The following is a 72,089-nucleotide window of genomic DNA, read 5'->3' as shown; positions in this document are numbered from 1 at the left end:
GGAATAGTATCTTAAGAAAAATGCTTTGGTCCAACAAACATATTCCAAAATTGTAATAGATTCCAAACAATCAATTTATGACTTGAATTTTTTCCAAAGAAACGAAAAAAGAAAAAATAGAAAATGTAAAAACGATTACTTGGGATATCTTGTTAGAAAGTTTGACTCAAATAAGTAAACAAACAGATATACAACTTTTATTATATAGACTTTCCATTGACAGGTCAGCTATGCCAGTAGCATCCACAAGGCAAAAGGAAGAAAAGATATTTAAGTCTTACAATGTATTTTCCTGTTTGATACGCTGGACTTCCTTTGCAACTGCAATCTGTCCCATGGCCCCAGAATATCCAGATGGCCTTTTTTCAGAATCCTTGAATGTATCACCTGAGCAAGGCTAAGGGCTAGTTTGGCCTCTGAGGTATTCTTAGGTATTCTCATATATTTCTTTCCCAAATATCACTCAAACACAACACTTTTCAATTTTAAATTTTCAACTTTTTCATCAAATCATTACCTAATCATTACAACTTTTCCAAACTTCCAAACAAAGCACAAAAAACAATACAACTTTTTAAAATTTCAAAACAAAAATTGTATTCAAACAATTTTTTAACTTTATAATATTTTTATTCAACTTTTTCCCTCTTCTTTCCCAAAACCCAATAAAACATCATAACTCAAACCATTTCACTACTATCTACAAACCATTTCATTACTATTCACAGATATTCTGAATATCTGTGGCCAGGATGAACGAAGGGAGACAAAAAAGAACCAAACCATAAAATGAATACATAAAATATTAAAGAAAAAACGCTCAATCAAATTAAGGCCATTTCAACAGAACTGAAACAGCATAAAGTGCCAGGATTCAGACATGCTTCATTCCAAAATTTTAGAGTGAACTTTCATTAACATCTTGAGCCAATTATCCCACATTATGAGATTGAACTGAGAGTGAAAAGTTCGTCTAGTAACTTTTTAGTCCATTTGGGAGTTTGCCAACCATGACTTTATTGTACTAATTCATTCTCTTATAAAAGAAGAATTACCAGACAGCAGGCAAGAGTATGCTTCTGAAATCTGCAGCAAATTCACATATTGAAGTAAGTTATTCCATGAATACAGATCAAAGTAATATGTTATGTGAATGAAACTCAGTGTAGAGAATCTACTAGGTAAGATTGAACCTCAACTCAGTGTGGAGAATCTACGTTGATTCTTTTATCACTCACAAACATACAGTATTCCACTTTTCTCCTGTACTAAATCTAGGGTTGATCATTTCATTGATCACAAATGATAATCCCCAACATAAATTAAGTACAGCCCAGAAATGTTTTAGGCGAGTGAACTAGTGATACCCCAAACTATACCTAAATATCTTCAAGAGTGTTTCAATAATTTCAATAAAAGAGTCTACTATATACATGTAACAATAAAACTAACAACGCAAACAGGAAAAAAGTACAAATACCGAAGCTTCCTTATGTATAGGCACTGTATCCTTACCAATTTGAACTTATATTCTGCATGAGGCTTTTCTTGAGCAGGAAAAAGGTCAGGATGAGACTCCCATACCTTCCTTCTGTAAGCGGCTTTAACCTACAATCATAGCTCACCCCCAATTGGCCTAATAATCAATCAGATAATAAAAAAACTGGGTGAACCAAAAACCACAATTTGTACATCCCACAAAATCGCTATTCAACGTGACCGCACTCCAGTATGAACCAGAAACTACAACCCAAATTCAAGTAATTCAGCTACCGTATCAAACTATAACTCAAAATCCGAAATGTGTCGAGCCCAAAAATATAAACTTGAATCCTAAAAAGTGATATTATAATCATAACAATTATCATGAGCAAAATCCCTCGTTAAGCAGAACCAAGTTTCTCGGGCTGAATTAGATATACGTGTCGATTAAATACCTGAGGGAGGGTAGGGCGAGAATTGGGAGGGAACCCGAGCAAGGTCCTGGCCTCCTCGCCCCGCATTCTGAAACTTCTCGAGGACGTGTCGTCTTCATGTTTCTGGACACCTTTATATTTTCATTCGATAAATAATAAATAATCTATTTAGTATTTACGAATTTCTTTGTCACGTAAGAAATTTGCTTTAAATCTTTATATATATAAAGTTGGGAAAAATATAGTTGCAAGCATAATTGTACACTAATCTGTGCACCAATATGATGTGATTGGTCAAAAAATAGATTTTATTGAAAACAGTATTAATTTAAATTTTAAGTATGAATAAATCAGTATTGGTACACAGATTAGTGCGCGACTGTGCTTGTATGTAGAAAAACTCATAAAGTTGTGATCTAATAGAATTTTATTAGTTTCATAATTTTTATTATTTTACTACTAAAATTAAAACAGTTAGTTGTATAAATAAATTAAAATGACTTTCTCTCTCTTATTAAAAGTTCTTAATTTTTTAATATTTCTCTCTAATAATTTATAAATAAATTCATAATTATCAAAATTCATGCAGCATACATCAATGCCGAAACCCATGTATTGATGATCATTTATTTATGAAGTATATTAGATATATATATTTCTATTATATATATCTATATAAATACATATTCTATATTCTATTATATATATATATGATATTTTATATAAATTATAATTTATATATAAATTTATATATGTGATTTAAAATTTCTATTCATTCCTTATATAAACAAAGAGAAATGTAAAATAATTAAATTTAAATCTATTTACCAACTACATTTACGAATACAATTATTTCAATAAAATATTATTTATTTATCAATTTAAATTCATTATGAAACATTAAAATCAAATAATAATATCCTATAAAAACCTTAGTATTTTATTTCTTTATAAAAAATATATCACTTTTTAAAAATAATCGCTTTATTAAACTAAGAAAACGTGCTCTGCATGTTACTTTACTGTTAACGGTTTGTCTCCTGCACTGCACAGTTTTGGTTCAAGGCTCTTTTTTCACGTATTTGTTATTTCTAGCCATACTCAGGAGCACATGCAGTAGTAAATAATAAAATTTTAATTCTAAATATTTTAAAACTTATTTAAGTCTATCTTACTATTTGATGTTAGAAATTATATATATTTTTTTCTAAAAGCATTACATTATTAATCAAAAAAATTTCCTTAATCAAAATAACATTAATTCTTAAAAATAATATTTCTATACATTGGGCGAACGTCCTTTGGACGTTGCCCAACTACTAGTTATTATAGAAGTTTGTTTGTATTTTGACTTTATTTTTTAACCGTAATTTAAAAAGAAAAAAAAAATTGCTTCTAGTAAACCCTTGCTTCTAGGGGTGGGCACGGGGTCCCACCCCCGCTACCCCACTGCTCGTCCACCCCTCCCCCGTGTGGCTGGGCGAATTACCCCGCCTGCATAGCTGGTGGCGGGAGTTCCCCCGCCCATAGTATGGCTTGTAGGCGGGGGCAAGGTATAACGCCTGTCCTCATGGTGGGTCATTTTCAAAATGATTTTGATGGAAATCGACGGGAATTACAATTTCTTTTAAATTCATTTTCCTTTCATGCCAGGATACAAAAGATTCTATGTTATAAATAAAATTCATTTTCCTAATTAAAATATTACAACGGAAAACATTAAATTTTTATAATTAAGGTTTCTTGTACAAAATATTTTGCCTAAGCCTTCATGCTATTTTCCTTGGATTGTGCCCGTCTTGTCCTGTCATACTCATTTTGTCCCTGGGAGGGCACACATAAAAACTAAAATGAGTTGATGACTCGTAAACATTACTTCATATAGTTAAAATATAGTAACATAGGTTTTCAGTCATGGAATTTTCATTTTAAAACGTTGCGAGATGAGGTTTTTCTTTAAAAATATGTTTTCTTCTTTAAAACAGTTCCCCGCACATCGCTGCATTCATTTCTTAAAGAATCTGTTCATGTATACTTCTTTTCTTACATACGTTCATGCATCCATACATTCATACATTCATACATACATACATGCATTCTTTCTTAACATGCATCCATTCTTTCTTATTACTTTCATTGGCTGTTGCACACTATTGTGCCCCTTGTGCTGGGGTTAGCATTTTTTTGGACCTGATTCTGCCAGTGGCCACGGGTTGGAAATCCATTCCGTTAGGGTGTAGCACTAGGTGCACTACCAGTACTACTTACTCAACATTGCAATTTACCCAGTCCAGTCTATTCATTTGGTACTATTTCCATTTCAATTCATCTGGCCGTTACGTATTCTCATACGTTATCCATTCAATCCTTTCATTCATTTATAGTCATTCTTTTTCTTTTCAGTCCTTCAGTCCTTTACAGTTCGTATAATCCTTTCTTACAGTTCTTACGGTTCTTCAGTTCATTTCTTTTGTAAAGTCATTTTAAAAGAAAACAGTTTTCTTTCTTTTCGTAAAAGTCGTTTTAAAATAAGTTTCTCTTTTCATAAAAGTCATTTTAGAAAAAGTAGTTTTCTTTCTTTTCGTTTAAAAGCGTCTATTCTTTCATCTTTTAAATATTTTTTTCATTAACATACATATAACACGTACTACGTATAACATCCATTCACATGCATACACATACATACTTTGGGTGTGTGAAAAGGAGCCGCCAAAGAGGGCCGCTACATGCTTATACTTGAAAACTTAAGTTTTGTTTTTTTTTTCTTTCATAAAACGTGTTTTCGTGGAGAAAAGTTTCATTTTCTTTTTAAGAAAAGTTTCATTTTCTTTTTAAGAAAAGATTTCATTTTCTTCTTCGTTTATATAAGAAAACTCTAGAAGAGTATAAAGTCAATATTTACCTGGACTTCATGCCATACCCAATCCATGCAATCCATTCGTGTGTGTGTTAGATAGCCCTACATGCATACACATAACCTTATGTCATCATTCATCTAATGCATATGTAACTATTCTAAAAATAGAACTATGCCTCACTTGGAATACTCTCCATCCATCCCTAGGCTCTTACGTACCATTTACTATACTAAAACCTTCAGAGTCCTATTTCTTAAAGTGAATCCTCGTGATTCACCTTAGAGTTAAGACACTAAGACCTCCGTCTTTTTCTTCTATTTCCACATTCCGATGCATGATTCCGACTGACAGAGTCATGCGTCTCAACCTCATACTACTTACCCATTAATACCTTCACAGCCCATACTAAATCCGCATTCCCAACTAGTCAGGTTACATGAATTCAAGCCAATTCTGAGACTAAAACACCATATAACCATACTCAGGACAGATTACTCATTACATATGGTAAACCTGTCTGGTATACGTGTCTCGCTAGAGACACCTGCATCTTATCCTCTTTTATCACCTAAAAACAACTTATAATTCCAATGAACGCCCGCTTGTATAAATAAGTTCCATACTCCAATACCAATTTGCCAGACTCGGTTGATAGGACTCTTCCTACTTCCTGGTCATGTACAAGTTCATACCAACACTTGATTGGAGAGGAATGCATTCACAAATGCACCTTTGTCAAGTCACGTAGCTCGAGACTAATCCCGAGTCACGTCACGACACCCATCAGACTTCCGCTGCACTCTCTAATACTTTTTCCACCTCTTCCATATACTCTTAGCCATAAGTAAACCACAAGGTGACACCTGTCACCTTGGACTATAGGCCATATCACCACTTCTTCGAAACACTGTTACACAATTCTTGACATTGCATCATACACTCCACGCTTCTCCGCTACATCATCCAACCTTTTGTGACACACTGTCCAGTGTATCACGACATAGCGCAGAGTACACTCACATGAACTCTCTTCCATCTACACTACAACACATCGCTATGATGCACACCTCACGGTGCATCGCTACACAACATGGAATACGCACCATGTGTACTCCCTTCGCTACATCACTTATTATTACGACGCACATCACACGGTGCATCGCCATACAACACATAGCACATGCCATGTGTACTCTATTTACATTACGCCACACGTCACTACAATGCACATCACACGGTGCGTCGTTGCACTACATAGAGTACGTTCCACGCGTACTCCCTTCACACTTCACGCCGTATCACAATTACAGCATTCATCTCATGCCCACACTCACAGCATAGTCCACAATACTATACAATCAAGCCCAACACTTCACAGCTGCACTTCACTTCACAATTATGCAGTGAACTCCATAATTACTAAATACACAGTCTACAATCCAACTAATCAATTACTATAAACCTAAATAACTAGAGATAGAGGATTATACCATCGATGGGATAACCCATACATCGCTCGCTGCTTGTCATGATCAAGGCATCGGAGGAGTCGTACGTGGCGATAACACCGCGTACGGTGGCTGTTCATCACGTAAAGTGGCGGTTTGGGCTTGAGAATAGCTAGGCGTGGTCTTGGAAAGGCTCAAGGTGGCCTCATGGTGGTCAAAGGTGGTGGAGCACAATGGCATCACGTTGTGAACAGTGCATCTGAAAATGAGGGAGGGTGCTTGAGGTGGATGAAGGCTATAGAACTTCATGAGAAACTAGGAAGAGGTAGAGGAAGATGTGGTGGAGCTATGGTGGAGAGGTGGTGGCCGGGATGTGGCTCACGGCGGCGGATTGGCCAATAACAGTGCAACCCATGCCTTGGAGAGTAAGGGAGAGTGAGAGCTGTACAAAGCTCTGTTGGGCATAAAAATGGTTGAGGAAGGTTGTGGTAATGAGAGGAACAAGATGGTGGTGGTAAGATGCCGTGGGTAGCCGTGTACGACGGTGCATGATGATGCAACCGAACCTATGGTTGTGAAGACCCATAAGAGAAAGAGAGAAAGGTAGAGGAAAAGGAGGACATGGGAAGGAAGCTCATGATGTGGTGAAGCCGTTGGTGGTGCTCGGTGGCCGTTTTGGCTGTGTATGGCGGTGCTAGGTGGAGGAAATGGGTGTAAAATCTATTTTGAGGATGATGTCATGGAGGGAGAATGAGGGCACGTGGGGGCTCGCCGGTTGGAGGGAATGATGGCCAGAGGGTGGTGGTCAGTTGGCGACCGGTGGTGGAGCCATAATTGTCATGTACAGCGGCATGGAGGAGGATGATGAGTTTTTACCCATTTCGATTAAGGAGGTCGTGGGAGAAGAGAGAGAGAGCATGAGAGCTTGCTGATGGGAGGGAGTGGTGGCTAGCATGAGAGGAGTGGTCGGTGGTCGGAGGTGATGCCAACGGTGGCCAGTGGCGGCTAGGCTGGAAGAGCTGAAGCTCACGCACGATGGAGAAGAACAAAGGCACATCGGCTTGTCATGCACATTGGGGAGAAGAGAGGAGAGAGAAGGAAAAGAGAAGGAAAATAGAAGAAAAAAAGAAAAAGTGAGGAATAAAAGAGAGGGGCTTGGGTATTTAATCCAAGTCCTTCGTTTCAGAATCCTCAAAATGATTTAATGATGAGTTTAAACACTGATTTGAAAACACGTAAGTGTTTTATTTAAACTAAAGTTTAGAATAAAACACTGAGAGAAATTAAAATAAAATATTATTTTATAAAATTTATAATATTATTTTATAAAGTTTATAAAATAATATTTCTCCATTATTATTTAAAATGATGAAGTATTGTTAATTATTCAAAGAGAATAAAATCATTTAAATTGAAATTATAGTTTCCAATGTAAAGTTAAATATTTTAATATTTAAAAATAACTAAAATATTTAATTTAAGTAATTATCCATAGTTATAATATTTTTAAAACTCATTAAAATATTATAATTGTGTTACTTTAAAAACAAGCTTATCTAATAATACTAGAAATATCTCCTATAGATATTTCCATAATATTTAAAATATCTGTAAGTCTTAAAATATCTATCTAGTTTTGAAATCCACTGGATAACTTTCAGAATACGCCATTGAGGTACAGCCGTAGGACGAGACTCATCACATAGATCGAAACTTAGCACGTAGATCGAGGCTCAGCACATAGACGAAAGCTCGATACGTGGATCGATGCTTATAATTAAAGAAGAAGAAAGAAGAAGCGGATATCACACAGGGGCGGGATGGGGTGGTCCCCCGCCCCGCCCCGAGTTTATATATTATATATAAATATATAATTATATAAATATATTACATAATATATAATATATTTAAAAAAAACCCCCTCAGGTGACCAAAACAGTGTCATTTGGGCACTTGAGGTTTATTTATTTATTTAACTCAATAAACCCAAAACAGTGTCGTTTTGGGTTTATTGAGTAACTGCCCTAAACTCCCCGCCCCCCCGACTGCACGAGATCTAGACATTACCCTCCACCCCCCATACCTAGTACCCACCCCTCTAGAAGAGAAGCCGTTGGCCTAGTGCCCCCTTGCCCTGCACCGTGACTCCATGTGAGACTAAGTATCGCCACCGTCTGTGAACCCTATTGCCACCGCAGCTGACTTCGTCTGTGCTCACTGTCGTCACCGAAGGTAAGTCCGAATTCTCATCTCTATCTTTTCTTTTTTCTTTCTTCTTTTTTAATTTTATATTTTTATGGAATAAAATGGAAGATGAGATTAATAGAGATGGATGATGGGATTGTGAATTGTGTGTTGTGGAGGATAAAATGTGCATGTGTGATCAGTGATGGATCCGATTGTTTAGAATCATTTTTAGGGTTTTGTGATTTATTTTGATTTTGTATAAATTTATTTTTATAAAATCCTTTTATAGATATAAAAATTATAATTTTGTGTAAATAAATAATATGAGACAGTCATAATGGTTGGATTTTATGGAAAGTGCCGATTGTTTAGAATCATTTTTAGGGTTTTATGATTTATTTCGATTTTATGTAAATTTTTTTTTTATAAAATCATTTTATATGTATAACAATTATAATTTGTGTAAATAAATAATACGAGATAGTCATAATGATTGGATTTTTTAGAAAGTGCGGATTGTTTAGAATCATTTTTAGGGTTTTGTGATTTATTTCGATTTTGTGTAATTTTTTTTTTATAGTATAACAATTATTATTTTGTTATAATAAATAATGTGAGACAGTCTTAATTGTTAGATTTTATGGAAAGTGCAAATTGCAATTTCTTAAAAAAAAGAGAAATAATATGACTCAGTTTCTTATTATAAACCAAAAGTGTCTTGCAAGTTGAACAATAAATATGTTATATATAGGGCTCAATACTTCATATGTTTGGCATGTTATTAATTTATTTAGGTTGAAATTAACGAGGATTATTAATTACTATTATAAACTTGTTTTGGAATGCATTGCATTTGGTTGGATGTTAATATTTTTTATGTTTGCTATAATTTTAGATTTATTGTTTGTTTGAGTTAATAGAAATGCCGACAGATTCTAGTGCAAACTTTCCTATTTAGGGTACCCCTGCCTCTACCCCTACCCCTATGCCTACCATTACGGAACCTTGCCCCGGCCCCAAACCTAACAAAAAACCTGCTTCTATAGTTTGGTCTCACTTCACCAAACTAGAGGGTGGTGATCCAAATAACCCCCAAGCCAAGTGTAACCATTACGGTAAAATTTATGGATGCCACTATAGGAAACATGACACCTCACAATTAAAGATGCGCTTAGAAGAGCAATGTTGAAAAAAGTCCAATTCTAAGATCTTTGCAAGAGAAGAGCCAATCTAGGCTAGAAATTAGACTTAAAAAAATGGAGAATGGGAGTAGTGGGGGTATTGAGTTGAAGGGGTACACGAAGTATGATCTTGAGAAGTGTAGAATACACCTAACTCGTATGGTCATAATGGACTAGCTACCTTTTCAAATTGTGGATGGGAAAGGGTTCCAAGCATTTTGTCACTACTTGAAACCAAGGTTTCAACTTCCTTCTCGTCACACGGTGGCAAATGATGTAAAAAAATATTACCAATCTAAAAAAGAGAAGTTGAGGAGATTTTTGACAGATCAGTTTGTTTGTCTCACCACTGGTTGTTGGACATCGGTTCTAAATTTTAATTATATGTTTTTGACTTGTCATTTTGTTGATGACAATTGGACATTGCATAAGAAAATTCTTAAATTTTTTCAAATTACCGATTATAAGGGTGAGACGATTGGGAGGGTTTTGAAGGCCGCTATAAAGGAGTGGGGGTTACATGCGTTGTGACATGCACATTTGATAAGGCTTTGTCTAACGATGTCACATTGAGGTATCTTAAGACTTTTCTTAAAGAGGCAAATAAGACAATCTTAGGTGGTGAGTATTTGCATGTGAGATGTGTGGCGTATATTCTTAATCTTATTGTCAGTGATGGTATGAAAAATTTTCATGACTCTATTGCTCGGTTCAGAACTACTGTGAGATGGGTGAGATCTTCTCCTGTGAGATTGGAGAAATTCAAAGTTGTTACGAGGTCTGCGGGCATAACATCAAAGAATGAGCTTTTTACTAATTTTGTAATTGACATGGAACTCAACATTTTTGATGTTGTAGGCGGCCGAAGAGTATAAGTTGGCATTTGCATTACTGGGTGAGGAAGACATCCAATATGTAAAATATTTTGATAATCAAGCGGGATTGGGGAAGCCTATGACTGAGGATTGGGATGTTGTATTTACTTTCGTAGATTTTCTAAGGCTTTTCTACGAGGTTACCATGACTTTATTTGGTTCTTTGTATCCTACATCCCATCATTTTTGTTAACAAATATATAAGGTAAAAAAAGAATTAGATGAGATTATCACAAGCGGTCACACTAGGCTGCGGGAGATGGCATTGTTGATGAGGGTGAAGTACGACAAGTATTGGGGGGGAGATTTTGATAGGACTAAGATGTTGTTATATGTATCTGTTGCCCTTGACCCCTGATTTAAGGTGGAAGGCATGATATGTGGATTGGGTATTGCCTACGGTTAAGTATGGGCAGAGCATATTGCATCAAGGGTTAGGGAAACGCTTGATAGATTATTTAATGAGTTTACCATCTTGCGGAGTGGTAATATTACAACACCTACCTCTATCCCCCCACCAGTTCCAGATGTCAGGGTTGAGAAAAAACGTAGAATAGACTGAGGTGATAGGATGGAAGGGAATCCATTCACAAGGAGTACTACAGAGGTTAAGTTAGAGATGGATAGATACTTTGATCTAGACCTTGAACCATATGTATGAGGCTTTGATATCTTAGCTTGGTGGAAGATACATGCCCCCAAGTATCTAGTCATTGCACAAATAACCCACAGTATTTTGGCCATCCCTATTAGTATCGTAGCCTCAGAGTTTGCCTTTAGCACCAGAGGGCAGGTATTGGATCCATTCTAAAGCTCATTAAATCCTAGCACTGTAGAGGCTTCAATTTGCACCTCAAACTAGATTATGGAGAGTCCAATTCATGTTTTGGATGTTATTGATTATTGTCAGGTTAATGCCGACGAGGAGGGTGATGATGGGCCTGGATATGGTAATTTGTCACTTGAATTCAATGTTCTTATTTTTATTTATTTATTTTCATTTAATTGGTGTTAATTTCAAATTTGATTATTGTAGTGATACATGGGACAACATCTACGGCTACCTCCGCTGCAGTATGACTTCGTGTATATTAGAATCTAGACCCATAATTGCTCATGGTTTTCACAATTAATCCCTTAATTTATAAGTTAAAAATTTATATTTATAATTCTAATTCGTTTTATTTTTAACTTATTATTGTAGGATTTATGATATTGAATTTGATTTTCACATAACTTAACACAACTTAGAGTATCAGTGAACTCACCGCCATCCAAAATTAATCAAACTTCCTAATATTATGATTTTGTTAATTTACAATTAGTTGTAATGTTAATGGTACAATTTGTAGTATTTATTAGTTTTATGTCTTTGTAATTTTGTAATTGTTTATTAGTTATCTTAATTTGTAATTTATATAATTGTAAATTTGTAATAGCTCAGTACGTACCTTAGTGATGGTTATTACTTAGTACCTAATAGACGGGGAGGTTTGGGGGTAGAGATGAGAATTTTGAGTTGAGATGAAAGTTTAAAATGTTAGTTTTTAGTGTTATTATTGTTTTGGGATTTGAAAAAGTTGAATTGTTTATAATATTTTGTGTGAAAATTTGTGAAAGTTGTAAGGATGAGATGAAAATTTTGAGTTTGAGATGAGATTTTTAAGTTACCAAACCTGCCTAGGTTGACCGTTGAAGTTTGAACTTGGAACTTAGTAATTAGTATTTGTATTCATAATATTTTTTTTTTCAATTTTTTTAATATATAACTATATTTGTAGTTAAATTTTTAGCCCAAAAATAGATATGGATTGTGTTTCTGGGTCATTTTGGGCCCAAAAAACTGATCTGGGCCCAAAATGGCCTAGATAATTGAAATGGGTTAAGGCACAATTAGACAGAAGTAGGGGGGCGGACGGGGGGAGTCCACCCCCACACCCCCATTACCGGACGGGGTGCCCGCCCCCACATGGATGGGGCCGGAGTACCCCTACTTGCTTAAGCTATGGATGGTTCCAAGCAAAATATGAGAGGCTTCGTTAAAGTGGCAAGAACATAACCAAAACTATCTTTGATAACTCATAACTCAAAAATTTTATGTGCAGTCATTGTTGCATACTTTTTGTATATTCTACTGATGTGATTGGTAGCATCACATTTTTTTAATATAAAAGAATTATTTCGACTAATCGCATCAGTAGAATGCACAAAAAGTATGCATAAATGACTGTATATAGCAAAACTCTTGATAACTACACCAACATCAGTTATTATGTTGACAGTATTTACAGCCACTTTGCAATTAATTTTAACCCAGTGTTCTGCAGGTGCTTCCCAAAGTAGAATTTGAGATTGTGTAGGATAGATCTTAATAGACTCCATAGTAGCTTTATACTCAATACATTCATTGATAGCAGTATTATAAAGAGTAGCAGGATGTAAAAAAATTCCTTCATAGATTAAAGCATGTTGTCTTAGGCCAGGTTTGGTTAGCTAGATTATCTCATCTAGTGTTACACGGATGAAAGTTCTGGCTATCCAAACACACTATATTTTATATCTAAGTCTTCAAAGCATCCACTTAAATAAAGAGTAAATCAACAGTATAAAATAGTGAAAACTGATGTTAATGGTATAAATTGGTCCGGTTCGGTTTGGGGGGTGATAGTTCAAAATTTTCGGTTCGTCATTTTTCCCGAACTGGTCCGAACCAAACATTCATAGGGCTTGGTCCGGTCCAATTATTTCTTTAATTTTTTTCTTCTTTTTCTTCCCAAATAAATTAATATTGTTTTATTTAAATTATTAAATTAAAATTAAGTGAATTATTAATATAAATTATATAACTAACTCATTAAAAAATATTTAATATGGTCAATGATAATAAATTAGATAAGAATTACATAATTAATTTATATAATTATTATATGAAAATTATATTAAATTATTAAAAATATTTTTAATATATATAGGAGTTCAATCTGGTTCGATCCAAAATTTATAGGACTAAATGGTTTCGATCCACAATTTTAGGACCAAGACTGATTGGACTAAAGTTCGGTCCAAATGGGTCGGTCTAAACTGACCGGCTTACACCCCTAATTGACATGAACAGTGCGTGAACCAATATTTTGAATACCGTTGTACTGGATGCCGTATCGGTCAAGGCACTGGAATGAAATATTTCGATACCGGTACTGTTTTGAGGATAGTCGATATATGAATAAATTATATATATAAATATATATACAAATTAATTATATTCTAAAATAATAATCTATATATGAATAAATTATGCATATATATATATAAATTATAAATAGATTGGTCTGAATTGGAAGTCAAAACATGAGTTTGTAATTTGAAGAAATGAAAAAAGAAGAAGTAAAGGCCAAAATATTGGCTGGTACTTAGCCCGGTACAGGCTGAAATATCGATCAATACGGCCAGTATTTGAATCGGTACTAAATATGTACAATTTCTGCATCAAACCAGTGGCTGGTACGATATATTCAGGCTGTACCGGCCGGTATGGTACGAAATTAAAAACACCGGCGTGAATAGTACATGAACAATGCATAACTGACATGAATAGTGTGTAAACAGTACATGAACAATGCAAAACTGATATGAACAATGCGTGAACAATGCAAAATATCAAGGATTCGGAAACCCTATAAAACAGTGAGACCTACACATTTTTCAAATCTCAAATATTAAAAATTATCTCATTTCATCTTACTATCCAAATACACATTTTTTTTACAAAATATTTCATCTCCTCTTAACTCAAAAATTTCACTACTATTTAAAATATGTCATCACATTTGAACTGCGCAACCAAACGAAGCCTTAACCAAATGAATCTAGTAAGAACAAAAATACAAAAACAATTTCTGTAGAGATGATCTTTCCATCATTTGTGAAAAATGACATCAATGATTGTGGCTGTAATAGAGGAATTTTTTTTAAATAGTAATACTATATATATCGTGAAGTGCGCAAGCACCGTGTAGTTATTTTGAAAAAGAGTGGGGTCTACTATTAAAAAATTATTATTATTTTCATCTAGGTCCTATATTTATTCATTTTTTAAAAGTAATTATGTTACGCTTGCGCATTCATTACTACAACTATCATTTCTCTTTTTTAAAAGCCTTATCAAAAGAATAAGAGAACTTTATGAAAATTTATCAAAAGAATTTATTTTGAATAATGATGTGGTTCAAATGGGACTTTTATACCCAAGTTGTCAATTTGCTTTTTAATCGTAAGTAAATTTGCTGTTTCATTGTAAGTAAAATTACTCATCTACACGTAATTAAAGTTTTAGTTTATTTAAATAAAACTGATGGTGTCATCATCAGATTTCAGCCACCTTTAATTGTGGTCGTCTTTCGTTATGCTTTTAGGCTAGTTTAGGTATTAGAGTATTTTGAAAATATTTCATTACTATTTATTATTTTATCATTAATTTTTATATAATTATCATTACTTTTTATTACTACTCAATATTTTATCATTACTATTAATAGAATATCTAGAACAGCGCTGATGCAAGCACCAACTCATTTTGTCATGCTCTCAGTAGTGGTACAAGCAACTCCATCTCTCATTTCTACCACCTCCACAAAGTCATTGGATCTACAGAAGAAGTTGAAGTGGATGTGACTTTCTCAGGAAAATGATTTGGGAAGGGGCAAGGGAAGTTCTTTGGAATAATGACGAAAAATTTGGGGTCCAAAAGTGAATCCAAGTCCTGGGCCCCTATGCTAGTTACGCCTGCAAAGTGGTCAACATGCAACGAAAGTTGGGATTTTCGAGACTCCAATCCACCTTTAGTAGCATGGGGAATAGTTGAAGGCTGGAACGGCACACCCCTCTTGAACGAGTGGGGTCGACATGGGTGCTGGAACCTTGCTGCCAATCGGCCCCCTCAGTGCAAGGTTTCTTTCCTTTGGGTCAAAAGGTGAAAGGTTAGCTCTCTTAAGACCTTGAGTCACCTTAGAATCCATGGGGCTTGAAATAGAGCAACCCACAACTTATAATTGGTTTGGAGCGTCCAAGAAGCAATGTATGTTCTCTCAGTAGAGTACAACATCGAAACTAATAGAGTTGGGGGTCAAGGCACAACATTTCATCATGAGTAGGGGTCATGTAAAAGGCATGGTCATTAGGAACTAGACGCTAAGATGCCCTAATTGGAAATTCATTGTAATACCCCTTCCTTTTAAGACTCGTTGAGTTAGAGAAATGTGATGCTACTAACATTAAAATTCTTTGCACCAGGTATAAAAAAATCCAGTAAATAAAATTTTTACTTAATATTTTAATCAAAGAAATATCTCAAAAATAAACATATTGTTCAATAGAACTTTTTTAAAATATAGTAGTCCTGTGCTAAGCATTGCGGAAGCATAAATCATTTAACAGTAAAGACAAAAGTCGAAATCCTCTCTTTAATCCTCAAGCCTTATTGCCAATGTCAACCTCTTGAAAATCATCTTCACCCCATCCTCTAATTCTTCCTCACCCAGGGTAGGAAAACATTTAAAAACAACTAAAATGAGTTGAATATTCTATAAGAACCGCATCATGCAGTAAATATAACATAAACATAGGATTTTCATTTAGAATCATCTTTGTTTAGAAAACTCATTAGTAGACCTATTCTTCCATCGAGTTTTCCTTAGACAACTTGTAGCCCAACACGATCTTGCCACAAGTTTACCTCAGGATGACCCATGGCCTTGCCTTGTTTGCCCTCGAGTTTCCATCAAGACTATCTGCGACCTCCCCCAATCCACCCATGAGTCTTTTTTAGAACAATCATGGCCTCGCCTGATCCAACCTCTTGTCTGCCTCAAAATGATCGTGGTTTCAACAACCTAGTACCTCAAGTTTACCTTAGGGCAACTTGTAGCCCAACTTGGTCTTCCCTCGAGTTTTTCTTAAAATGACCTGAGATCCTTTGTCGAGTTTGCCTCGAGATGATTGCAACTATAATAGCCTTAGTACCCCCTTGAGTTTGCCTTAGGTTGACTTGTAACCCTGCTCGAGTCCTACTTCAAGTTTGCCTTAGGATTACAGTGACCTCACTTGATCTTACTCGAGTTTTTCTCACAACAACCATGGCCTTAGCAACCTTAGTTCTTTCTCGTGATTAACCACAAGGATTGATGAAGATTGCGGGGAGGGGGGGGGGGAATATTTGCCCCGGTGTCCAAGCCAATCGCAAACGCCACGTCCCTACGACCCACAAAGAGTTTATTAAGGCAGTTGGGGTACGTCCTTCATTGTCCCAAGTTGGTCACAAATGCCTTGTCAATGCGATTTGCGGCCCTACCAATCCTTTCTCAAAACAACCTATTACGTCACTTGATTCTCTCTCTTAAATAATTAATGTATACAAATATTTCCGGATATTCAAGTATGTAAATTAAAGGTTCAAAATAAAAAATAACATTGTGGTCTAAATATATGCCAGATAGGTAGAGGGTTGAGAGGGGGTGATAAAGAATCCTACAGCCGTCAGGATGGTGAGACGTTATATAACCTGATTTTTTACAGTTGACTCTCTGTGCTTCTATGATTGGAGTGACCTCTAATTTAGGTCGGAAGCCAAGTCCATAGAAGTGTATGTTGGAGGCTTTAGCTCTTTTAATAGAACCAAAGGTTGTGTTTCCTTGGAATAAGTAATCCCATTTACAAAGTACTAGAGACTCTTTATAAGAATATTGGTGAAAATTGAAGATTTTTTGAGCTATCGAAATGGCAATAACACGGTCCTTTGTTTTACATCAAAAAGTTGAGATACTTCTTAATCAAAGTAAAGTCAAAAGTAGAAGGTATAAAATCCCATCATCTTGATGTAGCAATATTTTGATTTTCTTACTGAAAATTTAGGTGCCTACCTAACTTAGGGAAAGCCATAATCCCGTCATCTTGATGCAAAACTTGAATACAACATGCTAACTTTGATTGAATTATCTATTTATGGAAAATGAAGTAGTGCTTGTTAGAAAAAGAGTTTGGCTTCAATCCAATTATTTTATGATTGAACATCTCTAACTAATAATTTAGATAGTTAGGACTCAGATTCACACGAAAGATATTGTTATAAACTGAGATGTTCTAACAAATATCACAACTTTTGTAATCTGAATTTTCATCTACAAATGATAAGACTTCTAAAAGGAATGCTGCTTTGATTTAAATTGATGCATCTGGTCATGTATAGCCTATGCGCCAAGGACCTGGCCTTGGGTTGATCTTAAGTGCACGTTATATGCCATTTTCCTAATTTTGTTATTGGAAAATTTTTATAATTTTAAGAAATGAAAATTTCACATAATTGTTTTTAAAAAGTTGGAAAATCTAAGATAAATATGGGAAAAAAAAACTTACTTTTTAATGTTAGCCTTACTTATTTAAAAAGGAATATTCAAGATTTGCACACGTTGGGGGGACCAGACTTACTCACGTTCTGTTTGCTGATGACTGTGTCATGCTTTTTAGGGCTAAGTTGAAGGATTGGAGGGCCATCGAGGGCTTGTTGGAGCTATATGAGGGGGCTTCATGCCAATGCCTTAATAGACAGAAAATTGAAATTTTTCTTTCAGTTCAAATACAAAGGCTTAGGAGAGAAGATTAATTAAAGAAGAGGTGGGAACCAAGGTTAGTGGATGCTATGAGAAGTACCTTGGCCTACTAGTAATGATAGGTAGGTCAAAGTATAATACATTTCGAGGTATTAAAGACAAAGTGTGGCAGTGAAGACATAGCTGGAAGAATAAGTTTTTGTCTCCTTCTGGTAAAGAAATACTTTTAAAGGCTATAATCCAAGCCATTCCAAGTTACCATATGAGTGTCTTTAAATTGCCAGTGAGGTTGTGTAGAGAAATCTCAGGGATGATGGCAAGATTCTGGTAGGGTTTTAAAGCAAATGATAGAAGAATTCAATGGTGCAGTTGGAAAACAATGAGGAAAGCCAAGGTTGATGGGGGTCTCGGGTTTAGAAATCTGGAAAGTTTTAATAAGGCCTTATTGGCTAAGCAATGTTGGAGGCTTATGACAAATCCTACTTCTATGTCAGCAAGAATTTTAAAGGAGAAGTATTTTAAGCAAGGGGACATATTGTAGGCCAAACTTGGCTCGGGGCCCTCTTTGATCTGGAGGAGTTTATGGGGGGGCTCTTGATCTCCTTAAGGAGGGGTTGAGATGAAGGGTGGGAAATGGGAATGATATAAAAATATGGGGTGATAAGTGGGTTCCATAACCTTCAACTTACTGTCTTCAATCCCTAGTAAGGGATTTTGATAGAGATTCAAGAGTGGCAGAGTTGATAGATGGTGAGAGAGGATGTTGGAGGGTTGAGGTGATTAAAGACACTTTGAATGCAGAGGAAGCTGAAGCAGTTTTTAATATCTCTATCATTTTGTCAAGTCAAAGGGACAAGATGATTTGGGGGAATACAAAGAATGGGGTGTTCAATGTGAAAAGTGCCTATCATTTGGAAATGGAGAGAAGAGGTAAGGGTATTGGGGATTCCTCTAATAGATTAGGATGGAGGGATGGGTGGAAGTCAGTATGGAACCTTAATCTACTAGGAGTGGTGAAGTCCTCCATGTGGAAAGCACTACAAACCTATATCCCTACAAGAGAGAACCTAAAGAGGAGGAAAATCATTGAAGACTCTATCTGCCCCATCTGTAAAAGAGAAGAAGATACTCCCTATCATGTGCTTTGGAAGTGTCTGGTTGCTTTTGATGTGTGGGCTGAGTTTGGGAGTCCAGTGCAAAAATGGTCTAGTATAGCATTGGATCTAAATGAAGTATGGGAGTTGATGTTATAGAGGCTAAAACAAGAGGAATTGGAACTGGTGGCGCTAATCATGAGGAGCTTATGGCACAAGCGTAACAAGTTTCTGTTTGAGGGCCTTTTTGCTAATCCAAAAGGGTGGTTATGCAAGCACAAGCCAGTTTGGAGGAATTGCAGGTAACCCAGAATAGCCAAATGGGGGGTACAAGTACTGGTGTATTAGTAGAAAGGTTTATAAGTTGGCAGACACCAGTGGGTGATGTTGTTAAAGGAAATTGGGATGCTGCTTATGAATCAAAGTAAAAAAGGATTGGGGTTGGGATCATCATGAGGGATGCAAATGAGGAGGTGCATCTGACTTTGTGTTCAAGCTGAGAAGGGGTGGCTCACCTAGTGATTGCAGAGACTTTAGCTCTGTGGAGAGCATTGTAGATCTGTGCCGAGTTGAATATGGGGGAGGTTGTTTTTGAGGGTGATGTGCTAGAAGTGGTAAGGGTTGTAAACAGTAAGGAGGAGTGCTTGAGTTGGTATGCTCAGTTAATTGAGGATGTCAAGAAGGTTTTGTCTAGTAGGAAAAGGTTGTCGATTCAATACATTAATCAAAAGGGAAATAATGTAGCTCATTGTTTGTCAAAATTAGGCTTATCTAGTGGGATAGAAAAAGTCCGGATGGAAGACTATCCAAGAGAAGTGTATAGCACAGCGTTTCTTGATAGAAGTTGTATAGGCACACGTTGATATGGAATGAAAGTTTACTTCAAATAAAAAGAAGAAGAAGAAAGATTTGCATACTTTAAGATTGTATCTGGTATTGCTTTTTTGCTGTTAACCTACTTGGTTTTTTTAGTAACAGGTGAAGCACCGGCAGTACTAATAATCTTTAGATTCTTGTGATGACTACGTAATTATTATATACTCTTGAACAAATTATTTTTATTTTATCATATGATGTCATGTCTATTAAAGTTATTACTTATCTGAATAATTTTAATTACATGAAATGTTACATGTTATGATAGAACTTATTCTGATCTTGATCTCAGTTGTCATCTTTACCATGTTTTTCTATCCCTAATTTTCTTTCCCTTTTCGCTCGATGTGGATTTCCATTATAACGTGCAATATGGAATGCAAGATATATATACACATAAAAAGATTATTTAAAAAAAAAACATCAACATAGACAACACATTATAAAGACAGTAATGAATCTTAATAATAAAGGAATAAACGTATTGTTTCGTAGTTTATAAGAGTGCTTGTGTCCCACATATAATTACTTGAATTTCAATTTGCATTTATTTTTTTAACCACATGATTGTATATAGTTATACGATTGAAGTTGAATAATTTCATTTGAAGATATTTACACTATATATCATTTACGTGACATAATTTAATTTATAAAAAAAATTATGTTGTATGGTGTAAACCCCTTCAAATATACAAACGTAAATGGTAAATAAAGATCAGTGCATGTGGTGAATGGTGAGAAAATCTGCCTTTTGCGTGTGCAGCCCATGAAATGCTGCTCTCCTCGTACCTATAGCATCACTCTGGTACAAAAGATCTTGTGTTATTCTGAATTTTTTGTTTAGGTATTAATAGAGAGAGAGAGGCCAAGTTGTGAGAGATTTCATGAATTGGCCATTGGGATTCTAGGAGTAGTTGGTGAAAGCAAAGGCTCATAAGAAGCCAATTTGAGTTGAGGGAAGGGCTACGCAAATGACTCAGATATTCGGGTGTTGTTTTCAGTTCGATCAGTTTAATAGGTTGAGAGACAATTCGATGAACAGGCGCAGCTGTCTTTTAATTAAACATGTTGTTGTCCTGGCTCACCAACCTTATCCCTCCCTATTTAATCATCCAACGTCCTCTCGTTCTCATGCAAAAGCAAGGTATGCCCCACAAAACACAGTATATATTAGAATCATCATGATTAGCTGTCTTGTAAGGATTATTTACACACACACACGCATATATATATATATATATATATATATATATATATATATATATATATATATCAATACTTATTTTACCATCCACAATATATATTTATAAACCAAATATTCAAATAAAAAATTATTTAAAATATGACACACCAATTATTATAATAAAATATGGTAAAATTTCAGATAAAGAATAATATTACTCATATATTTATATTGTTGGCTTTTAGAGTTAAAATGATTAAAATATCTTAATCTTATAGTTTATATTGTGTTAAAAAGTAACATTAAGAAGATCAAAAATTTTATATGCAGTCATTTTACGTATTTTTTTTATGTATTTTAATAATATGATTGGTTATGTATTAAAAAATAATAATATAGTCAATCATATCAATAGAATAAATAAAAAATACGTAAAAATAATTATATATAACATTACTCTAAGAAGATATACCAAATGTTATGTATCACAAGATCTGAAGCCTTGGTCCACTGTTTGAGTCGTGTTTTTGGCAAATTGTTAGTTTTTATCTATTTGTTATATCTTGAAAATTTTGACTGTCAAGAATTTTAATGCATATCCAAATTTACAGGTGGCAGTATTTTCTCTATGCAAAGCGTCTATCATGACGCACCTCAACATATGATTTTCTTTTTCTAAATTATTCTAATTATTTTCTTTGTTTTCTAAAATGTATATACAAATATTTTTGTAAGGTATATTATTAAAATTTTTATGTATAATCACTTTTATATATTTTTTTATGTATTTTATTAATATGATTAATTATATATTAAAAAATTAATATAACTAATTATATTATTATAGAATATATAAAAATATTTAAAAATAATTATACTTTATGTATATATATATACATGTATGTATGTAAAAGACAACAGAAAATCATGAGCTATCAACAACCAGGTGTGGGGACAAGAAAGAGAGAGAGAAAGGGAGGGATCAGAGCCGGGCGTGAGATGGATTTTGTGTCGACTAGTCTAGCTAGGGTGGCTGAGATCGATCAGTTGTGGGGTACATTAAACGTTGACGTGGAAAAATTGTTGCCACTTTTTCTTACAACCCTATCTTCACAACCTAGGAAAATAATAGAAGAGAAAGCTAGAACAAAGGGTCTTTCAGCCACATGACCTGAGTGGTGTTGTCACGGGTGTTGAATATCCTCCATCAATTCCAATGGAATAACATGACCAAAGTAAATACATTATACACACATGCATGCACAAGAGTTTTCGGCTGATGTAATACGTATTTCCTTTATTATTATAAAAAAAAGTGAGATTTTATAAAAATAAATTTATAATAAGCATAACTTTATATGATATATTTAAATATACTTATGAGATTTGTATGAGAAAATTAATTTTTTAAATTAAATTTTATTTATTTTTAGAAAAGAGCGCGTGACATTTACATAACTCATAACATATATTGGCAGCCAAAAAAGTATTTGATAATTTTGCTCCTTGTATTAATTAGTTTCTTGATTTTGTCCTTGATGAGTTAATCTCTACATTAAAACTAATGTGGGGTATATGTTATTGGAGGTATATGTTATTGGACTGTTTTATTTATAATATCTTCTATATTTCGCCTCTCTGGAGGTTAGAGGGGCCATCCGTCTCTGGTCATACAGAGCATTTGCTTTATCTTTTGAGAGTTTTAGAAATTAAGACAATGTCCGTTATTTTATGTGCGGGAAAGTTTCTGAACAATTGTGTTAGTTGATTTATAGTCTAATTTTTCTGTATTGATAAGTCATAATTATAACTTCGTTTATGAATAAATATAATGTATCATATTTTCATAAAAAAAAAAAAAAAAAATCTCTAGATGAGATACGTCCTCTTGGCCTTACAATGGTAAAGAAAAAGTTGAAGTCTTTGACTTTAATCCCAGAGGCTCTACAGAAGAAGGAAAAGACTCCATTAAAGAATGAAACACGACATGTCCAAAAAGATAAGAAAGTATGTGTCTGTAGAAGAAATAAAAAATTGCAATAAACATGTCTTTGATGATTGCAATACGCATCATGTGTATTAAAATGAGACTTACGATGCCGTATGCAGGAAGAGTTCATAGAATTAAATACAACTTAATTTGTTTCAAAAATACGGACAAACGTTATAAAGGTTATATTTTTATAAAGGATAACGTAGTTCCACGTATAGAAGTCATCGATTATTATTATTATTATTATTTAATAATAAATAAAATATTTTTAAATAATATTATAAATTTTTTTTTTTTTAAAAATAGTCTCTTCGATGGCCACCATCTGTTAATATAGCATAATACTTTTCTAAAAGGCTGTAGATCAGATGCAAATCCACTTGATCTAGAGCTGTCCGGATTGAAGGAGACATTTGAATTATATCTAACAAAAGCAACCTTACCCAAAACGACTTTCATACAAGAAAAATTTAAAAGTGGGGTTACCTTCTTTTATCCAATCAAGAAAATTTGTAAATAAAGAAACATTTTCTATCTCTTTTGTGGGTTTTTAGAATGAAAGGTAAACACGGGCTATGTCTGGATAATGGATATCAGTTAACTATTATTTAATATTTTAACGTTACTTTTTATATATATTTAATTTTTTATCATTATTTTATTATTATTTTATTATTATTTTTTTATTACTATTCACAAATTATCTGAGATTATCTTACTAGTAATCTATCTTGTTTGGTTATACAAACCATCTCATCTCATCTAATAATTATAACTTTCTCGAATTTTCACATAAAATATAATAAATAATTCAATTTTTAAAAATTTAAAAATAAAAATAATATAAAAAATTATATTCTAATAAAAATATTATTTAACTTTTAACTTTTACGTAACCAAATGAGAACTTATGAATCTCACAATATTTATAATTTTCTAAGTGAATTTATCGAATTATATTAAATACTGAATAAATATTATAAGATATATTTTATGTATCTATTTCTCTCATCTTATGTGAAGAGTTTAGTTAAAAACTATAGGGATCACAACTCTTTCTACCCCTCAAGTCTATCTCTAAATCCTAAAAAGTCCTTGAAAATGACGCGATTGTAATTTGTGATGGGTTGGGAATTCACTAGAAAAGATGAGGGATTGTGTAAATCCTATCCACAAAAGTCTCTTTCTTTTCTTAAACAGTAATATTAGATATAGTTATAGGATACAAGTATTATATAATTATTTAAAAAAAATAAGATTTATTATTAAAATATTAATTTTTTTATTTAAATATCTTATTTACTCATTTTTTTTAAAAAGACTACGCAATATTTGTACACTTTATAACTATAAATATCATTTTTCTTTTTTTAAAAGGTAGATAAGTAAGACTTTGGAAGATAATCCACTAGCAGTTGGTGAAATCTTATCTGACCATTCCTTTCCATTATTGGGTTCATCAAGTTATAATCTTTAAATAAAGATTTACATGTGATTTGGAAGTGCCAGATCTATTACCGTTTGTACCCAAATTTAAGAATTGGCAAAGGAAAAAGGAAATTATAAACAAAAGAGATTCTTGATCTTGCAAGAAATGGTTAATCAAGTACTGGGTTTTGTTTGTTTTTGATCATTGGTTTCCCGTTTTGGGCCAAAGGGATCAAATTAAAATAATATAATGCTGATATTTTACGACTATTTTATATATATCTCATTGCTTGTGTGCTTTAGATCTGAGCTAAGGAGGGCCTGTTGGCCCTGACGGCTGACACAAAGTCCTCCTTAATAAAAACCACATCAGAGGAAAATCTGCAGCTCATAACAGGTATCTAACACCCCCTTCTCCATAACACTAAGGGGTGTTGGAATCTGGTTAGGAGAATCAAACTAGGTAACATAAAAGATTCTCATCCCATTTATTTTTCTTCGATGAATACTAAAATGTAACTGAATTATTGGGTTTTCCTTATTTTACTGAAAGAATCGAAGTGCTTCCAAGGTTGTGGTCTAGTACTGCTGGAAATATGGATGATTTTCCAAAGGTTTTGTGTGGGTGGAGCTGGGAGGAGAACAAGTTGTTTGAGCTCGCTTTGGCAGTGGTTGATGAACAGGACCCAAATCGGTGGGAAGTGGTTGCAGCCATGGTTGGGGGCAACAAAAGTGCAGAGGATGTCCAGAAACATTATGTGACCCTTTTGGAGGATTTGCAGATTATAGAATCTGGAAAGCTGGACCATAAACTGGTGGAAACTCAGCCCTCTGTGGAAGTTGATTCTCAATCCATATGCTGGAGTGATGAAGATAACACGTATGCTATTCTCTCTTGTTGCAGCTCAATAACTTCAATCTCCCTCTCTCTTTTTATTTATCTTAGATTTGCTTTGCATGTTCACGTTTTTCATTTTTGTCTTTCGTATATTCATGAATCAATTTTTTGTCTTTATCACTGTTCCAATCTCATAAAAAATAAAAATAAAAAAAAGATACCAGGTTTACTGTAGTCTTCAAGGGAAATATTCCCTTCTTGTTCTTTTCTTTGGTCTGTAATCTATCATTTTCTCAGAATATTCTCAATTGAATTAAATTAGACTTTTGGAAATGTATTCTTCATCCAAAGAAGGGGAGGACGATCTTGTAATAAAAAGCTGTATATCGAGTTTCATATCCCTTATCTTTGATTCTCGTAGTTGTGTATTAAGAATGTCTTAAAGACTTGATGCATCCTCTTCTTCATGTTCTAAACATTCTCTGTTCGACTAGGCAAAGTAAAATTATTTGGGTTAGCTGCAAGCCTGCAATCGGTCCTGCTTTTCTACCATGAATCTGTCTTTTCAGATTCCTGACTGCCTTTATTTGCATAATATTTGGCGTTCCTATTCTCACAGCTTCTCAATTCACTTGGATGGGGGAAGCTGTACGCTTAAGATTATCATTCTAATGGCTTAAACAGATAGAGGACATAAGATCCAGACAGTCTGCTTGATCTGAATTTCTTGTTTAAATTGAAGAATTGAGTGGTTTTTTGTTTTGGACTAGTTGGATTGCAGATATAAAGTTCTAACTCAAAAGCTTAACGACTTCTCTACTTCATTTGTTGATCTTTTGCCAAGGTAAAAATGATGCCTGCATTAAAAGGTTCATCTGTTTGATTGTTTCCTTCAAAATAGCTTGGAGTAAGTTGTTGGTCGATTCAGATATTCTATAGTTCTTAACTAAACTCCAAGGCCTAGAGTGAGAGATAGACACATTAAAATGGGCCCATAGCATTTAATGTCGTTTAATGTTGTCTGAGCAATTCTCTCAGACAACTATAAATACTATAGGGTTCACTTCATGTGCTTATTTCTCTCCTATTCTAAACTCTAGAGTTCTTGAGAAACTCTAATGAGACAGCTTTCCTATACATCTGGTGTAAAACTTGAAAAACTGAAAAGAGAATACAGAGAGCTCATAATCTTCAGCCAGATGCCTTATGCCTGCAATCAGTAGCTGCTAGAGATTAGTAGTTTGCTAGGTGTACGATATGGATCCAATCGTTTCATCCATACATATTTGATGAAATTATCTTAATTCATTTGAGTCGATTGGTTCTGTGTTTTACAAGTAATTATTAGGTAGTCTTGAAGTACGAACATGGACTCATATCCTATCAATTCATTAAAAATAATTGCATATATAAGCAGTTTCAATAACATAACGTTTTGTGATCGAGATGGAGCACCACATCATCAATATTCCGAGAGTATCTAATAATTTTCCATTATTCACGACGTCTTTTGGTTTCTGATTTTGTGGTTCTTTGATTTCAGCCTTCTTGTTAGATTAGACATAAACTGATCTTTGCAACCAACGGGGGGGCTATTTACTGAAGCAGAGCGGTTTCTCTACGAGTCTACAGAAACATGTTCAGTGAGAACACAGAGCTTGCCTAAACACAGCTGCTGGTTATGGTTAGTGCATCATGCAGAAGTTTCCCTTTTTTGTAACACTGATGAAAGTCTGTGCAATTGCTAGCAGGCCATAAAAGACAGCTTCCAAACCGTAAATAGCAGGAAATGAATTTAAATCATTGTTCATCAACTTGGTCTCAAAACGTATATTTCCAGTCTTAGCTTCGCCCTGCTTCTTTAAGAAACGCAATAATTTGGACATTAATTTGGATGTTGAGTTGTGAATAGTAGTATTTTGTGAATTTTATTGACATTTTAACTCTTTTAAGTTGAGATGAGATTAACTTTTTTATGAGAAGTTGAAAAAGTAGTGGATCTATTAATAATTCATTTGGAGAAATGATATTTGCAGTCATAGTTGTGTAAGCGTCGTGCAGTCTTTTTGAATAAAGTAAATTAATACGGGATCCATATAAAAAAAATTAACTTTTTAATCGTGGACCATACTATTTTTCAAAACGATTGCGTGGCATTTGCACATTTCACAACTGTATATAGCATTACTCAACATTTATATTATAGAGCCTTTTGTCCAAACTTTAAGACCTATAATAGGAGCGAACGACGCATTAAGTAGACTTCACAACAGTTTGAGCTGAAAAGATCTGTTTGGATTCTTAGGTACTGTTTGGCCACAAAGAATTTTCATTTCAAACATAAAATTCTCATCTCATCATTACAACTTTCCCAAATCTTCATACAAAATATAATAAACAATTTAATTTTTTTCTTATTTTTTTCAAATTCCAAAATAATAATAATAATAAAATATAATATTTTAATATTTAATATTAAAATTCAAAATTCTCATATGAGAAATCTCAGTGGTCAAGCAGAACTTTAGAATATTTTAATATATTGTGAATAGTACTGAAGTAGTTTGAATTAAGATGTTTTATTAAATTTTGATAAATAAGAGAGAAGAAGTTAAAACAAAAATATTATAAAGATAAAAAATTATTTGAATATGATTTTTTAATATCATCTTTATTTTGAAAATTTGGAAAAGTAATATTATTTTTTTGTATTTTGTTTGGGAGTTTGAAAAAGTTGTAATGATTATATAATATGATTAAATGAGAAATTTGAAGATTTGAAACTAAAACTATTCCATATTTAAATGATGTTTGGAAAAAAAATATATGATAATATTTTAGAAGCACAGTTATGCCGACAAACAGATTCGTTGTGGAGTTTTCAGTGTCGCGACTCTCCCCTACTATATGTCCTAACGTTGAGCCAATGTCTGGGCTGGCGTGAGAGGACCGAAAACTAATACATTCGCATACCCGGAATGGTTTTGCAGTCAATAATGCAATAAAAGAATAGAATTTCAAAACCCATGATTCTCATTTTTCATTGGCATGACTCTTATCGCTCTTGGTCTTGGCGGTGACTATAGTAACATTCCACCTGCTTAGAAATATCGGATTAGAAAGACGTGGATGATACGACATGAACCCATAAGCGTTCCCTCCAATCGAATTTGAGCTATAATCTGAACATTTTGTTGGCATGATTCCCATATAGCAATGTCTGCTGCGTGCAGCAGTGGTGTAAACAAGTCCACAAAGCTAAATAAAATAAATTACAGGAATAGTTAAATTACAGCAGTGGTGTACTCGGTCACCTGCTCCTGCTAGTTTCTGATCACCACATGATGGCATATCCAGGCCCATATTCTCATTCGGGAGATCCATTATTAGACAAAACCCAAGCTTCAAAGACTAATAAATATGATAAAATCTTAATTGAAAATAAATCATAAATTATATTTAAATATAACACAATAAAATTTTATTTGAGAAAGGAAAATGCTACTCTTCTCAGTGGGAGCTCGATCTCGCTGGACTTTTTTATTTTTTATTTAGTGATGAATGAAGTGTTTTTCTAGTGATATTACGAATTTTTTTTTAAATATTTAAAAGTGTTAAAAAATATATGTAAAAGGAAAGCAGAAAAAAAAACATATAAAATACACTAGCGGAAGCTCCGAGTAGTGGTTGTAGAGCCACTACTCAGAGCTTCGAGTAGTCTTTATTTTTTTAACTGTTTAATTGTTAATGTATTGAATTGATTAAACCGTTTATGAATCCTTAGACAACTAATACCAATAATTGAAAGTGAATTTATATTCGGATTTAAACCGAAGACCTATTACATACCTAATCATTTAACAGGAATCCAACGACCCCTAAACCACCGCACATTTGGTGGTGAAGATCCAAAATATTAAATGTTTAAACCTTTTTTCACCCTTCTTTGAACCACTCTCCTTTGAGAGAGGACAAGGATGAATAACAAGAAAGCCTCGCACTTTGTGTTTGTGGTTATATTTGTAACATCTATGAAAATATACTCCTTTGAAACTATATAATTTTGGCAATATAAGACCATATCACCCTATCTTAACTCATAATTTAGAAAAGCTAAAAGTCTACATATTTAAGCATGAAGTATTGTTATTATATGCCTAATTAGAGCTTTCATCGTTCTTTCCATTCCATAAATTTAGTTTATCCTGCAATTTAATCTCACCAATTTTGAAACCCACGAGAGATTTTGAAAACTAAAAGGTTTGGACTCAATTTTGTAGTAATTATGCTTGTCCAACTACAGAAACCTTTTTTTTTAATGGAAAAGATGAACTTCATTAACTTAAAGAAATAGCAGAAGCCTGCCTACAACCTGGTTGAAAAACCAGTTCAATAGCATTTGTTTCTAACTCTAAAGATGCCTTAGCAAGAGAATGAGCAAATACATTGCCACTTCGTTTAACAAAATAGCTTTCCAACTACTAAGATTTGAAAGATGAACTTTAGTATCATTGAGAATCATTCCCACTCTATCACCTCTGTCACTTTGCTGTTGAAGACCAAGAACAACTTGTCTTGAATCACCTTCTAGAATAACTAAGCTCAACCCCAGTTCAAATGCCAAACCAATAACATAAAAAGCTCCATGAGCCTTTGCCAGCAGTGGATCAAAATAGACTAGCTTTTGACAGCTTTTTAGTAGCAAGAACCTGACCCTCATGATCTCGAGCCACAATTCCATACCCTGCTCTTCCCTTTGCCTCAGATAAGGCAACATCTCAATTTATCTTGACTTGACCAGATGGAGGAGGAGACCACCTCATACCTTCTACCATGGACACACTAGAGATGGCATTGGAACCAAGCTGGACAGCTTGAAACTGAGCAACCAATTCCTTTGCCTTGCTAGCTAGAACAGAAGGATGATCAAATAAGCCTTAAAAAAGGAACTTATTCCTTCTGTGCTATATACTCCTGGCTGTAACTACAAAACCTATGCATGACCCTATTTATCTCTCTTAGAAGGGCATTAGGCAATTTAAAAACTTCCTTACAGAAAGTAGGGAGAGCTTGTATGACAGCCTTTAAGAGGATCTCCTTCCCTGCCTGGGATAAGAGCTTAGTTTCCCAATGGCTAATACAAGTTCTAACTCCATCTAATATTCCTTTGAAAGCTTGATACCTTGACCTGCCAATGAGCACAGGTAAGCAAGGGTATGTTTCATAGCAAGAAGTGGATCTGAGCCCAACCATCCCCAATATATACTCCTTAGTCAACCTCTTAGTGTTTTTACTGAAAAATATGGAGGTTTTGTCTATGTATAGTTTTTGCCCTAATGCCCTTTCATAAAGACAAAGCATTTCAAGAATTTTAGCCCATTCCATTGCATTTGCTCGACAACACAACAAGCTATCATCAGCAAAGAAGAGGTGATTGATGCTGAGATTACCCCTACCAAAAGGAAAGCCATGGATCTATTTCAACATGATTCAAAAGGGAACTTAGAGCCTTAGCAACCAAAATAAAAAGATAAGGGGATATAGGATCCCCTTGTCTTATGCCCCTAGTAGGTTGGAACTAGCCTTGAGGAGAGCCACTAAAGAGCAGGGAATAAGAAATAGATTCAACACACTTCATAACCAACCTAATCCATCTGCCATTGAAGCCCAACTTGCTCATGACCTCAGCCAAAAAACTCCACTCTACTCTATCATAAGTCTTGTTCATGTCCAACTTCAAAGCCATATACCCTTGTTGCCCCTTCCCTTTAGAATTCATCAAATGCAAGGTCTCAAAACCCACAATAACACTGTCAAGGATCAACCTTCCAGGCACAAAGGCACTTTGTGTAACGGATATAATTCGAGGAAGTATAAGTTTAAGCTTGTTGGCAAGGACTTTAGATATCACTTTGCACAGTACATTACACAAAGAGATATGTCTATAATCAGTAACAGTTTGTGGCTTTTTGATCTTAGGAATTAGCACTATATATGTCTCATTGATACTGCCAATATCACCTACAAAATTGAGGACCTCGAGCACAGCTTTAATAAAGTCACCACCCACTGTATCCCAATGTTTTGGATAGAAGACTGCTGAAAAACCATCTGGGCCAGGAGACCCCAAGGGGTTCATTTGGAAAAAAATTGCATGGACTTCTTCTTTTGTAAATTCTTTTGATAACATGTTGTTAATTTCCTCATCTACCTTATGCTCCACATAGGCCAAACAATCTGCAATATTAACAGGGTTAGAAGAAGAAAATAGGCTTTGGTAGTGCAAACAGAAAGTTTCAGCAATGTCTTCTTCACTACTTGCCACACCTCCATCCTCCTTTATAATTCTTCTAATCTCATTAAATTTCCTTCCCTGGGTTGCACTTTGGTGGAAATACTGGGTATTTCTATCACCTTCCTTAAGCCATAACTGTTTAGCCCTTTGCTTCCATTTTGTGTTGTCCCCTTCCAATAAAAAATCAGCTTCCTTTTGAATCTGCTTTACAGCCACTGTATGGGCACCATCATTGACATTTTGAAGCTTGGACAATTGCTTGAGCTTATCCTGAACTTCTTTTCTATGCTTGCAGATTGTGTTTTTATTCCATTGCATCAATGAATCCTTGCATCTCCTTAAGTTCAATTGCACTCTCCCCAGGAAAGAGCCTTGCAAGTTATGCTGTTGGTCTCAACTATTTTGGATAATACCCTTGCATTCTTCCCTCTGGTCCCAATTGACCTCATATCTAAAAATTTTGACTCTTCCTCCTCCTTCAAAAGCCCTCTTCTCATCTCGCTACTCATTGAAAATAGGATAGGATAGTGATCAAAAGTCTGTGCAACCAAAGCAGTGATCCAGCATTTAGTGAATTGCCTAGTCCAAGCCATATTGCCAAAGGTATGGTCCAGCCTCTCCTTGGCGAAGTGGTGTCCCTCACGATTGTTACACCATGTAAATTTGGTCCGAAACAACAACTGATCTCAGAATCGGTCTTTCTCTTCAAAGGGTTGAGGGTTTTAGCCCTCTAACCAGTCCGTGAGGCCTTCCTCTGGAGATGACCCTCAAAACGTGCATTTTGCACCAAACCCCAGTGGGTCTAACCCACGTGATACTCATGACTAGCTCCCTAACAAAGGCCCCACTTCTAACTGTAATGAAAGCTGTCAAATTTGTGGAAAAAAAGGCCATGTTGCTCTTAAATGTTGGAATCAGTTCAATCACTCTTATCAACCTAAGGATATTCCTCATGCACTTGTGGCGATGACTCTTGAGAATTTTTCTCATGATGTTGAATGGACGGCTGACACCAGTGCATCTGCTCATATGACCAGCGACCCAGGTATACTCGAAAATTTACGTCGCTATTTTGGTAATGACGTTGTTATTATTGGAGATGGCAGTTCTCATGCTATTACTCATATTGGTGATACATACTTATCTTGATAATGGCATTACTAAAATTAAATTATGTGATGTTTTATTAGTTCCTGCATTGGCCAAAAATCTTTTATCTATTGGGCAACTTCCAACTGATTATCCTTATAACTGCGAATTTTATGGTGTTGGTTTTGTTGTTAAGGAACAGGAGACCAACCGCATCCTGTTGACCGGACGCTAAAAGGGTAACCTCTATGTTGTTTCTCCTCTGTACGAAGCTCACTTTTCCACTCGATTCCGACGTGTCCCTGAAGATGTTTGGCACTAGCATTTGGGACATCCTCAGGCATCTTCTTTACAAGTCTTAAAATCAAAAGGCCTTATTCAAGTTTCTGGCTCTTCTAAAAATTCTTTTTGTGATAGTTGCCAATTAGGCAAACTTTGCAAACTTCCTTTTTTACCATCTACTAATATTACTCATAATGCGTTTGATAAAATTTATTATGATTTATGGGGTCCAGTTCCTGTAGTTTCTGTTGGAAAATTTTATTATTATGCATGCTTAGTTGATGCTTTTTCTAAATTTATGTGGTTTATTCCTCTACGCAAACAATCTGATTTTTTCCCTGCATTCTTACTTTTTGAGAAATATGTTGAGCAACAATTCTGCAAAAAAATTAAAATTTTTCAAACTGATGCGGTGATGAATTTGCTAATCGCCAATTTACATTCCATTTACAAAAATAAGGTATTATTCATCAGTATTCTTGTCCTCATACTCCTGAACAAAATGGTATGGTTGAATGACGCCATCGTACTATTCGTGAACTTGGGATGACCATGCTTTTTCATAGTAGCGTTCCAAAACGCTTCTGGGTTGAAGCTTTTGCCACTGCCACTTTTCTTATTAATTGCCTCCCTTCCACCACCATTGATTTGCAATCACCCTTTTCCATCCTTCACGACACCTATGCTGACTATAGTTCCTTACGTGTGTTTGGCTCAAAATGTTTTCCTTACACTTGGGATACGAAAAAAAATAAATTTGATCCTAAAACCTTACCTTGTGTTTTTATGGGATACAGTGATAAGTATCAAGGTTACAAATACTATCACCCTCCCTCTGGTCGTACATTCATCTCACGTCATGTTTTGTTTGATGAGTCCACTTTTCCTTTTAAACACCTTGGTAACCTTCACTTACCCTCACCTACCGAGCCAGTCCTCTCCACGTTTGATATGTGGATCACTCCTCCTACCCCTTTCTCTAACTCCACCATACTCGAAGTTGGTCCCGCATCTCCCATAGCCGCGGATATTCCTCTTCCATCCACTTCCGCCCCTTCCCCTACACTTGCATCACCCACCATTAGTGCTAGTAGCCTACCTATATTACATCTCTATCCTCTGGTGCTGACGCCACAGTACCCCTGCTACCCACTGATCCTTCCACCACTTCATCAGTGACCCCTGCTACCACCATTGTCACACGGTCTAAGTCTGACATTCGTAAGCCTAACCCCAAATATGCCTACTTGCATGACCTTACTCCCATTCCAACTGAGCCTAAATCCATTCGCTCCGCTCTCAAACATCTTGGTTGGTTACAAGCAATGCATGATGAGTTACATGCCTTACGTGTGAATAACACTTGGACTCTTGCCCCTCGTGATTCTACTATGTCTATTATAGGTTGTAAATGGATTTTCAAAAGGCAACTTAAAGCTGATGGCTCATTGGATCGGTTAAAAGCTCGCTTAGTAACTAAAGGTTTTCATCAAGAAGACGGCATAAATTACCATGAGACCCTTTCCCCTGTTATCAAACCCAGTACTATTCGCATTGTTCTCACAATTGCTCTCATCAACCGCTGGAGTATTTGACAATTGGATGTCAAAAATGCATTTCTTCACGGTGATCTTCAGGAATCTATTTACATGGAACAACCTCCAGGTTTTATTCATCCAACTCATTCTTCTTATGTTTGCAAATTAAATAAAGCTCTTTATGGTCTCAAACAGGCTCTTCATGCTTGGTTTGACAAATTTAGCAGTTTTTTATTAACTCATGGCTTTCTTTGTAGCACTACTGATTCTTCTTTATTTGTTTGTCATTCCTCGCGTGATACTCTTATTTTACTCTTGTTGATGATATTTTATTGACTGGCTCCTCTACTGCGTATCTTCTTGAATTTATTTCCACTCTTCATAGTCAATTTGCCATGAAAGACCTTGACCCTCTTCACTATTTCCTTGGCATCCAAATCAGTCCCACCGCTGAAGGCCTTACCCTCTCTCAAACCAAATATACTCTTGATATTCTCGAACGCGATAAGATGCATGACTGTAAACCTATGGGCACTCTCATGATGCCACGGACCAAAGGTCTTACCTCTCAGATACCCTTCTCTGACCCTGCTCACTACCGTAGTATTGTTGGTGCTCTACAATATCTTATCCTTACTCATCTTGACCTCTCTTATAGTGTTAATTTTGTCTCTCAATTCATGCATTCACCTACTGAAGCAAATTATAAAATGGTCAAGTGTATTCTTCGGTATTTAAAAGGCACTGTAGACCTTGGTCTTCATTTTAGTTCCCATTCTACTCTTGATCTCTATGCATTTTCTGATGCAGATTGGGCAGGTTGTCCTACTACTAGACGCTCCACCACTGGCTACTGTGTCTTTTTTGGAAGCAACTGTATCTCCTGGTCTGCAAAAAAACAACACACAGTCTCTCGATCAAGCTCTGAAGCTGAGTACCGTGCAATGGCCCATACAACTGCCGAACTCACTTGGATATCGTTCCTATTACGTGATCTTGGCATTCACCTCACCTCCATGCCGTTGTTACTCTGTGATAATATTAGTGCTCTCTACATGACTGTTAATCCTGTCTTTCACGCTTGAAGCAAGCATATTGAAATTGATTATCACTATGTTTGTGAACGTGTTGCTCTTGGACTTCTTCACACTCGGCATGTCTCAGCATCTAATCAACTTGCCGATATGTTTACCAAACCGCTTGGCCGCCCTGCTCTTATTAATCTTCGGACCAAACTTGGCCTCGTCCCTCAGCATAGTTTGCGGGGGCATATTAACACCACAAACAAGTCAGAAGAAAACTTACCTTGTGAAGAACCAAACGGCTACCTCCCATACAAAGAACCAATGGCTACAAGCAAGATTACATCCACAAATTATGGAATAGCCAGCCCATCCTCCAGATCATGCAACGACTAATATCTTTATTGTAATATAATTACTTTCCTTTACCGTATGTATCCTAGGCCTCCAATCAGCACAAACTCTCATGTATTGATACAATATACGAGTGTATAAATACAATAAGACTCTCAAAGACTCTCACGGTTGAAGAGGTTTTACAAAAGCACCTTGTTGTAATTGTTTTTCACTGGCATTGAAACAGAAGATTACTTCTGCTCTACATTCCCTGACTACACCCACCTAAAAGGTCCTCCATTTTCAGCACATGACCCTGTTTTCTTACACCCTTAGAGGAATGACTCAGAGATGTTTTCGTTGGAATATTTTCTGTTGTGCAGGCTTCCATTGAGAAAATATTTATCACTTGGGCTCTGAAGTTTCATTTCTTTTCCTTCTTTCTTTTTTTTTTTTCATTTATGTTTCATGACCACCAAATGACATACCGCATATCTCTCTATTTCTGTCTCTGTCTCTCTCACCTTGTTACAGCTTGTTCTATTGTTCTTTTGACTTTAGTGAGCTAGAATTTCCCGTCTTGAGCGATCTATTCGACTTAAAACTGAAATTTGCGGGTATGTTTTTACTTATAACGATCACTCTGACAAACGAAAAACATGTATACGACTCGTTATTTTTTTCGCTGCCTCTGATCTGTTTTTCATTATAATCCATGATTCTATTAGTCCCCATTTTTTAAGTAGTAAATTGTGTTGTGAAGGTGCTATTTTAGTGGACGGTGTAAATGGAGATGGAAAATGGCTTGAACGGCGGAACAACAACCACACATGACGGATCCGAACTAAAAAACAACGTAGAAAAAGCTGAGAATAATAGCCCGAATGTGATTGGTGATCGAGAAGACTTCAAGAAGAGTACCGGAGGAGATCCGAATTCCAAAACTGTTCCATTTCTTAAGCTTTTCTCTTTTGCAGATTCCACTGATGTTTTCTTGATGATTGCTGGTACAATGGGGGCCATTGGAAATGGCTTAGGTCTGCCCCTAATAACTGTATTCTTCGGGGAAATGATCAATAGTTTGGAAAGGACTACAGACATTGTTCCTTTAGTTTCCAAGGTAAAAACTATGCTTCCCGAGTTCAATTCCAATCTGCCGTTGGAAAACTGTAGCTGAACGTTCAATTTATTTTTCACTACTTTTTCTGATTGTTATGGACTTGTTTCACCGCCTCTCACCCTCATGCACGATCACCTGCAATTAAAGATTAGAGTGGTTTAGGGATTCATGGAAACACCTCCAATGCCTAAGTTAGTAATTACAATGAAACTCTCTCTTCAATACTAATGAATAAGATAATCTACACATATCGATAATCTACACATGCATGAGTTCTTTGTATATATAGAGCCAACTTCCATTATTATATGAAAGCGAGCTTAATTGCTTCTTCAAAATTCAAGTCATGGGATAAAGGGTTTATTTGTATTTAAATGACAATTCCTTTGCCTGATGGACTCTTTGTCAGTTACCCTTTCGGTGGTTAGGACATATTGGATCCTGGAGGTGGGCTGAGTTCATAAGAAACCGTGGGTCAATAACCTGTTTGGTGACCCATGATCATTGGTCTACCCAATGGGCTTCAAGAGGATATCGAGCCCTCTCCACTGATGAAAGTCTAGAATATGCCATGATCTCTAGTAATAGTAGTAGTATAACTTGTCTAGCGCTTCTTTAATATTGTTTTTAGAAGATCTAATGCATTTGAACACTCCTAGTTTCTAATATGCTAATTTGTTGGTCAGATATTGAAGATGACATTGATTAGTTTCTTGGTAATGTTTTAGGTCTGTCTAAAAATAGTCTACCTTGGTATTGGGGTTGGTGCCGGAGGATTCATCCGTAAGTAGATTCCATAACAAAATATTACAAGAAATTTATTGAACGCTAAAAACATCCATCAATCAGGTGGTACTGAAAAATGAGAAAGTTGTCTTGTTCTTGTTAGAGGTGGCTTGCTGGATGATCACAGGGGAGAGACAAACTGCGAGAATACGGGGTTTGTACTTGAAGGCTATTTTGAGACAAGATGTGGCTTTTTTTGATAATGAAACGAACACTGGAGAGGTGGTTGGGAGGATGTATGGTGACACTGTTCTCATACAAGATGCCATGGGTGAGAAGGTACTATATTGCTGACTTTGTACATCAAAATTCACAATTGGACAAAAAACAACATAAGTTTTTTGAACGTGTAGGTTGGGAAATTTCTGTAGCTGATGTAAACATTCATTGGAGGTTTTGTTGTGGCATTTTCCAAAGGCTGGCTTCTTACCCTTGTCATGTTGCCTCATTTCCTCTTCTTGTGGCAACTGGTGCTCTTATGTCAATGGTCATAGCTAAGACAGCTTCCAGTGGACAAGCTGCTTATACAAATGCAGCCAATGTGGTTGAAGAAACAATCAGCTCAATTAGAACAGTATGTCATGTTGTGGGAACTATATATATGCATTATCCCTGGGGAATATGAACTTTATCTCTTGGTAAAACTTAGTTGAAATTGCAGTTATTTTCTAGCAAATTACTGATATCCACCATTTGGTTCTTGTGTAGGTGGTATCATTTACTAGGGAGAAACAAGCCGTAATGAACTATGAAAGGTTCCTAAAAACAAATTACAAAGCTGGTGTTCATGAAGGCTTGGTTTCAGGGTTAGGTTTTGCCGCCTTTAAGTTAGTAGTATTTGGCAGCTTTGCTATTGCAGTATGGTTTGGATCGAAATTGATACTGAATAAAGGATACAATGGGGGTGATGTGCTAAATGTGATTACGGCTGTGTTGACTGGATTTGCGTAAGCTGGGTGCACTTTGAATATTCTTTGGCTCTAATATGTCAAGAATTGAAAAGTTGAATCACTTTCATTCCAAAATACTTGCACATTACAATGATACACGGATGGTTTAAATAATTACAATGAGCGTAGCTAAGTATGGAAATACTAGACTAAGTATGGAAATAACCAAATGTAAGGAAATTAGACTAAGTATGGAAATAATTACAAATAAAGAACGCTTGCTGAAAATATGGTGAGGATTTTGTGCAAATTGGAATCCGGTGATTGTGTTGTCAATATTCCCCCCCAAGTTGGCGCATGGAGGTCCGCAATGCCCAACTTGCGTAGAAAATGATGGAAGAGTTCGCGGCCTAAAGTTTTAGTGAAGATGTCTGCAATTTGCTCATGTGGTGACGTATGGACTGCAGTGAGTAGACCAGACCGGATCTTATCTCGAATAATGTGGCAATCAATCTCAATATGTTTGGTGCGTTCATGAAATACGGGATTATGGGCAATATGTAGAGCAGATTGATTATCACAATGCAAGCTGAAAGGTTCAGGATGAGAGATACCAAAGTCAGTGAGGAGTTGTTTCAACCATGTCAGCTCGCATGTGGCGACAGCCATAGCTCGATATTCAGCTTCAGCGGAAGAGCGGGCGATAGTCGTTTGTTTTTTGGTACGCCAGTAAATAGGAGTCGTGCCAAGCTGAATGAAAAAACCGGTGGTGGAGCAGCGGGTAGTAGGGCAACTGGCCCAATCAGAATTAGTGTAGGCAGTAACATGTAAGGTATTGGAGGATGTAAAGAAAATGCCTTGACCTGAACTGCCTTTGATGTAACAGAGAACACGGGTGGCGGCTTGCATGTGAGGAAGGCGAGGAGCATGCAAAAACTGACTGAGGATGTTCACGGTGAAGACAATATCAGGATGAGTGATAGTGAGATAGATGAGGCAGCCCACAAGTTGTTGATAGGAGCTTGGATCAAGAAGAAGGGTGCCATCTTGATTGTTGAGCTTCGAGTTTTGTTCCATGGGGAAGGGAGCGTTCCGGGCGCCGAGTTGGCCACTGTCTTTCAAAATATCAAGAGCATATTTTCTTTGATTAAGGAAGATGCCTTTTGATGAACGAAAAACTTTGAGACCAAGAAAATATTTGAGTGGGCCGAGATCCTTGGTTTTGAAATTGGTGGAGAGAGCATGTTTGAAGTCTTCTATTTTAGAGAGATCATTGCCAGCAACTAGAATATCATCAACATAGACGAGCACAATGGTGATACTCGTGGTTGTGACCAAGGTGAATAAAGAGTGATCTGCTTGAGATTGAATAAAACCTGCATCAAGAAGCACAGTGGTTAGTTTAAAAAACCAGTTGTGGGATGCCTGTTTGAGATCATAGAGAGATTTGCGGAGATGACAAACACGAGTCTCCCCATTAGGGCAATATCCGGGAGGTGGTGTCATGTACACTTCTTCATCAAGATCACCATGGAGGAAGGCATTGTTGACATCAAGTGGGTGAATGAGCCAGTGCTGAGTGGCAGCAATAGCTAACAAGCATCGGACAATAGTCATTTTTGTAACAGGGGCAAAGTCTCATGATAATCGAGTCCTTCAACTTGAGTGTAGCCTTTGGCAACCAGGTGAGCTTTATATCGTTCAACAGAGCCATCGGCTTTGAGCTTGGTTTTAAAGACCCATTTGCAACCGATGAGTTTTTTACCAGGAAGGAGAGGTTCAAGTGTCCAGGTAGAATTTGCTTCAAGGGCATGTAGCTCATTAGTCATGGCGTCGCGCCAATGGGAATGACGAAGGGCAGTAGAATAACAAGAAGGTTCGATAGAAGTGGTGAGAGCATGTAAATATGTAAGATGAGAGCATGAGAAAAAAGAATAAGAAAGAAAAGCAGATAAAGGGTGAGCAGTACCTGAGGTTGACTCAGCGAGTGATGGTGCCGTGGGCTCTGTATGTAGAGTCGGACAAACATAATCCTGGAGGTAAGCAGGTCGAGTGGCATTGCGACGAGGTCGAGAAGGAGGAGGAAGAGAGGAAGATGCCATGATGTTAGTAGGGAGGGGGGAAGGGGTTGTGAGATTGATGGGAGGGGGAAGAGATGGGGTCAATGAGGGAGGTTCGGGAACAGGTAAGGGAAGAATGGGAGAAGGTGAGGTGGAAAGATCAGGGAGATCTTGGAAGGGAAAGATGTCTTCATGGAAAGTGACATCGCGGGAATAAAAAATGGTATGTGTGTCTAGATTGTAGAGTTTGTATGCTTTGTGGTTACTGGGGTAGCCAAGAAAAATACATTTGGAGGCACGGGGAGAGAATTTATCTCGATGAGCACGAAGGGTTTGGGCATAACATAGACAACCGAACACACAAAGGTGATTATAATTGGGAATGGTGTGGAGAAGAAGTTCAAAAGGGGATTTATTTTGAAGAATGCGACTGGGTGTACGGTTAATGAGATATGCTGCAGTGAGCACACACTCGCTCCAAAATTTTAGGGGTAAGTGTGCTTGGAAGCGAAGGCTACGAGCAATATTCAAGAGGTGCCTGTGTTTTCGCTCTGCAACACCATTTTGTTGAGGAGTTTCAACGCAGACACGCTCATGAATAATGCCGTGAGTATGAAGGTAGGTTTGAAATTTGTGCGAAAGAAATTCTTGTCCATTATCAGTGCGAATTTTTTTAACCGTGGTATTAAATTGATTTTGGACAAGGGCAAAGAAATGCATGAGATTGGCATATGTCTCAGATTTAAAACGCATAAGATAGAACCAAGTAGTGCGTGAAAAATCATCAACAATAGTGAGAAATAAATGAGAGCCACAAATAGAAGAAGTGTGGTAGCCACCCCAAATGTCACAAAATATTCTATGAAAAGCAAAAGTACTTTTATTATCAGTAGAGGAAAAAGGCAAACGAGTGTGCTTGGAATGTGTGCAAACATCACAATCCAAAACAACATGAGAATGATTAAATAATTGGGAAATAAGGCGAGAAGGATGACCTAGGCGTCGGTGCCATAAGTCTTTATTCATAGTGGATTGCACGGAAGAAGCCAGAATATTGTTGGGCCGATACACATAAAGCCCATTGCAAAAATCACTAGCTCCAATCAGCCTCGTCTACTGTGGGTCTTGAAAAAAAAATCTTTAGAAGAGAAAGAAACAATACAATTTGTGTGTGGTAAACTGAGGGACAGATAAGAGATTAAAATGAAAATCAGGGATAAAATAGACATTTAAAAGGGTAAGGGAGGGAGATAATGGGCAAGTGTCGATACCCTTAACAGGAAGGGTATGGCCATTCAGCAGCTTCATCGAAAGGGAAGAGGGGGGGGGGGGGGGTTTCCAAAATGGAAAATAGGCACCTGTCGTGGCACATGTGGGCGCTGGCACCGCTGTCCACAACCCAGTCCCGGCGTCGATCGAAGGAAGAAGGAGAAGAAAAAACGTTATCAACAAAGTTTGAAGAAGTGGGTTTCAGTTTGAGCAGGTCCAAGAGTTGCTGGGAGAGATTCGGCGTCAATCCGAGGAGGGGAGGGGAATCGGTGGAGCAGGAAGCTTGATTGGCAGCCGGAGTGAAACCAAATGGGGGTTTGTCGAGGATGGAGAGGGGTGGCTTGGTGCGTGGGTCGCGGCCTGGTGGGTAGCCGATGACCCTCCAGCAGCGGTCACGCGTGTGGCCCCGTTTTCCACACTCGGTGCAACGGAGGTGGCTTCATGAGTGGCTGGAGTTGGCAGCGAAGGCCATGGAATCCGCCGGTAGTGGTTGAAGTTGAAGGAGGCACTGCCGCTCTTCCTGAAATAAAATAGAAAAAACTTGGTGATTGAAGGAAGGGGGTCCATAGCAAGGATTTGGGTTCTGAGTTGGGCAAAGGAGTCGTTTAGGCCAAGGAGGAACTGAAAGACACGCTCATCATCAGCTTGTTTTTGCATATCCTTGAGGTCAGTGGTGTTTTGAAGATGGCTTAATTCATCCCATAGCTGTTTAATATGGTTGTAATATTCATGAATGGAGTTGGTATTTTGGTGCAGGGAGGAAAGGGCACGCTTGAGATGATAGAGGCGGGCGTTATTGCCGTGGCTGAAACAAGATTGGAGGTCAACCCAAACATCACGTGGGTTTGTGTGATATTCAAGTGAGTTGGCTAGAGATGGGTTGATGGAGTTTAAAATCCAGGTAAGAACCATGTCTTTTGTTTGATTCCATTGGTTGTATTTGGGAGAACTAGGATCAGGAGTGGGGAGAGAGCCATCAACAAAACTGAGTTTGTTCTTGGCATTGAGTGCATGGGTCATAGCTTTTTGCTATTTTGGGAAGTTGTTGCCTGTAAGAAGGCCAGAAACAAGAATTAAACTAGGTGAATCAGAAGGATGGACGAGGTAGGGGGAAGAGGAAGAAGTGGCCATGTAGGACTCGGGTAGGGAGGGATCGTGGTTAGGCTGATACTATGTCAAGAATTGAAAAGTTGAATCACTTTCATTCCAAAATACTTGCACATAACAATGATACATGGATGGTTTAAATAATTACAAGATGCATAGCTAAGTACGGAAATACTAGACTAAGTATGGAAATAACCAAATGTAAGGAAATTAGACTAAGTATGGAAATAATTACAAATAAAGAACGCTTGCTGAAAATATGGTGAGGATTTTGTGCAAATTGGAATCCGGTGATTGTGTTGTCAATATAATACTCCCTAATAGATGTATTTATATAAACGTATTTTGTTTATTTCATTTTTCAGTTCTTGCCTTTTTCTACCATGTGGATGTTTCAGGTCCCTAGGCGAGACATCTCCCTGCATAAATGCCTTTGTTGCCGGTTAAGCTGCTGCATATAAGATGTTTAAGACTATTGAGAGGAAGCCAAAGATAGATACGTATAGCACAAAGGCAAAGATTTTAGATGATATTCACGGAGATATTGAGTTGAGAGATGTCTTCTTCAGTTATCCAGCCAGACCCAACGAGCAAATATTCAGTGGATTCTCTCTTTATATCAATAGAGGCACAACTTCAGCTTTGGTTGGACAAAGTGGAAGTGGGAAGTCAACAGTGATAAGTCTAATAGAGAGATTCTATGATCCACAGGCTGGAGAAGTTCTGATAGATGGCATTAACCTCAAAGATTTCCATCTTAAATGGATTAGGCAGAAAATTGGTCTTGTTAGCCAAGAACCTGTGTTGTTTGCATACAGCATTACGGATAATATTGCATATGGAAAGGATGGTACAACCTTTGAAGAGATAAGAGTTGCCACTGAACTTGCAAATGCTGCTACATTTATTGATAAATTACCTCAGGTTTTTTGAGTTTTAGCCTCCACTGGAACTTTAGACATTGTATTAATATACCTCCTCATAACCATAGAAATTGTACATTTAATTACTAACTTGGAATTTTTCAATCCAGGGACTAGATACCGTGGTTGGTGGGCATGGAATGCAGCTATCTGGGGGTCAGAAGCAGAGAATTGCCATTGCAAGAGCAATTCTAAAAGACCCTCGAATTTTACTTCTGGATGAAGCTACAAGTGCACTTGATGCAGAATCTGAGAGAATTGTGCAGGAGGCATTGGACAGGATCATGGTCAATCGAACAACCGTTATTGTTGCCCATCGTTTGAGTACAGTCAGAAATGCTGATATGATTGCAGTCATTCAACAAGGAAAGATAGTTGAAAAGGGTATGCTACAGCATTGAGCCGACTACCTGTTAATTTGACAATGTTCAGTGTTTTTTCATTGCCTAAATATGTCATCTTTCTAACTACATTGCTTTGCATTCTCTAGACAAGGTTGAAATCTGAAGTCCTAAACAATAAATAATTAAATATATATCAACCAAAAAACGTATTGGTTAATTTCTCGGGATCACACTCGGAACTAATCAACAATCCTAATGGAGCATACTCGCAACTCATACACTTGAAAGAAGTAAACAAGGAGTCGGAACAGGCATCAGACGATCAAAACAGATTAGAAATTACTGCTGAATCTTCTAGACACTCAAGTCTGAGATACAGTCAAAGAATGTCTCACCTAAGATCTATAAGTCAGGGATCATCTGTTAATAGTTGCAGCCATCGTTCATTCTCAGCCTTTGGATTGCCCATAGAAGTCCTCATCCCTGATGATACGTGGACAGAACCAGAAGAAAACTTTCCAAAGGTCTCAATCCGCCGTCTCGCCTACCTCAACAAGCCAGAGATTCCTATTCTTCTTCTTGGGGCTATAGCTGCAATCCTAAATGGCACATTATTTCCGATATTTGGTATGCTGCTCTCCAAGGTAATCAAATCATTTTACGAACCACCTCATAAATTGAGAAAGGACACAAATTTTTGGTCTATCATTTTTGTGATCCTTGGTGTGGTATCGTTTCTTGCAATTCCAGCACGAGCATACCTTTTTTCTGTGGCCGGGTGCAAGTTAATTCAACGTGTTAGATTGATGTGTTTTGAGAAGTTGGTTCACATGGAGGTTGGTTGGTTTGATAAGCCTGAGCACTCATGTGGCTCGATTGGTGCTAGGCTTTCAGCAGATGCTGCTAGAGTGGGAGCTCTTGTTGGAGATTCACTTGGTCAGATTCTTGATGTTATTGCTTCAGCAGTTGCAGGTTTAGTCATTGCATTTGTTGGAAGTTGGCAGTTGGCAATTATTATCCTTGCATTGATTCCTCTGATTGGTATCAATGCATATGCTCAATTAAAGTTCATGAAAGGATTCAGTGCAGATGCAAAGGTCTGCTCTAAAACTAATCATCTCCTTGCCTTTTTATCTCTTTCTGTTTTGGTGACTACAGATAAAAGGATTTAGTGCAGATGCAAAGCATTTCTCCTTCTTAAAACAATTTTTTGTATACAATTGAGATTTTTATATAAGAAAAACTCTCCATCTGATTAAACTGAGCTATTTATATATATATAGATATATATATATCTAATTTTTCATCACTCTTAAGTTTATTATTTGGGAGCAAGCCAAGTTGCCAATGATGCAGTTGGGAGTATAAGAACAGTTGCTTCTTTCTGTGCTGAAGAGAAGGTGATGAATCTATATAGAAGCAAATGTGAAGGCCCAAGGAAGGCCGGGATAAAGCTAGGCTTGATCACTGGAATAGGATTTGGGACATCTTTTGGCTTCTTGTTTCTTGCCTATGCTACCTCTTTCTATGCAGGAACTCAACTGGTTCAGGCAAGGAAAGCAACATCCTCAGATGTTTTCCAAGTATGAGTTCCTTCTCTTCTTTGATCAGGCTTTCCAACGATTTGAGCAGTAATACAAGAAATCTAACAAGGGCATGAACTCTTGAGACCTTGTTAAGTTAAATAATGGTGAATGCTTGATTTTCAGGTTTTCTTTGCTCTGACCTTTGCAGCCATGGGAGTTTCTCAAACAAGCTCCATGGGTCCAGATACTGGCAAAGTCAAGAATGCTGTTTCTTCCATATATGCAATAATACACCAGCAATCGAAGATAGATGCAAGTGATGAGTCCGATATAACTTTAGACAATTTCAAGGGAGGAATTGAGTTTCGTCATGTAAGCTTTAAGTATCCATGCAGGCCAAATGTTCAGATCTTCCATGACCTCAGCTTGACTATCCATCCTAACAAGGTTCGTAAGGTTCTGTACTTTTGGTGTTTTCAACAACTAGCATGAAAGATTCGAACAAGTTATTCACATTGGTACTAATTTTTTTTCCTCAGACAGTTGCCTCGGTTGGAGAAAGTGGGAGTGGGAAATCCACAGTCATCTCATTGCTGCAAAGGTTTTATGATCGTGATTCTGGTCATATTAAACTTGATGGAATTGAAATTCAGAAGTTTCAAGTGAAGTGGTTGAGGCAGCAAATGGGTCTCGTGAGTCAAGAACCAGTTTTGTTTAATGACACCATTCGTGCCAACATTGCATATGGAAAGGAAGAAGGAAATGCAACAGAGATAGAAATTATAGACGTAGCAGAGTTGGCAAATGCTCATAGCTTCATTAGTGGCTTACAAAAGGTAATCAGGACAAACAAAGCAGTACATATTTTTAAATTTCTCTCATTATCTGTGAAAGCAGTACATACTTGTGTTTCCAAATAGACCCTTTGTCTTTTATTATTTAGTTTGAACAATCTATTATTATTTAGTTTTGTTCAACGATCCTGCAACAAATATAGTCTTTTGTGATAAAAATATTTACAGTGAGTTTCAAATGGCCCCAAATATAGCTTTTTTTTTTTTTTTTTTTTCCAGATCTTGACTCTGATACTAAGTGAAATCACTACTTATCCTAAGTACATAAGGTGACAAGAAGATGTAGATTTTATGATTTATTTTATATCTAGCATTATCATACTCTAATATGTTTTCCTTCTTTGCCTCCAAAACGAAGGGTTATGATACCACAGTAGGAGAGCATGGAGTCTAGTTGTCTGGTGGGCAGAAGCAACGAGTAGCCATTGCACGAGCCATGATCAAAAGTCCGAAGATATTATTGTTAGATGAGGCTACCAGTGCACTGGTTGTCGAGTCCGAAAGAGTGGTTCAAGATGCATTAAACAAAATTTGGGTTAACCGGACTACAGTGGTGGTGGCTCATCGATTTATCCACAATCAAGAATGCCGATGTAATCGCAGTTTTTAAAAATGGAGTTATTGTAGAGAAAGGGAGGCATGAGAATTTGATTAAAAACAACGATGGCTTTTATGCCTCATTGGTTTCAATTCACACTAGTACTAATGCTTCAACTGCCTAGCTAGCTAGGAACTTTGTTGTTAAATATTTTAACTTTTTGGATGTTAAATATAAATGATACGGAGAAATTTTTTAATCATAAAATAATTTTATAAAAATAAAGTTTGATTTGGTATTTTAGATTGTCAAGTAGATCTAATGAATCATATGAAGTCATATCAATTTATGAGTGTATTTTTGTAAAATCTCTTTATAATCATAGCCTTTCAAAGATATACGTATCTAAGTCTGGTGCCAGTAGCCCCAGTAATTCCAGCTCCAATAGTGTATATTTAACTTGTTGCAGTTTATGCTACTTCAAGGATGAAGCACCTAGTCTCCTCTCTTTTTATCTCTGAGGGAACGAGATGGTGTTTCTAGTCTGTTGAAGTTTCTACTTCAACTTGTTTCCTTTGTCTTTCAATATTATTTCTTGTTTCTTTGTCTTTTTCTATTCTTTTTTATTTTAGTGGGTGGTATGGAGTCATTGGAAGGGTTGTGTAGTCACTTACATTTGACAGAGGAGGAGGTGTTATCACTTTGGAGGGGAGGCAACGAAGGATAGTTTATGTAAGGGGGAACTATGTTTGATTGGTAAGGTGTGGCTTGATCGAGTCATCCCAAAATCTATTATTCAATCTACCATGGTCAAGGTTTGGCGGTTGAGCAAACATGCAGTCTTTAATGGGGTTGAGAATAATATTTTCACTATCTTATTTGCTAATCACGTGCATAAGTAGAGGGTGGAGGAAGGAAAGCCATGGTTCTTTGACAATGCGATCTTTGTTATTAAGAGGTTTTAGGGGCTTGTTCATCCCAATAAAATGAAGTTTGATCATGCTTCATTTTGGTTACAACTGCACAATCTTCTGCTGGCCAGCATGAACAAGGTATGTGGTGTTAGAATTGGGAGTTCAATAGGGGATGTTAAGGACATGGAGGTTGATGAAAATGATCCGGGATGGGGTCCCTTTTTATGTCTCAAAGTTTGCCTCAATTTGAAGAAACCTCTTACCCAAGTTAGAACAATAATAGTTGAAGGGAAATGGTTTTGGATTCCAGTTCATTAGGAAAAGCTCCTCAAGTTTTGCTTTACATGTGGCGAAATTGTTCATGAAGCACGTAAGTGTTCTATAGATGTTTCAAAGGATCCAAAGAGCATGTAGTTTGGTTCCTAGCTACGTGCTACACAACTGGGACGTAGGGCCTGGGTATGGCTGGGAGTGGTGGTAAATGGGCCATGCGAGGTGGAGCAAGGTGGTGCTGCAGCATCTAAACCGTTATAGGTGGAGACTTCAAGTTTGGAAACTGAAAATGGGAAGGAAGTGATTTCAGGCATGAAACATGTATCTTCTAATGCCCTTAATGGAATAATAGATGATGAGGGCCATAATACGATAATGGTTGAAAATTCTTTTTAGACTCAATCTCTCCATAATCATCCACTTGATCCTAGGGACATTTTATCACCCTTCAGCTAAGCATAGGAGAAAGGTGATGGGCTAGGACGTGTGTGGGCCTGAGGATGATGGGCCTATGGTCTAGAAGAAAGGTTTACAAATTAAGAAGCAGCACTAGCAATTATTTGTTAAAAACACTATTCTCATGAGGAGTGATTATGCCCAAAGAATAACGCGGTAGTTGTAGCATAGCTTTGGGGTGTCGATTCCACAGGGAGACAAATTAAAAGAATAGCAAGAGGAACAAAGAAACTAAAGAAAAAATATTAAATAAGTAATAGAGAACAAAAATTAATTTTAAATGTAAATTCAAGTGAAGCAAAGTGATTAATAGAAAAAGTACTCAAATTTGACAAACAGTAGAGCGTCATGAATCCCTTGCACAAATCTGGTATTTTAATTATTCTTAATTCATTGGATAACTCAATTAGGAACTCAATTCCCGCAATTTCCAATCGGAAGGTATAGATTTATAAACCAGACTTAAATCAAATGTAACCCTTTGCAAAAACATTCACCACTTTTAAAAAACGTGAATTACTACCCCTATTGATAAAATCCAATGACGACAATATACTCAGGAAGCGATATTGCAGCAAAAAACTAAATCAATATAAATAAATAATTGATCCAAACATAATCAAAGAACTAATCCATTCAATAGAAAAAGCATGACTGAATCCATAAACACAATAAATTCTATGATTATTCGGAGAAGAAAACATCAACGATGAATTGAGAATGATAAAACAAAAGAGTTTTAGCAATTGAAAATCAAATACATGAATTAAAAATAAATTGGAAATACCATATAATGTGCAAGTTCATCCCTAACCCTACTTGAGAATTTAGTTACCCATAAATATAATGGACAACAAAAATCTCTAGAGAAAACTGAAGCGAACGGTGGCCATGGAAGTGATTTTCTCCTCTCTTCAGATCTGCCTCTTGTGCCTCTTCCTCCCTTCCATTTCGTGCTAATGATATGCTTATATAGGGTAAGAAAGAAACCCTAATGTCCTCTTGATTTCCGCATAAAAAAATCGTCTAAATTTTAGGACTTATCTTGGTAGCCACGTACAGCCTTCAGGAGTTTGAATTTGGAAATTCTTATAGAGACAAAGTTATAGCCCTTTAAGATAGCTTTCCAATGCATCAAGAATTGCATCAATCCGATATATGAGTAAAAAGATACAGTCAAAAGACTAAAATATGTCCAGACTGTCTCCTAGCGAATTTCGGACTTGGACTTCTTGTGGTTTCATTTTGTGATTTTTTTTCTTTTTCTTTTCTTCCAAATTGCTCTCAAACTCCATGAATGTCCTCCTTTGAATTTGACTGGGCTTGACTTGCTCTTTTATAAACTCTGAAATTAGACATAAAAAAATTGCTTAGGAGTATCCCAACGTAAATAGAAATTCAATTTAAGAATACACATTAATTCCTATGATTTCTATTCACATTTTAGCATTTTAGTCCAATAATAGGGTATATAGAGTGCACTTTCGCACACTCATTACACCCCCCAACTTACTCCTTGCTAGTCCCTAGCAATTTTTATGTCAAAACAACGAAAGAGACCAAAGAAAATCATACATAAAGGACATCAAGTCACACTTTCCAGATTCACATATCAAAACAATCTAAGGAATCCAATAACCCATCAAGATCAATCCACTTATAGCAATCCACAGAGTGTGTGTGTGTTCTCCAAGCCATAACCATCGTACCACTAACCTTGACACATTCAACATCAAGAACATCTTAAGCAAAAGGTTCAACTCCATAACTCACGGGTATAATAGTGTTTCGTGTAAGGGCTCTCTCTATTGAGTTGACAATGGGTGTATATACACTCTCATAGAAAATTAGGCAATTATATACAAGCAACAAGCAAACATTGATCTTATGATAGGAACACTAACAAATGAGACTTCCATCAATCTTTCCAACAGTTTATTTAGGATCAGAATGGTCAACACAAAATGTTGTAATGTGGCTTGGTTTTGGGGTTATATAAAAAAAAAAAGATGAAAGGGATTCAAAAACTTCCAAGTACATATAAATGGAATTTTATTAAATATCTCAATAGACCACACTTCTCACTTAATATACTCTCCAACTTTTCAGATCATCAAATAATAATGCTTTTCTTTCTTCTTCCTTTTTTTTTTCAACAATTTGATGGACAAACACATGCCACTTTTGTATTCTTTCCATCTATACCAACCTTTTTTTTTTTTTTTGGAGCTCACTCAATTGAACACTTTGCAACTTGTACTCTTCTCTTTTTTTCTGTCGTCTTCTTCTTTTCTTTTTTTTTTTAATTGAAAATGATAAAGTTAAAGAAAGAAAATACAAATTCCACACCTAGTATACACTTGGAAGTAAAAAGGGTAAGAAAATATGTGTATAGGTTATACTCCAATGTGGAGAGGCATGGATGATATGGGTATATGAAAAGAAAAAGCTACAAGTGTTTTATTGGCTCAAAGTTGGCTACTAGGGGTCTATGATGGAAAGGATAGCTTGAAAGGCTCAAACGTTAATCCTAAGTTGACCTTCGTCATATCCCAAGTATATCCACCATTGTACTGCAAACCATGTAATGATATTCTCAAAAGAAGTGCCCAATCCAACAGATCAATGAACGCTTATCACAATTTACTGCATTTGTATGCTTTCAATCCTCTCCAAACCCACATGAATACTTAAGCAAAAGAGTTCTCTACCTACATGTGTCAAACCGCCATCTTACCACAAAACTTGGATAAGTGCATTAAGAATTCTGTGAATGTTTCAGCAAAAAATGATTTGGTGGGTTTGGTGAATTCACGAAGATGACTATGAATGAGAATAAGTACACATGTGAAAATGATGTACGTGTGTTGCAAATTAAAAAAAAAATTGACACATGAAAATATGCCACAGAGTTCCAACAAGCATTTTAAATACTGAATTTGCACCACCACCCCCCAACTTAAATGAAACATTGTCCTCAATGTTTGAGAATCAAAATTGAATGGGGAGTAACTGAAAATAGTAGAATACACCTGATGAGTGACGTGAGTAGCTCCCTAAACACCAAAGATGGTAATCTGAAATGATGAAATGAAACTATCCTGCAATCAAAAACAAAGAAAACAACAGCAAACAAAAAGGAAAAGAAAGAAAATAAGAAAAAACAAAAACAAAACAAAGCAAAACAAAATAAATAAAGAAACACATACCTTGGTAGTGTGGTCAAGGTTGATAGACTGGATCCACAAGTGGAATGTCTTCCACTTTCGGAACTTGCCTATCAATTAATATTTTAAGGCGTTGACCATTTACTTTAAAGATCCGACCATCCTTAGGATCCTCTATTTCTACCACCCCATTTACAAAAACATTTTTCACTAGAAATGGGTCAGTCCACCTAAACCGAAGTTTTCCTTTGTGCTTGTGAGATCCAAAATCATATAAGCATATTCGGTCATTAGGTTTAAACCTCTTCCTAAGAATATTTTTATCATAAAACGTATTCATTTTAACCTTATAGACTTTAGATTTAGGCAAAGATTTCAATTTAACTCTTGGTGCTTTCATACTTACAGGAATCTGTTTTCCACATTTCTTAGGCAACTCAAATTTCTGTTGCCAAACCTGTGTGCCATAATCCTGAGTTTCATAAAAAACAGCACAAATATCAATAACATCAGATGAATCACTAAAAGATGTATTAAACTCAGAATTCACAAGGGAATATTCAAGGGGATCAAAATCATGAGTTGTGTGAACTCCCTTGTCTATGAGTGCATCAATCATATACGTTTGGTGGCACTCGTCATCTGTTGGCTGCTTCTCAATATGGAAAATGTTGACCTCCATGGTCATGTTTCCAAAAGATAACTTCATCAACCCATTCCTGTAATTTATAAGTGCATTAGCCGTAGCAAGGAAAGGTCTACATAATATGAGAGAAACTTTAGAGTTAGACTCAACAACTGATTGAGTGTCCAAAATTAAGAAATCAACAGGATAATAAAACTTGTCAATTTGGATCAAAACATCCTCAACTATCCCTCTCGGTTTCTTAACTGAACGATCAGCCAACTGAAGCACGACAGAAGTAGGCTTAATTTCACCCAAACCAAGCTGCAAATAAATGGAATAAGGCATTAGATTAACACTAGCTCCTAGATCTAGCAATGCTTGCCCAAACTCATGATTCCCAATATTACATGCAATGGTTGGACAACCAGGATCCTTATACTTAGGAGGAATTCGCTGCTCAATTAGAGCACTAACTTGCTCTGTCAGAAATGCTGTCTTCTTAACATGGTGCTTCCTCTTAACTGTACACAAATCTTTAAGAACTTTTGCATAAGTGGGAACTTGTTTAATAACATGCAAAAGAGGAAGGTTAATCTTTACCTGCCTGAGGTTCTCCAAGATTTCATTACTAGGATCCAAAGTTCGCATACCAGATTTTAAAGCTTGAGGAAATGGTACCTTAACTGGACTCTTGATTACCTCGGCATCCTTGGCGAACTCGGTGCTATCATTGCTTTGTTCCTCTTCAACATCCTCTTGCTTATCAGTTGTTGGAATGTGTAAGGACTTACCACTTCTTGTCATAATGACATTGACTTCTTTTAAATTTTTTTGTGCCATATGCTGACCTTGGGGTGCGGATTGAGCTTGAGAAGGAAACTTGCCACGCTCATTCACACTCAAGGAGCTCATTATTGTGATGACCCGCTTTTGAGTGTATTTTCGCTGAAATAATTATTTTTATTTTAATTAATATATTAGTTTAATTATTTTAATTTATTTGCGTTTTAAAATTAGTTTTTAATTTATTTGATGTTGTGTTTTATTTCTTTTAGTTGTTTTGTGGTTTTTAATCTCTTTTTGGCGGTTTAGTTTTACTTCTCGGAATGAGGATTAGATCTCCTCTTTTCCCTACATCTCTTTTCCTTTTTCCTTTCTTTTTCTTTTTCCTTTTTCTCTTTTTCCTTCTTTTCTTTTTCTTTTTCTTCTTTTTCTTTTTTTCTTTTTTTCCTCCTGCTTCCCGCGTCGTCCCCCCCCCCGAGCTCTCTCTCTCTCTTCTCTCTCCCTCACGGCCGAAACCTTCTCTCTGCCGGCCCACCGCCGTCCGGCCACCATTTGGCTCGCCACCGGTCCCATTCTCTTCGTCTTCCTCCAGCACACCACCCCTCCGAAGCTCAGCCCCAACCGGCTGGCCGTTTGGCCAGAATAGCCCTCCAAAGCCTCCACGGATTTTGCTCCGATCCGCCGCTGTTGCTCCACCTCCGGCCACCATTTCTTCACAACTTCATCACCGGTCCCTTGCCGTCCTAACCCACCCATTTCCGGCCTCCAACGACCACCGGAACAGCTCCTACGAGCTTAGTCTCCGATTTTCTTTTTCCGGCGATTCCGCCGCCACCCACGACCGTTCATCACTTCCAATAGCTTCACAACCATCCCTAGACCATTCCCTATCAATTTCATGTCCTAGTTTGTCCCCGTTCAAAAGTGGATTTTTCAAACCCACGGCCACAGTGAATTTTCACTATGACGTTGCTTTTTCGCCGCCGTTTGCAACGCCGCTTGTTTTCTAAAATTGCCATATAGCGCTGTAAGTATTTTCCAAACCCTATTTTCAGATTTAAATATATATCGCTCATTCAATTTATTTATTGTTGTTGGTTGTTGATTCCGGACTGAGTCCGAGGAGTTTCGGGGGTCGGATGGATGGAGGACGGAGTTGCCTGTTTAATTGTTTTATGTTGTTTGATTATTTTATTATGCATTGTTATGGCATTGCATGGTGCATGCACGTGTGTTTGTGGAATTGTGTGAAAAGCCTGTGTATTGGCGTAAGTGTATTACGGATGCGGGTGTATCACGAGCCCAAGCCGGGATGGGTTATTATCTAGGTGGAGCTCCTCTGGTCACTCGGGATCGGAATAAACTGAGTGATGTCCCCTGAGTTGTCGCTAGACGACGGGAGCGGGACTGTGGGATGCTTGGCTACGAACGCGCCGGGGCGCGGAACCGGGCATCGCCCTACTCACCGACTCCGTGGCCCTTCGCTGGCGAGGGCTAGAGGATGCTTGGCTACGAACGCGCGGGGTGCGGAACTGGGCATCGCTCGTTAGGTGTCACATGCGTAGTGGTATTCTGCGGTGTGGCACTGGAGCCAGGGTGTGCGGATGACCCCTAGGGGAGGTCATGGTGCATGCGGTTAAAATTGGATAATGGTTTGAGATGCCAAATGGGATTTTTGGCGTGTGTGGAAAACTATGTTTTATGGGCTTTGTGCATTGGGCATGTTTCATGCATATTGTTTGAGTTCTATGTGTTTTTATCTGGTAGTGTTTGGGTTTTACTTACCTGCGGTACCATTTTTGGTTCCGTAGCTTTTGGTGCAGAGTTCGAGGAGGAGGAGGAGGAGGCTGAGCCCGAGGATGCGGCTCCGCCGGGTTGCTGATGCTATGTTTTATCTTTGTTTAAAACTGTATTTGTGTTTTTTGTAATATTTTATCTATGTACGTTTTAAACAGCTTGTATTACGTTAAGAAAATTCTGGTACTTAGTTATGACTTTCGTTATCCGCTGCGTGTTCTTTCGTGCACATTTGTTGCCTTTGCACACACTTGTCACCCGTCGATGGGATGGTGACCCGGGTTGTCACCATCCGGACGTCTCGATTTCCCCGTGTTCGGGCGTGGGGATTTGGGGGCGTCACAATTATCTTGGATATATGACTCTTTATCTCTTTGTTTTCTTCAACAACCTGCATAATCAAAGATTCAAACTTTTGATTAGTTTTACTCTGTGCCTCAATAAAAGCATGCAAAGTGTCTTCTAAAGGACTCCTAGAAGATGAAGGTGCATGATATGGTGTAGGATATGATCTAGGGGGTTGTGCAGGCGGCTGGTTTTCAGACTTCCAGCTAAAATTGAGGTGATTACGCCACCTAGGATTGTAGGTATCAGAGAAAGGTGCAACAGGCTTCATGTACATACCTAAGGCATTACATTGTTCCTCATACATCCCTCTCATCTCAGCAAATGTGGGACACTCTTGGGCAAGATGATCTACCCTGCCACACACAAAACATGGTCTAAAAGACTCTGCATGATTAGCCACGTGTGTTGGCTTTAAGTCTTTATTCTTCAACACCTCTAGCTCCCTAGTGAGCATCTCAACCTTAGCCTTTAGGTTATCTTCTTCCATGAGATGGTAAATTTCACTACCATTTAGGTTTCCTGCAGGTCGTGACCTATTTGTGCTCTCAGTAGCACTAGGTCCAGTCCAAGTGTGAGCTTTTTCAGCAAACTCATTGAGGTATTCTATGGCCTCATCAGGATATTTCTGTAAGAACTCACCATTACACATCATCTCCACAAATTGACGCTCTCTAGGTGTAAGTCCTTCATAAAAATAGCTCACTAAGCGCCAATTCTCTTACCCATGGTGAGGACACATACTCAATAGCTCCTTAAATCTCTTCCAAGACTGATACAAAGTCTCACTGTCCTTTTGTACAAAGGTGGAGATTTGCCTTTTTAAAGCATTGGTCTTATGTTGGGGAAATTATTTATTAAAGAAGACCTGAGTCATCTCATTCCATGACCCAATAGATCGTGGTCTCAATGAGTATAGCCAACTCTTAGCTCTATCTTTCAAAGAGAAAGGAAAGAACTTAAGTCTCACAATGTCATCAGTTGCATTTTGACTATGAAAAGTCGCAACTACTTCCTCAAACTCCCTAATGTGCACATATGGATTTTCATTTTCCAAGCCATGAAAAGTAGGGAGTAACTGTATCATCCCTGTTTTAAAATCCAATTGGCGAATATTAGCTGGAAACATGATGCATGATGGTGTGGCTATGCGTGTAGGGTGGAGATAATCCTGAAGGGTCCTAGTGGGTTGATCTTCGTGTTCACTCATTTTCTCATAATTAGAAGAATTATCAAACAAATGATCAGAAAAATTAAACTTTGACTCTAACACAGGTCTACAAGCAAACCGACTCAAGGCGTCTCTATACCTGTGCATGCAAGGTAGAGAAAAACCCAACACTAAAAAAAACTACAAAAAGAAAAAGAAAATAAAAAAAAGATGCTGCAAGCTAAAATAGGGAACGAAGTTAAAGCCTTTACAAACTGTTGAAAAGAAAAACTATCACACAATTCTTCTACCGTCTCCTCGGCAACGGCGCCAAAATTTGATTATGCCAAAAGAATAACGCGGTAGTTGTAGCACAGCTTTGGGGTGTCGATTCCACAGGGAGACAAATTAAAAGAATAGCAAGAGGAACAAAGAAACTAAAGAAAAAATATTAAATAGGTAATAGAGAACAAAGATTAATTTTAAATGTAAATTCAAGTGAAGCAAAGTGATTAACAGAAAAAGTACTCAAATTTGACAAACAGTAGAGTGTCGGGAATCCCTTGCACAAATCTGGTATTTTAATTATTCTTAATTCATTGGATAACTCAATTAGGAACTCAATTCCCGCAATTCCCAATCGGAAGGTGTAGATTTATAAACCAGACTTAAATCAAATGTAACCCTTTGCAAAAACATTCACCACTTTTAAAAAACATGAATTACTACCCCTATTGATAAAATCCAATGACGACAATATACTCAGGAAGCGATATTGCAGCAAAAAACTAAATCAATATAGATAAATAATTGATCCAAACATAATCAAAGAACTAATCCATTCAATAGAAAAACCATGACTGAATCCATAAACACAATAAATTCTATGATTATTCGGAGAAGAAAACATCAACGATGAATTGAGAATGATAAAACAAAAGAGTTTTAGCAATTGAAAATCAAATACATGAATTAAAAATAAATTAGAAATATCATCTAATGTGCAAGTTCATCCCTAACCCTACTTGAGAATTTAGTTACCCATAAATATAATGGACAATAAAAATCTCCAGAGAAAACTGAAGCGAACGGTGGCCATGGAAGTGATTTTCTCCTCTCTTCAGATCTGCCTCTTGTGCCTCTTCCTCCCTTCCATTTCATGCTAATGATATGCTTATATAGGGTAAGAAAAAAACCCTAATGTCCTCTTGATTTCTGCATAAAAAAATCGCCTAAATTTTAGGACTTATCTTGGCAGCCACGTACAATCTTCAGGAGTTTGAATTTGGAAATTCTTATTAGAGACAAAGTTATATCCCTTTAAGATAGCTTTCCAATGCATCAAGAATTGCATCAATCCTATACATGAGTAAAAAGATACAATCAAAAGACTAAAATATATCCAGACTGTCTCCTAGCGAATTTCGGACTTGGACTTCTTGTGGTTTCATTTTGTGATTTTTTTTCTTTTTCTTTTCTTCCAAATTGCTCTCAAACTCCATGAATGTCCTCCTTTGAATTTGACTGGGCTTGACTTGCTCTTTTATAAACTCTGAAATTAGACATAAAAAAACTGCTTAGGAGTATCTCAACGTAAAAAGAAATTCAATTTAAGAATACACATTAATTCCTATCATTTCTATTCACATTTTAGTATTTTAGTCCAATAATAGAGTATATAGAGTGCACTTTCGCACACTCATCAAGGAGCAAGTAACATGCAAGATTGGATGGCTTTGAGTTTGAACTTGCTACATCTAGTCAGCTATCCTCAAAGAAAAAAGTGCTTAATATGATTGATGCCGAGACTAAAATAGAGACTTCTTGTAAGAGGTCAAAATTGGACAGCTTTAATGGAACGAGTATGGAAGGAGTTAGAGGAGTGTCAGTTGAATCTTTGTTATCGGCAGGAGCTGGTTGCAGCCCTGCTAATAGTTATGAGTTTCATTAGTTGGAACTCCAGTTGGCTTTGGAACCCATGGGGTGTTCCAGTGCTTCAAGACATGGTTCAAAGAGAAGATCCCAATGTCTTGTTTCTGCAAGATACAAGACTTAATGTTAGCAAAATGGATAGATTGAAGTTTATTTTAGGTTTTCCTAATTGTTTAGTAGTGAGTAATGAAGGCTATTGGGGTATTGCTCTACTTTGAAAAAGTCAACTCATTTTGAAGATTCTTCATTTCTCTAAATCTCATACTGATGCTGAGATTCAGTTAAATGAGGGAAGTGATGTATCCTGGTTCCTAAACCATACAGATTATTGTATGGTGGAAAGAAGAGGGTCTGGTTTTAAGTTTGAGGCTATGTGGATAGATTTGGCTGAGTGCAAACAGATTATTGTCTCATCTTGGGAAATGATGGGAGAAGAGAAGGATTTTTCAATGGTTATGCAGAATATCAAAAGGTGTGAGGAAGAGGCTTTAGTATTGGAACAAACATAGTTTTGGCCATGTAAAGAAACAGATTACTAAAGCTTGTGACAGACTTCATCTTTTGTATTAGGTTGATCCTGATTGTTTGAGGGTTGATGATCATAGACAAGCAAATGTTGAGATGTAGAAGTGGCTTGAAAGAGATGAAATCATGTGGAGACAAAGGTCAAAGGCTTTATGGTTAAAGGAGGGAGATAAAAATACAAGATTTTTCCATAGGGAAGCATCCCAAAGGCATAAAAGAAATTTCATCAAGAGGTTAAGAACAACAATAATGTTTGGCACATGGGGGAGGGTAGGGGTAGAGTTATTCTGGACTACTTTCAAACCATCTTTATTGCTTCAGATTAGCAAGGTGATGTGGGTTTCTTGGATGGTCTCCAAGGTGGTGTAACAATTAAGATGAATGAGAGTTTGCTTTGAAATTATACTACTAAGGAGGTTTATCAAACTCTTAATAAAATGGATCCTTCCAAGGCTCCTGGACTAGATGGCATGCTCCCTTTATTCTATCAGAAATACTGGTTTGTGGTTGGTCAAGATGTCTCTAAGGCTGTGCGGAAAGCTCTAAATGAGAGGGGTTTTCCATCTGCTTTGAACTTTACCTTCATTGTTTTGATCCCAAAGAGGAATAAACTAGAAGTAGTGACAGATTACAGACCAATTAGTCTATGCAATGTAGCCTATAAGTTGATTGCTAATGTACTATCTAATAGACTCAAAAGAGTTCTTCCACAGATAATTTTCATGTCTTAGTCAGCTTTTGTGCCTAGGAGGTTAATATTAGATAATGTTTTAGTTACCTATGAACTAGTACATTATCTAAGACAATAGAGGCATGGAAAGAAAGGGTACATGTTTTTAAAATTAGACATGAGCAAAACATATGATTGAGTGGAATGAGTTTTTCTTGATATTATTATGGAAAGAATGAGATTTGAGGAGAAGTGGAGGAAGATGGTCATGAGTTATGTGAATTCTGCCTCTTACTCAGTTCTTATAAATGGAACCCCAAAGGGACCTATCATGCCTTCAAGAGGATTAAGACAAGGGGATCATCTATCTCCTTATCTTTTTCTTTTATGCACTAAGGGTCTGGTTGCTTTGTTAAAACAAGTAGAGCAGAATAAGGTAGTGGAAGGCATCAAAATTTGTAGAGGCAGTCCACGAATCAATCATCTCCTATTTGCAGATGACAGTTTGTTCTTTTGTAGGGCCTCTATGCAAACAAATGAAAATATCCATCAACTCCTCAAGGTGTATGAAGAAGCCTCATGCCAAAAAGTGAAGATTGTTATGGTGTTTAGTACAAATATTAATCCTCAATTGAAGCAGAATATGATGGCCTCTTGGGTAGTACAATAGATTTAGCATTTGAAAAGTACCTTGAACTTCCATCAGTGGTATGCAGATAAAAAAACAAGGCTTTTATGGATATTAAGACCAAAGTTTGGAAGAAATTGCAAGGGTGGAAGAAAAGGCTACTATCTCAAGGTGGCAAGGAGGTTTTGATAAAGGTAGTGGCTTTATCAATCCCTACATACTCGATGAGTTGCTTCAAACTGCTTGAGAGTTTATGCAGGGATTTGGAAAATATGATGGCTAAGTTTTGGTGGGGCCAAAGGAAGGAAGAGAATAAAACAAGATGGGTGAGTTGGTTTAAGATGTGTGCAGCCAAGTTCTATAGTGGTTTGGGTTTTAAGAACCAACAGAGTTTCAATGTGGCTTTATTGGCTAAACAGGCTTGGAGAATAATGAATGAGACATCATCTATTCTGTACAAAGTTTACAAGTCAAAGTATTTTCCCAACTCAGATTTTCAGATTAATGCTCAATTGGGAAATGCACCTTCATATGCCTGGAGAGGAATCTGGGAATCCAAAGGTTTTCTACTACAAGGCTATAAATGGCATGTAGGCAATGGAAAGTCTATAAAAATCTGGATAGATCTCTGGCTGCCTAGTCAAAGACTTCTCTCTATGGTTCATGATAAGGATAGACTGCAAAGTTACCAAATAGTTGCCCACCTCATTGATGAAGACACTAACTGGTGGGATGCTAAGCTAGTAACAAGCCTTTGACCCCTCGAGAAGCTGCTGAAGTGCTGAGATTGCCACTTGGACTTGTTAATAGAGAAGATTAGCTAATTTGGCACCATGGAAAAACATGTGTTTACTTAGTGAAGAGTGCTTACAAGTTTTTCTTGTCTTTGAAGAATCATAGAAAACAAGGGGAATGCTCAAATTCTCAATCCCAATAGTACTTTTGGAAGCAAATGTGGAAGCTGCCTCTTTCTAACGAAGTTCGAGTGTTCATTTGAAGAGCTTGTAAGTAAGGGCTACCTACTTTGAGGAATTTATTGGTGAGGAAGGTGTTAGCAAAGGATACTTGTAGAATCTGTTGAGTGGGGAGGATACAGCTCATGCACTGGTTTATCGTTCATCCATCTTATCATACTGGAAGCAAGCTTTCAACTACTTGCCTTTGGATGATAACCCAATGGATTTTATGCAGCTTGTAATGCAGGTGAGATAGGAAGGGCATGTAGGGGATCTTGCGAAACTCTTCTCTTGGCTTGGTCTTTTTGGCATAGGAGGAATTTGTTCATGTATGAGGGACACACTGAGCATCCACAACAAGCTGTAGATTATGCTATCTCTCTGCTGAAGGACTCGCATGCTGTTCAAAGCTAGTTAGGAGAAGGTGATAGGGAGGCTTGGTTGGAAACCTCCTTTTATAGGTGCTCTTAAACTTAATATAGATGGAGCAATTTTCAATGAGTTGAGTAGGTCAAGAATTTGAGTCGTTCTAAGAGATGAGAAAGGCTGTGTTATCATGGTAGCTTGCAGCAAAAAACCAGAGCTTTCAAATCTAATGGAAGTCCCATTTTGAAAGGCCTACAACTGTGTATTCCGATGGCTATTGGTGATCTAATTGTGGAATCTGATTCTTTACTAAGTGTTCATGTTATACTAGTAGAAGGGGATTCCATGTCTCCACTAGGTAATATGATTTTCTCAATCCAAGATTTGCTTAAACAGATGCCAAAAGTTCGGATTCAACATGCCAACAGAGTCTCTAATGCTGCAGCTGATGCAATGGCAAAATATGCATGGTTTGTAGGGAGTTTGACAGTTTGGTGGGATTCAGTTCCCGAGTATGTTTCCAAATTGTTTGACATGATGCCAAGTTGTAACTCTTTATGTTGCTGTTATTGCAGTGAAGATGATTATGTTATTGCAAAAAAGAAGAAGAAGAAGAAGAAGATATATGTATTTCTTTTTAACCTTTTAATTTCATCTCATTGTGATTTCTATTTGTCTTTGTAAATATACGTAAACTTTTTATTTTACACCTCCACGCTACCACTTTTTTTTTTCTTTTTTCTTTTTTCCCTTTTCTAATATGCAGCTTAAATAATTAAAACTAGCAATTGATACCCCAAATACCAAGATTTAACAATTTGCATCGCACTCAAGTAATATCGGATTGAGTATTAAATATCGATAAAAATAAAACATATTATATATATAATCTTAGGGGTCAAATTATCTTAAATAATGAAAAAATAGACTCCACCTTAAAATTTTGTAAAAAAATTATTCTTTATTAATGGTACCCGCTTTTGTATGAAAAGAAAAGACTTATATGTGACTTATCTATTTTGAGTTTGTTCCTAGCATTACTCATAATTTGTAAGGATATTTCAGCCATAATAGCAAAGTTTTGGTGGGGAAATAAAAATAGAGAAAGAGGTATCCACTGGAGAAGTTGGAGTCAGTTAGGGATATCAAAATTTGGGGGTGGACTTGGCTTTCGAGATATAGAAGATTTCAACACAACTTTGCTTGCCAAATAGTGCTGGAAACTTTTACAACAACCTTACTCATTGGTAGCTCGAGTGTTTAGAAGTAAATATTTTAGGCACACTAATATATTGGAAGCAAAAGCAAGGTCATCATCTTCATTTATACGGAGAAGTATAAGTTCAGCAATTGGTTTGTTAAGAGAAGGGTTGTGATGGAGAGTTAGGGATGGGAGAATGATAAAAATCTGGCAGCGTAAATGGATTCCTAAGGAGTCATCATTCAAAATTGAATATCCTATTAAGGTTTTGGACCTTACAACAACAATTAATGAATTAATGGTGGCAGAAACTAAGAAATGGAATGAGCCACTTATGGCTGAGATATTTGAGTAGGGATGAAGTTCAACTAATATGCAATATATAGGTTAGCGGGAAGATAAACAGATTTGGAATTACAGTAAAAATGGTATGTTATTGTTAAAACTACCTATCACCTAGCACAAGCAGTGAGAAGAAAATGTAAAGGTCAATCTTCAAGAGCACAAGAGAAAGATGGATTACGGAGTAAGCTATGGGAATTAGAAGTAACAAGGTCAGTTAGATTTTTTCTGTGGAAAGCAAGTAACAATATCCTACCTATTGGACTAAATCTATTTTGAAGAAATATTGTTGATTCATCTTTATGTCCAATATGTCTATTGGAAGAGGAATCATTAAAGCATGCTATATGGAGTTGCCCGTATGCTCAAGATGTGTGAGCAAAGAAAGGGAGTTTAGTTCAAAAGAGATCTAGTGCTGAAACTGATTTAAGGGTGCTCGAATTTGTTGTAAGATAGAACGGATTTGTAGAGAATCCTTAGGAACTCCAGAACCTTCTCTTTCCCTACTTCCTTGCTCCTCCCTTGTAATCCCACAATATTGTTACAATTACTAATATGTGAGTATTTTTAGTATTTGTTCTTGTGCTTTTCTACTAATCTTATATTTTATCTTGCTCTTTTCACTATTTATTTTCACCTTGGATTCTAGTTATCTAGTCCTAAATTTTAATTTCTTATTTTACTTACTTGCACTATCACTCTAGTTATCTACTACTTTTGGCTCCAGTTATTTGGTCCCTACTTCAACTCCAATCATATGGTCTTTACTCTTATTTTGCTTTACGTTTTGCTTCCACCCCTTCTAGTATCATATATATACGTACATATATATATATATATATATATATATATATATATATATTTATATATACGATTCTTCTATTTACAAGTTGGCGTAGATGATGCGCCCTTCTGCTTACACAGCAAGATTTCATTTGCAATAATTTTGACTCTATAATTTTTCTTTCAAATCAAATCAGGCCAAATCAACTATGTAGATAGTGTGTCTTCTATATTGGCTTACAAACATTTTTTTTTCATATAAAATAGGATAAAAAAAAAAAGATATTCCCCATTTTATTTGAAATGGATAACATTCATTTAGTTCTGTCTCACAAATAGGACTGCTAATGCTCTAAAAATTGCACAACAGGTCAAAAGGGGAGAAAAATTCATTCTTGGTCCACTGAGGCAATTCGAGCCTTGAACGTGTCTGGTGTCCTTGAAAATGGTCCGGAGCAGCACATACATCCATGGCAATGAAAGGAAAGCAAGTGCAAAGAAATAAAAAGAGATGGGCACACAAATTTATGTGGTTTGACATAATACCTGTGTCTACGGGTGTTTGAGGAGGAGAAATTCACTATTATATTGTAGTTTAGAGTCTCTCATAGTCTCTCATTACTTACTGTACAATGGTGGCTTCGGATACATTTACTGGAGTAAAACAAGCTCATCGTCCAGAGGTTGAAGGAGAAGTCGAAAAAGGAAAACTCAAAAGATCCCTTGGTAGTCTTCTAAACCCCCCTATTTATTTGATTGCTTTTCCTACGTGCCCCCTTGCAGTGGTGAGGCAAGGTCTGCTGCACTTGCCTGATAGCCCCACCTTTTTCCCATTTCTCCTTACATCCTTCCTCACCCCTGACAACCCACCCTACTCTTTGACCACTTGCCTCCTAACCCCTACCTCCTACCCCTTCCCCTGATACCCATGTTACCTCCTGACCTCCCTTTCCCCCTTGTCCCCTAGTGGCTTGGTGGACTGAGTTTGGGCCAAAATATTTTACCCCCTCGTAGTACTCGGTGATTTTTAAGGGCAATTTGCTAAAAAAAAAAAGATCTTGAGAATCTTCAAAAGTAAAAATGATCAAGTACATTTGGAAATAGGTTTCAGGGGAGGGTCCCTATTCATTCGTTCCTTTTGTGTGGGCAGTAAAAATTTTTGAGCGAGAGACAGACTCGACCAGGTAATGTGCACAGGGCTCAACTCAGCAAGGTGAGCAAGAGATAGGATCGACTGTGTAATGCGTGAGCATGGGGTTCATCTTGGTAAGGCAAGTGGGAGATAAGCTTGATTGCTTAGAGAGCGAGCACGAGGCTCGTGCGAGTCTAAGGACTAAGCTTTGTTGAGCGGGAGGTCAGCGAGTCTAGAGACTTAGCCTTACCCAACAACGAGTCTAGAAATTTGACTTTGTGGTGAGTTTGGGGACTCAGCTTTGTTGAGTGGGGGGCTGAGAGAGTCTAAAAACTTGGCCTTATCCCAATACGAGTCTAGGGACCCGACTTCATGGTGAGTTTAAGGACTCGGCTTTTTTGAACTGAGGGTCAGTGAGTCTACAGATTTGGCCTTACCCTATAGCGAGTTAAGAGATCCAACTTCATGGTGAGTCTGGGGACTCGGCTTTATTGAACATGGGGTTGGCGAGCTTAGGGACTTGGCCTTACCCTGCAGCAAGTCTAGGGACTCGACTTCGTGCAAGTCTAGGGACTCACTTTGTTGAATGAGGGCTTGGTGAGTCTAGAGACTTAGCCTTACCCTGCAGTGAGTTTAGAAACTCAACTTCGTGGTGCTTGGGTCGACAAGTCTAGGGACTTGTGTTCAACCATTTTCTGCGACAAGTTTAGGGACTTGGGATTGTTGATGGAGGCACTCATCCGTGCTGAATTGCTCCGTCAGAGTGCAGGGCCACATTGGCACCCTAGGCTTAGGTTTTCGAGTCAACGAAGGCTTGGGGTTCCCAAGCAAAGGTTCCCGAGTTAGCATAGGCCTGTCTCTGGCTGAACTTCCTGAGTAGAGGAGCCTCAAGCAGTGGCTCTCCTGAGCGAAGTTTCCCAAGCAGGTCAGTTCTGGACATCTCGTGTAGATGGGGTGTGTGAGTCCAAGTTGAGGGTCCGAGGTGTATAAACGTGCTCTGATCTATGTTCTCGAGCTGGTGGTTGTTGTGCAAGGGATTCTGAGCTGAGTGGCTGTGATGGTGACTCCCATGCTACATGGGGGGGCTAACCTAAGCTGGTGGGCCTTTCCTGAGCGGTGGAGTCCCATGCAGCAAGTAGGCTCCTGAGCCTTGGGCCTCTCCCGAGCTGTGGATTCCCGAGGTGCGAGTCCTGAGCAAAAGTAAAGGGTCTTCTCCATGCAAGCGAGGTGAGTCCGAGTAGTGGGTCCTTTCTGAGGTCAAGGCTGGGAGCTTGTGAGCAATGGCCAAAGCATTCACGTGCCAGCCGTGGTGACTGTCTGCGCTCTTTCTCCATTGCAGTATTGTTGGGATGGGTTGTTGTCTCGTGTGCACAGTGGGGTGCACAAAGGTTGCGTAGTCAACGGCCCCTGTGGACTGGGGCTATAGCGGTTGAGCCAAAGATTGCCGGTAGTCACCATTTGCACTTGGATGCACGGCCATGGGCCACCGCATGCTAGCCGCGGGTGTCGGGGACACCATCGATGTGACCAAACTATGCCTGCGAACCATAGGGGTCTTCGCAGTTGCCCCTTACGTCTGCAACATAGTTGGGCCGTGCCTTGGCCCTTGGCACCACAGGGCATGATTCGTGCAAAGCCACATTGGGGGTGGGGGGGGGGGAGGTGGGGAGTGGGCGGTTAGCGTCCGGTGCCAATAGTCATTATGGTGGTTGCTGGCACTACACCTAGGTTGTGCTATAGCTGGGTCGTTGCACGATTGGGTGCCCTGCGTAGCACTCTCGTGCATGGCATTGTGAGTGCCATTCATGGGCAGGACGTGCATGGTACTGTGCACTTAAGTGCACAGTGCCAAGCCTGGCACGTGTAGTGTATGGGCAATGTGCACTTAAGTGCATAGTGTTCGGCTTCTTGTTTGTGCTCGTGCAATGTGTACTTTGTGATGCATGGCTACTGTGCACTTAAGCATTGCTTAGGCTGGTCCTACTATTTTGTGCTCGAATAATTGAAGTACACCGGCTAGGGCACACTTACTGTACAAGTGTCTCGGGAGTTCTGGGCTCCCATATTTAAACAATTACGCCAAAATATATATTTTCTTATGAAAGCAAAAGTCACAAGTTCAAGAACACTTATCTGGGAGAATTCCCTCTGCCAGCTTGGCGATTACTTAGTGCATCGAAAAATCATCATTCTCCTACCTGTAAGTCATTTGGAGTCTGATTTCAACGATCAAATAGTATTTTCCAACTATTTGGATCATTCCGGACTCATCCGTATGGTTAAAATTTTGAAATTTGTTGTCTAAATTTTCTAAATTCGTATGGAAGGTTCTAGAAGAGATAGGAGTTCTAGAAATGTCAGTAGCTCTGGACGTTGGTCCACAGTGTCAAATGCCAAGTTCGAAGTTGAGAAGTTCGATAGAACAAACAACTTCGGCATGTGGCAATGTGAAGTTATGGACGTTTTGATCTAACAAAAGTTGGATATTGCATTAGAAGAAAAGCCAGATGATATGACTGAAAAGGATTGGAGGAAGCTTGATACCTAAGTTTGTAGTACAATCTGGTTATGCCTTACCAAAGAGCAGAAGTAATTTGTCATGAGAGAGACAAATGCAAAGAAATTTTGGCAGAAATTAGAAGATAAGTTCATGAAAAAGATCATTGAGAGCCATTTGCACTTGAAAAAAAAGCTATTCAGATTCCAGTTTCGTGAACGTATTTCTATGTTTGAACATCTGAATAGTTATAATCAAATTCATACTAATTTATTAAACTTGGATGTTGAAATCTAAGATGAAGATAAGGCTTTACTTTTGTTAAATTCCTTGCCTGATACATATGAGTATTTAATTACTACACTACTGTATGGGAAGGAAAAGATCAATTTTGACGATGTATCTAGTTCTTTAATTAGTAATGAATACAATAGAAAAGACAAGCAGGTATAGCTAGATACATTAAGTGAAGCGTTAACAGCACGGGGGAGATCACAATCAAGGTATCCTGGAAAGAAGAAATGTTTTCAATCGAAAACCCAGGTCACATCACGTGGTTCATCAGTAGGTAGAAAACTTGCTAGAGACGAGTATTCCTTTTGTCGCAACAAAGGACACTGGAAGAAGGATTGTCCCAATTTGAAGGGACAACAGCAGAATCAACCCACCACAGCCAATGTCGTGGACATAAATGATGATTCAAATTTTTCCTTGAAAAGTTCATCATCCATTTGTCATTCCGATGAATGGATTATGGATTCTAGATGTACCTATCACAAAAGTTTTATTAAAGTTGCACGATAGCAGCATTAAGACTCTAACAGAAGTTCGGTACATTCAGGACTTCCAGAAGAATCTCATCTCACTTGGATCTCTGGATTTAAAAGGATTCAGAATCACCATTGAAGACAGAACTCTCAAAGTAGTAATGGGAGTTTAGGTTGCTATGAAAGGTTTGAGGCAAGGAAACTTGTACTTCTTGTAAGGAAGTACTATTGATGGAAGAGCTTCCACTTGCTGTGAGAAGTTAGATGAGACTGATGCCAACACTACAAATCTTTGGCATATGTGTATGGGACACGTAGGAGAAAAATCTTTGCAAATACTAGTGAAGCAAGCTTACTCAAAGGTGCCAAGACTGATAAATTATTTTTCTGTGAGTACTGTGTATTGGGGAAGCAGAGGTGGATCAAGTTCGAAACCGCTGTACACAATACACAGGGGATACTTGACTATGTATACTCTGATGTTTGGGGACCTACCCAAAATGCATCTTTGGGAGGTAAGCATTGGTTTGTAACTTTTGTAGATGATTATTCTCATCGTATGTGAGTGTATACAATGAAGAATAAAGATGAAGTGCTAAATATCTTACTTGATTGGAAGAAAATGATTGAGATTTAGAGTGGCAGAAAAATCAATCAGCTCAGTATGATAATGGAGGTGAGTACACTTTAGACTCCTTCATGGAAGTATGCCGGAGAGAGGGAATTGTCAAATGCTTCACAGTACGAGGTACACCACAGCAGAACGGTGTGACAGAACGGATGAATCGTACTTTGCTAGAGAAAGTGTGATGTATGTTATTGGATGCTAGATTCAGTAAACAATTTTGGGCTGAAGCTGTGACATATGCCTGCCACCTTATCAATCGACTACCTGCAACTGCCAATGACGGGAAGACACCCATTGAAATGTAGAAAGGTACACATGCTACTAATTATGACTCTTTACACTTTTTCAGATGTCCTGCTTACTATCATGTTAAAGAAAGTAAGCTTGATCCTAGGGCCAAGAAAGCAAAATTCTTAGGCTTTAGTATTGGTGTAAAAGGGTATAGACTCTGGTGCATAGAGTCTAAAAAGGTAATCATCACTAGAGATGTTACATTCAACGAATCTGAGATGCTTAAGTCACATAAGCATAAAGATTCCAATGAAGGTAGCCATGATGGCGAAACATCAGATGATTTGTAGAATGTGAAGTTTACTACTTCAAAGGATTCAGGAGAGCATGGACAAGATAAGGTTGATAGTCCAGTCATAGTACCTCCATGTCAACCCGAATCAACAACAACCAATAGGCCGAGATGAGAGAAACTTGTATCGACACGTTTTGCAGACTATGTGACATATGCACTACCAGTTGAAGGGGGTGAGATCCCAATCACTTACAAAGAAGCCATACAGTCCAGTGAACAAGTTGAATGGACAAAGGTAATGAATGAAGAGATGCAGTCTCTTCACCAGAACCAGACTTGGGAGCTTGTGCCGCTTCCACGAGGGAATAAGTCAATTGGCTATAAGTGGATCTTTAATAAAAAAAGATGATCAAGCCGCTAAAAATAGAGTACGATACAAAACTAGATTGGTAGCCAAGGGCTACGCTCAGACAGAGGGAATTGACTACAATGAAGTATGCTCTCCTGTTATGGAGCATTCATCCATTTGGATATTGTTAGCTTTTGTTGCACAAAATGATCTTGAGTTAGCACAGCTTGATGTGAAGACAACTTTCTTGCATGGTGAACTGGAAGAGGAGATTTATTTGTCTCAACCAGAAGGTTTTAAAGAAGCTAGAAAAGAAAATTGGGTCTGCATTTCGAAGAAGTCACTTTATGGCTTGAAGCAGTCACCTCGGTAATGGTACAAGCGTTTCGACCGCTTTGCGATGGACCTGAAATACACTCGTTACCAATACGATCACTGTGTGTATTTCAGAAAAATTACAAATGGATCTTTCATTTATTTGCTTTTATATGCAGATGATATGTTAATTGCATGTAAAAGAAAGGGGGAGATAAATCATTTAAAAACTCAATTGAGTCATGAGTTTGAAATGAACGATTTAGGAAAAGCACGAAGAATATTGGGGATGGAGATCAGCAGAGATAGGGTGAAAAATACGGTTCACCTTACTCAGAAGCAGTATTTGAAAAGAATATTACAATGCTTCAACATCGATTCGAAAACGAAGCCGATGAGTACTCCTATGGCCCTATATTTCAAGTTCAGTGCATTGCAGTCTCCTAAAGATGATGAAGAGCGAGACTATATGAGGAATGTCCCATATTCAAGTGTTGTTGGAAGCTTAATGTATGTCATGGTGTGTACACGACCTAATATCTCCCAGGCCATTAGCTTAGTTAGTTGCTATATGCCATTGTGTCTGCTTTTTATAGAGGTGGCTTGCTGGATGCTCATAGGGGAGAGACAGGCAGCTAGAATAAGGGGTTTGTATCTTAAGACTATTTTAAGACTAGATGTTGCATTTTTTGACAAGGAAACAAACACTGGAAAGGTGATTAGGAGAATGTCTGGTGACACTGGAAAGGTGCTGCTACAATTACATGAAAAGCCATGATCCTGAATTCCATACATATTTGTTCACATGATCTAGGCATAAGAGTTTTGTTTGTGCAGGTTGGGAAATTTTTGCAATTGATTTCTACGTACGTGCATAGGAGGCTTTGTAGTAGCATTTGTCAAAGGGTGGCTTCTGACCCTTGTCGTAATAATTTTTGCTCTAATGTACCTTGACGCTACTTCAATCACTTTCATGCATTAAATGGATTCATGAACATGCATTGATTAAATGATGATTATCCTCGCTTAAGAAGCTAAACCACATTCATCAACGTCATCTAATCCAATGTTTCCAATCAATAAAAGGAAGTTCACGTTCTAAGGGACATTTTATCAAACACCATGTATGCCAATCAAAAAACCACTATTTTCCATCCAATAGAGTTCAATCTAAACCAGAAAAAATTACACTACTTAGACTAATCAACTCCAATGAAGATAATCGAACGGAAAGATCCAAACAATCCCAAGCAACCAACACAAATCAAGCAAGATTGGCGTGAGGATGACTGAAATCACAAAAAAGAACCACATACGAACGTAAATAAATTCAAACATGATAGCTAATGAAAGTATTAGGTTGAACTGAAAATAAACTAAATGAGAACAATTTAATGTAGATGAAATGTAAATACAAGCTTGAATCAAACACAAAGCAAGGGAAATGTAAAAACTGAAAATATAGAAAGGAAAAAATGGGTTTCAGAGTCTCAAGAATT

At 37.2% G+C, this 72,089-nt stretch overlaps 4 protein-coding genes, 1 non-coding gene and 1 pseudogene across 11 annotated transcripts in view; 5 read left to right on the top strand and 1 right to left on the bottom strand.

The window, feature by feature from the left end:
- LOC122318565 overlaps positions 1–2,067 on the bottom strand; it is a 7,368-nt gene extending 5,301 nt beyond the window's left edge. For 3 of the 4 annotated variants that reach the window (XR_006244870.1, XM_043136049.1, XM_043136047.1), the window contains exons 1-4: positions 1,938–2,067; positions 1,516–1,608; positions 1,056–1,086; positions 282–387 (exon numbers count right to left, since the gene is read on the bottom strand). Coding sequence is in view for 3 of the 4 variants with exons in the window: in XM_043136049.1 (XP_042991983.1) it covers positions 282–387; positions 1,056–1,086; positions 1,516–1,608; positions 1,938–2,003 (296 nt within the window). In the remaining variant the exon portion in view is untranslated. The remainder of the gene's footprint in view (positions 1–281; positions 388–1,055; positions 1,087–1,515; positions 1,609–1,937) is intronic. The other variant, XM_043136048.1, reaches the window with a different exon arrangement.
- Positions 2,068–24,887: 22,820 nt separating this feature from the next.
- LOC122317923 (protein RADIALIS-like 3) lies at positions 24,888–27,418 on the top strand. 4 transcript variants are annotated; one of them, XM_043135007.1, is made up of 3 exons: positions 24,888–25,106; positions 25,197–25,523; positions 26,252–27,007. In XM_043135007.1, exons 2-3 carry the CDS (start codon positions 25,240–25,242, stop codon positions 26,274–26,276), a joined length of 309 nt encoding a protein of 102 aa, XP_042990941.1. In that variant the 5' UTR covers positions 24,888–25,106; positions 25,197–25,239; the 3' UTR covers positions 26,277–27,007. The 4 variants fall into 4 exon arrangements, with proteins under 4 accessions (XP_042990941.1, XP_042990940.1, XP_042990938.1 ...); XM_043135006.1 differs by lacking the exon at positions 26,252–27,007 and adding an exon at positions 27,025–27,418 and having other exon boundaries at positions 24,931–25,106; positions 25,215–25,523; XM_043135005.1 differs by lacking the exon at positions 26,252–27,007 and adding an exon at positions 27,025–27,418 and having other exon boundaries at positions 24,933–25,106.
- A 7,662-nt stretch (positions 27,419–35,080) lies between these two features.
- Positions 35,081–35,770, top strand: LOC122274388 (uncharacterized mitochondrial protein AtMg00810-like). The gene has a single exon (XM_043083429.1). The coding sequence runs from the start codon at positions 35,081–35,083 to the stop codon at positions 35,768–35,770; it is 690 nt and encodes a 229-aa protein (XP_042939363.1).
- A 1,060-nt stretch (positions 35,771–36,830) lies between these two features.
- Positions 36,831–47,817, top strand: LOC122274387 (annotated as a pseudogene).
- An 8,728-nt stretch (positions 47,818–56,545) lies between these two features.
- Positions 56,546–56,653, top strand: LOC122274862. The gene has a single exon (XR_006228402.1). It is a non-coding gene; the product is annotated as a small nucleolar RNA R71 (small nucleolar RNA).
- Positions 56,654–60,835: 4,182 nt separating this feature from the next.
- LOC122274386 (uncharacterized mitochondrial protein AtMg00310-like) lies at positions 60,836–61,486 on the top strand. Its single transcript, XM_043083428.1, has one exon. It carries the CDS (start codon positions 60,836–60,838, stop codon positions 61,484–61,486), a length of 651 nt encoding a protein of 216 aa, XP_042939362.1.
- The last annotated feature ends 10,603 nt before the right edge of the window (positions 61,487–72,089 follow it).

The sequence above is a fragment of the Carya illinoinensis genome, chromosome 8 (assembly GCF_018687715.1).
Source record: "Carya illinoinensis cultivar Pawnee chromosome 8, C.illinoinensisPawnee_v1, whole genome shotgun sequence".
NCBI classification, from domain to species: Eukaryota; Viridiplantae; Streptophyta; class Magnoliopsida; order Fagales; family Juglandaceae; genus Carya; species Carya illinoinensis.
The sequence above is the reverse complement of the archived record's forward strand: the minus strand, read 5'-3'. Positions and strand labels throughout refer to the sequence as shown.

Bases quoted from the DNA above. Each gene is read 5' to 3' on its own strand.
- LOC122317923 (XM_043135006.1), top strand. From the start codon at position 25,240: ATGGATGATTTTCCAAAGGTTTTGTGTGGGTGGAGCTGGGAGGAGAAC. The intron at 25,524-27,024 runs GTATGCTATTCT...CTTTGATTTCAG, and splicing joins TGGAGTGATGAAGATAACAC to CCTTCTTGTTAGATTAGACA.
- LOC122274388 (XM_043083429.1), top strand. From the start codon at position 35,081: ATGAAAGACCTTGACCCTCTTCACTATTTCCTTGGCATCCAAATCAGT.
- LOC122274386 (XM_043083428.1), top strand. From the start codon at position 60,836: ATGGATATTAAGACCAAAGTTTGGAAGAAATTGCAAGGGTGGAAGAAA.